The 72,089-nt window shown below is 43.4% G+C and overlaps 1 protein-coding gene across 1 annotated transcript; it reads left to right on the forward strand.

Moving 5' to 3' along the window:
• The first annotated feature begins 14,824 nt into the window (after positions 1 to 14,824).
• On the forward strand, positions 14,825 to 30,834 carry ETS2 (ETS proto-oncogene 2, transcription factor). The gene is made up of 10 exons (XM_068144633.1): positions 14,825 to 15,177; positions 18,462 to 18,533; positions 21,511 to 21,631; positions 23,800 to 23,919; positions 24,374 to 24,574; positions 25,409 to 25,492; positions 26,131 to 26,373; positions 26,513 to 26,776; positions 27,834 to 27,952; positions 28,891 to 30,834. The coding sequence occupies exons 2-10, from the start codon at positions 18,462 to 18,464 to the stop codon at positions 29,104 to 29,106; spliced, it is 1,440 nt and encodes a 479-aa protein (XP_068000734.1). The 5' UTR covers positions 14,825 to 15,177; the 3' UTR covers positions 29,107 to 30,834.
• Positions 30,835 to 72,089: the final 41,255 nt, after the last annotated feature.

The raw sequence follows: 72,089 nt of genomic DNA on the forward strand, positions 1-72,089 counted from the left end.
GAGAGCAAAATTTGCCACTATCCTTTTAACTTTCTTGGGCTATAAGCGCAAAAGCTAAGCTCTTGCAATGAATTATTTCATCAAGCTTTCAATCAGGTAATTGACTCAACCTCTCTTGTATAATGGTCTCCAGTTCCACAAGCACAGCAGGTGTTAAAAAAAAAAATCATAAAAAAATAAACACCCAAACAAAAATCTGTGTGAAATCAAGACTGTTTTACAGCAAGTTCACCTCCCACACACATCCTGGCTGTTGTACATCCACCCCTCTGTTCCTGAAAACACAGACAAAATTCACTAGCCCAAGTTACAGCTTCTCAGCTCAGCTACAGAGAGGAACTAAAAGCTGGAAGCACAAAAGGTGCTAGGCAGCATGTTCTGGGGCAAGGGTACTACAGCTACCCATCCTTAATGAGGTCCTTCAGCTCACCCCCAAAGCTCTAGCCCACAGACAACTCCCCTGTGCCTGGGTTGAGATTGTGACAGGAGGCTGGTGCTACCACAGCCCTTGGAAGTCCCCAACCCTTTCTCAGAAGGGTGCCCAATTGATACTTGTTGGTATCATGACACATTTTTTCAGCAACTGAGTTGGGAAAGATACAGATAGTATCACCCATCACCATCTGATGACGACGTTTAGTAAGACAATCGACCACAGCCCTACAAGGCTGGGGGCAGGCGCTCCTCTGCCAGGGCTGGCTTGCTTGGACACATATCCATTTCTGAGTCACCCACATTTCCTCAGGTAGAGGCAGGGTACTCGTATCAGGCTGGAGGGATGCCCTATCTAGGCCATCTACCTGGAAGCTAAGTGCCAGCAGGCTGGGTTGGAACTGCGTGAGCCCCTTTGTCAGACTCAGCCAAAGTTGGGGAGGAGGGAGAGAAGGAGGAGGGAGAGGAGGCTCGGTCTGTTTTCTCTACAGCCAGCTGATATCCTCCTCTTGATTTCTCCCACACGTGGCGTGCTTGCTCCAGCCATAGCCTGCGAATGAGCGTACAGTGACGGGGAGGTGAGTTTGCCAAGCGTGGGTGTTAGATTCCCTCACACCTTCCTGAAATAAATAATCAACAAGGATCTTGCTAATGGAAGTGTGGAGCTTGTATGCAGTCATATGGACAAGAGCTGGTGGCAGCAGGCAGAAGAGCAGGGCCTGGAAGAAGGACTGTTACTCCGAGTGGCACTGTCCCAACCACACAAATTACGGATTATAAATAAAAATTATGAAAGCCAAGAGAGGAAAATGTTTTAATAGCTTGAGGACTCATGTGGGCATCCTAAATGTACTGTGCCCTGAAATCATCCACTGAGTTGCACATGATTTACCAGTTCATATGACCTCTGAAAATTTAGGGGGGAGGGGGGGAAATGAAAAAAGGATTTTATATTTGCATCACCTCACCTAATTCATATTTACAAAATTAAATACCAGGCTGATGTTCTGTCCATCTCTGCCTAGAAGATTAGCAATTATTCCACATTTTCAAGAAGCCATATTACAAACAGTCAGTTCTAGCTAATTGCTTTAATTATTCAACCCCTGATTTAAATGCAAGTTTTTCAGCATACTGCCGGTGACTTAATTAATTGTAATTATGTACAAGTCACGTTCCAGATATATAATCTTTATAAATGATAGACAGATGAGTAAGGATAGGAATCCAGATCACCAAATACAAGTTCAGCCCCCAATTAAAGAACTGTCTGCAGCCCAAATTTAAATGCTGCGTAATAATTATTTCTATATATAATAGTATCTAGAGAAGGAGCTGATGACAGAGCTGTATCCCAATAATTAGGAATGACTCCAGCTTTGTTTACTATTCCCTGGAGATGCATGCCTATTGATTTTGTTTTCAAATGACCAGTTCATCCAAACATCTCAGAGTATGCTATCAAATATTCAAACTGTCTGCTCAAATACCTGCTCTGCAGAAGTACCACTATTCCTCAGAGGAGTCATGACTGGGGATGAAGCAGTGTGTTTCCCCAAGAAGAGAACAAAAACATGGGACAACAAGACCATACATTAACATTTCTAGAAGCTCTTCTGTTAATCACTGGTTCACCAAAAGCCATTCCTGGTATAATGTTTTAGAACAATAAATGCAAGAGTGCTGCATTTTTTAAGTGAAACACAGAGTACATAATTCATTAAGGTGCATTGTACTGATGTTTAAAAGCTGTGGAGCTAATTCAGATATTTTGCATAAGGGAATAAGAGATCATGGTATGCTTGAGGCGACTCTCTGGTTTCTTTTAGCAAATTTTGGGCTCTTAGCCAACTGCAAGTCACATGTGACAGAAGACAAAAGGGTTCAAATGTATTATGTTCCTATCCCTACTGAAAATGAGTGACTGGGTAGAGGAGAGGAACTGGGTAGAGGAGAGGGACCTTGTCAGTGTCCTTACTGAAAGAGAAACCTTGTGAAACTTGAATTAATCATGAATCCACCAGGGAGAAACACAGGATAACAGGCTTCATTTGCCTATTGCCAGGCTTTAAACCAATATCCTGCAGAGGAATAATAGCAGACATAATTCTTCAAATGGCCATTTCTCTTTCCTTTGAACTGGGGCAATCTTTTCTCTGTCGCTTCCACCTTCAACCCTTCCCCACACAAGCTGTACTGAAAATACTGTTGCTAAAGACATCCTTGTGGTTTGTCACTTCAACACCTTTCCCCCCAAGGCTTTACATCATACTAGCCACAGGCTTCCAGCCATTGCCAGAGACATGATTCATAAGACTTAGTCCTCCCTACATGCCTGCTTTTGTAACTTCTCACCTGGTCCCATTGCACTCCAGATCAGAATGACTTCACTGCCTCTTCCACCTGAAAAATGCAAAGCATTTGGTTATCCACTGAGTTTCTTCTGGAGGGCATGGAAAACACGTTTGAAATACTGGAGTTGGTATCTTGTACAAATTAATTCACTGCTACTTCTGCAAATCTTGGGTTAAAACCTGCCACGTGCATAACGAAGTACTGACCACTCTTGGCCTCTGCTTCCTTCTTTAAACTAGGTGGCAGGTCCTTGGAGAAGGAATAAACTGCTTTGCTTTTACAAAACCCAATCTGACTTGGAGCCTCAAAGGCCTTGGGAGCAAAAACAAGGATGAAAATGGAGACCTAGAGGGTGAAAACAAACACAGAACATAATTGGTAATTTGACCTTTGCAGCTTCTAAGGGAGATTACGGTTAAGAGATTTACAAAGCTTAGTCTTGAATTCAACATTTACAAAAGCTATCAAAAGGAAAACTGGGAAGATGTGCAGGTTCCAAGTTCCACAATGCTAAGCACACATACTTAAATCACATAAAATCATCACCTGCATGATGAGTATCCCAAATATTAGAAAACTGAATGTATCTCTTATCCCATCCCTACTGGGTATGGAGAGTATTCTCCAGAATGAACATATATGATGCACTGTTGTATCATAGCTGCATCCATACTGAAATATTGAAAACATGGGAAACTGCCAAGATTTAGGTAGAGAACACTGAAATCTGGAAGACTGCCACAGCAGAGAGAAGAGTGATGAAGGTACTCTGAAATTCTTCCTACTGGAACTTCTAGCATGAGGTGTCCATGTTATATCCAGACTTGGTGCATCAAGAAAAAAACAAACACCACAACAAAACAACTCCAAGCAAAAGGAAGCATTAATGATCTTCTGAAATGAAATAAACATAACATACCTGATTCACTCTCTAGGGATGGATAGGTGCCCATTTTCCATGCCTGCTCCCTCATTCCTGGTTAAGATTTGGCAAACTGAAATATCAATAGTAGTAGCCATTTGTCAAATAGGTTCCCAAATGAAAAGTGCCAACTCACTAATTAATAGAGTATGAAGAGCCTTCAGGCAGTCATGACTTTCAGCCGCTATTGATCTCATTTAGATGTGAAGGGGTCTATTTGGCTTCTCCCTGTGAAGCCTGGGAGTCACCCAGCCTCACCACTTCTAAGTTTGGCAGTGAATTTAAGGTTACTCCTAGCAGTTCTGCTCTTCAAGCAACACTGAAACAAGTCTCCTCTCACATCTCACACATATCCTGTCGCTAGCTCAGGCAGAGCCTGAACAGTGATTAGAAACCACCAAGCAGAAGTAAATATTACACCCTACCAAAGCAACAAGTCACTCTGTGAGCAGAACAAATGATGCTTGGCTCCTGTGACTTTCATCTTAAGGTGGCTTATCTCATCTCTAGTAAGATACAAACTCTTACCTCAAGCCTAGTCAGATGTGAGCCTTGATCAAAGGTTCTTGTTAGTATCATTTATTTTTTGTGAGATTCTCTGGAAACAAATACAGTTGAGCTCACATTTCTGCCTTTATCTCCACAGGGGCACTAGCTCTGGTGTCTTTTATCTGCTGTGCTGTCTCTTATTTCTAAGAAGCGTAAGAACTTTATTTCACTCAGATCATGAGATCTTTCCAAGCTTTGCTTAAAGTTGACCAAAGGGTTTAGAAGTTGTTTGGGCAAAACAGGAAGCTAGATGAAAAAAATGCCTGAGTGACTCCGTGACTCTCATTTCCTTAAGCTAAATCCAAGCTAAAACACATCCTTGCAGAGAAAGCACAAACCCCTGTAACAAATGCTTGATAAACAAAGATTTTTTTAAAGGACATGTTCCTTCCAACTAAAGCAGAGGGTATACATACAGAGGAGTGAGAAGGCAATATCCTAGAAAAATACCTTTAGGTGTCTTCAATATCTTTGCAAATAGCAGGAGTGAAGTATGCTCATTTAAGAGCTCTTCATACCATCCTCAGTACCTAAACTCTACACCGAAGCATGCAACAACACAGGATACAGAGACCTAAAGAAAGTGAGGGAACCTTTTACTGTCAAAATGTCTGATGTGGAAAGCAGATGTGTTACTTACAATTTATGGGACATTTTATATGCAACCTTCAACCTTTTTTCTTTTTTTACTTTTAACTATAGGAGATAGTGCTACTGCAGAAATCCTGGCCCTTGTGAGTGAGAGTCCAGCAAGTCCCTTTTGGGAAGTGTCTTTAAAGCACTGCCCCTCGTTGCATTTGTTGCTTAGAAGATGCCGGCAGCAAACAGCTCAACCAGCCTGAGGCAGGGCTGCAAGCTCCAAAAACAATGAGAAGAGATAGAGAGTCCAAGTGCAGGGAAAGGCTATTTAAAGATGACTGCCAACCTTAATTCATGGTGTACACTGGGTGTGGGTTTGCAGAAACACCAGGTTTCTGTGAGAGCACAGAAGGAATTGAAAGAAGGTGAGATCAAAATCCTGTTTAAAAAAAAAATCTATCCAGTTTGTTTCCTGCATGGTCAAAGTGTGTGTTCCCCTGAGATAAGAGCTCCACACAACAGTTAGGTTTCTCCTGGGTTTACTTGGGAACATTGCAAGCAACACAGGTTCTGCTTAAAGAAACCAAATGGAAATCAGCAGAGCTCAACCAAGTGGGACCTGAGAGCTTATTGCTTCCAAAGTTCAGTTTCCATACATGGACAGAGTTAACACTGTGATGTGGGTAGCAATCAGTTGCATGACATTGATTAAAAAGTGAATGAGTGATTAGGGAAAAGGTCAGAGTACAGTACACATGATCATTTAAAGACTTTTGGGCAAGTGTCAACTTTCATTATAAATCAGCCACGTTAAGAAAACCAGTTTGTACTGAGAGAAAGAAAAGAGATTGCACCACAGGAAAAAAAAAAAAAAAAGGAAACTACATGGATAATTTATTTCTCCCCTAACTAAAAGATTTCCAATGCTGGGAAAAGGCACCAGAGCAACAAATTCCTATGGTTGTTTATCTGCCCAAAGCCAGAGAGCAATCCACTTCACACCTGCAAGTGAGCAGTGACTCCAGAAATCTTGGTGTTTTCAGCAGGATCAGCTCCTCAGCTATGGAAACATTTGTCTGTATGAGGAGAAAAGCACATCTGGCCCACAGAGGGGAATTTGTGCTGGTGGGGAAAAAGCTACATGTAGATTTGTATGGACAGGAACTGCTTACAGCGCTCTCCCACAAGATGAAGCCTTTGCTTGGTGTGTCCATAGCTCCACCAAAACCCACTGTTTGTGGAAAAATAACCCACAATTTAAAATTAAAACATGTTTGAAAAAAAGGTGAGGAGCAAAAAAGAATGCAAGGGCTTGACCAATCATGGCTAGCTTTTGCTTTGTTTTTATACAGCTTTTGCTCCAAAATGCAGTTTCACAAAGTGGTTTTGTTGCTCCTGTGGGGAAAAAAACCCAGTGCCTCAGCTCCAGCCGATTCTCATGTGCTGCAAAAATGACTTCTCTCCTGTTTTATGCCAACTCAGCACAGGCTGTCCCCTTTAGAGGGTTTGTCAGCCAGTGTCGACAATGGGGTGGTGGTTTCAGTACTGTGTATCATTAAGAGCTTGCAGAGTGCTTGCAGCATCTAGGCTTCACGCAGGGCCAGACAGCCACAGTCACAGAGGACGGGGACATGTGGCCACACAAGTGGCTGTCACATCCTGTAGGAATCTCTGTTCTGCTGTGGACATTTCTAGCAGGGCAAGAGGAGCACAGTGCCCTCGGATTTCTGCCACTAACAAAGCTGCATAGAGGGTAAAGCAAGACTTATGGTTTGGCCCCACTTTGATACCCCTCTGCCATGGACAGGGACCCCTCACACTAGATCAGGTTGCTCAGAGTCACATCCAGCATGGCCTTTAAAACCTCCAGGGATGGAGCTTCTACCACATCCCTGGGCAACCTGTTCCAGCATCTCACTACCCTCATGGTGAAGAACTTCCTAACATCCAATCTGAATCTACCCATTGCTATTTTTTTTTCAATTCCCCCTAGTCCTGTCATTACCTGACACCTTAAAAAGTCCCTCCCCAGCTTTCTTGTAGGCCCCCTTCAGATACTGGAAGGCCACAATAAGGTCTCGTTGGAGCCTTCTCTTCTCCAAACTGAACAGCTCCAATTCCCTCAGTCTGTCCTCATAGCAGAGGAGCTCCAGCCCTCTGATCATCCTCATGGCCCTCCTCTGGACATGCTCCAGCACATCCAGATCCTTCCTGTAATAGGGGCTCCAGCACATGGCAGGGGGGTTGGAACTAGATGATTCTTGAGGTCCCTTCCAACCCTAACAATTCTACGATTCTATGTTACTCTACCATCCAGTTCCTCCCCCTCCCCCCACAAGCCAATTATTTCAAACTCCAAATACAAAATTTGCTTACTAGGGTTGATCAACACATCTCTAAGCTCACTTTTTACTCTGTTAACAGTATTCTTAGAGTATTGTTTTTGAGATCCATGGTATATGGCGTGTGTCATGTTTTCTCCACAAATATTAGATCTATACCCACCCAGCCCTTCCATAGTTCTCCCTCATTTGATGTTATGACAAATATATTCTTTAATGAACCTTAATGACTCATTTCAAATGTTGTTTTTTTGCATTCTGATAAGCATTAGGTGGGATGACTAATATACACTACATGCAACACCTAGACAACGTGAGCAACACAGTGTTTGCTTAAGCTATATTAGATACAGATAACAGATATAGGCATTGCACCTGCTCCATGGTGAAAAAAAAAATAGAACAAGAAATATGAAGATAGATACAGCAACTGCTGTTTGTATTTGTATAAAGTGAATTTATCTTGTCAGTTTTCTGGAGAACGTATGTTGTGGCTGTTATAAAGCTTCCCTCTCTCGGAAAAATGGCTAATTTGACATTATGCCCCTGGGGAACTAAAAGCAAAAAGACATCCAGCTTGGCTAAGGTGTAGCAGTGCATCACAGAAGGCATAACTATGAATCAAAGACAGGCAGTTTTCCAAGTCCACCATTGTATGCACCAGCAGACATAACAATGTATAATACATTCCCCTATGGCTAAAGCTAGCATTGCCTTTCTTTGCTACTTCTCTGAGACTGAGGTTAAATTCTTTGAGATAAGAAAGCTTGAAAAGGCTTCCAGTAGAAAAGCAGGTCAATAAAATGGGATATAGGTCTTGCATAGGTATTATTTTAGTCACGGCCACTCAGTAGATGATTTGTGCTTCTGACACTTCAGGTTGAGATCCTCAATGCAGTGTGGGATGAATGATCTTGCCTATGATGGTCTACACCAGAATTTTTGTTTATGTCAAGAAAGAGGACAGAAGCTTTTCCCTTACTCTTAATAGTGAAAAATGCATTTCCTGTAGGTGTCAACATGTAGCACCTGCCAGGCTCTGAATGAATTTCAAAATGTTGTCTAGAGATAATCTATGTTATTCACTGACCACAATGAGACTCACCACTTTATGTAAGGATGTGTATATGCACTAAACATGCAGTAGAAGAAACACATGGGTGAAATCATACTATTTTCTTGGCACAAAGAAAAAACTCTGTGCTCTGTGCTATACAAACATAAGTCAATGAGATTTAAAAAAGGAAAGGAAAGAAAAAAAAGACCTGGGAATTTGCTCTGGAAGGGAAGGGATGAGAATGAAGTAGGCTGACAATAAAGAAGGCAATAGAAAACATAGAAGATGAACAAATTCTGTTATGCCAGGGCTTGGGTACTCACACACAGGAGTATATGTCAGCATGGTCTGGTAGGCCTGGGGTCTTGGGTGACAGGTTGGACTTGATGATCTTTGAGGTCTTTTCCAACCTTGTTGATTCTATGAAATAATATATCCTAGCTTGTTGCAGAAGTATACCAAGTGCTCACACAGACAGTTCCCACTTAAAGAAGTACAGAAGCAGTAGCCACAAGCAAGGCTTCCAAACAATGAGCTCTCCCATTCTGTAGTGTAAACATCATTAACAATATACTTAGGGCTAATGCAAATTCTTTAAGAGTTGTGACAACTTAGCAAGTGCCAACATGCAACTTTTACAGCTACAGAAGGGTGATGCAAGACTCCTATGTGTTTTGGTGAAAGAGCAGGAGAAGAGTGGAACTGTACCCACTGCAAGCTCAAGTACTGCCCTTACTGGTAAAAGATGCATGCTACTTTATTAGAATAAACCTTTATTATTAGAATAAAACCTTTATTAGAATAGAATAAACCAAACCAGGTTGGAAGAGACCTTCAAGATCATCGTGTCCAACCCATCAACCAATCCAACCCACCCAAACAGCTAACCCATGGCACCAAGCACCCCATCAAGTCTCCTCCTGAACACCTTCAATGATGGCGACTCCACCACCTCCCCGGGCAACCCATTCCAATGGGCAATCACTCTTTCTGTATAGAACTTCTTCCTAACATCCAACCTGAACCTCCCCTGGTGCAGCCTGAGACTGTGTCCTCTTGTTCTGGTACTGGGTGCCTGGGAGAAGAGACCATCATCAGCCTGTCTACAACCTCCCTTCAGGTAGTTGTAGAGAGTGATAAGGTCACCCCTGCCCATATAAGTGAGATAGCAAATGTGGTGATGAAGGACACATCACAGTGATTAGTGCCTTGGCCAGGAGAATCATAAGCCTGTACACAAGCAAGGTAATTTTTAAATTAAATCAGTAGTACATTAAATGCAGAGAATAAAAGGAAAAGCTCTGTTGCTGAAGGATGCTCTAGTGTAGTTTTTTTGAACACAGTCATTCAAAAGTAATTATAAGGCTCTGCTCTTTCTGAATACACTTGGCCTTAAAATATTAACATGTGTTTTTTATTCTGTGCCTCAGACTGCATGAAATGGAATAAATACATCCAAAACAGTATGAGCAATCTCTTAAGCACTAGCTAATTTAACAAGTAATCTTCTGCTTTAGTATGAAAGGTAAAGGCTTAGGTTTTCAATCCTACAAGACATCATCCTGCAACTCATGTGTTAGGCATCTCTCCTGTCTACCGGTAACATTATTTGAGGCATGCATGCAACATTTTCACTTCATTAAAAAATCAGAAACACAAGGACTTCAAATTTTTATACTTTACAGAGCTGGTGGTTTACTTCATTTCCTTCAGTTTTATGAAGGTGAAATACAGTGCTTCCCAGGCAAAAAAACCCAGCAATTTCTGTTACTGCTCAAACAGTGCTGACAGAATTTTGACATACTATTTTTTTCCCCTCTGCAGTAATTATTAATGTTGGTTTGCATGTGCTCAGAATAATTACATGCACATGAATAATTTGGTATACTTTGTGACTCACCAAGATGCCTTCGCAGAAATGATCTTGGTCACACTTTGTGCACCAAACTCCACAGGGAGAATTTTTCAGTGGGAATGGACAGAGGTGTTTTATTTTAGCAGTGAAGAATATAGGTCTGAGAGGAAGGTTGTTTGATAACCCCCTTTCCTCAACTCTGTATAAATATTTTGGCTTAGTCGTGTTTGAATGGCAGTCAATGAGTTTCATCCTTTGTTTCAACCATAATAGCGTCCTGTTTGAAGTTACTATTTCAAACTGAGATAGCTGGGCCTTTATTTTTCAAAGACATTATTTCCTGAGACCCTTTATGCTGTGATCTTACATGGTCACTACTGGAGCTTCATTGTTAATTGTCTTTTAAGGGCACAAATACACAAATTCAAGATGACTCTGTTTATTTACGCTACTGAATGCAAATGAACAATGAGGCATCCCAGGCACTGCAGGTTGTGAGGAACAGTGAGAGAAGGCACAGGCTTGTCAGCCGCATTGCACCTCTGAGCACAGACCAGGCACCCATGGGGCTCCCCCAGCAAGGGCCACTCCATCACAGCATAGCCACGTGGCTCCCCATGGCAGCAGCAACAGCAGATGGAGGAGAGACACGTGCACCCCAAACATACTCAGGCGAAGGAGCTGAGCCAACATGCAGATGAGTGCGCAACACATACTTTGACAGCACAACAGGGTTTTCACTCCTGTGTGTCCTCTCTTGTGGCGCAAGAGGAATTCTGGAGGAGTAAGTCATAACTACTCTGGACTGCTGGCTGCAATGCAGCCCTTCCACATACCTGCTGCGTTGCATTCCCTCTCTACGCTTTAAACCTCTACATTTTTAGGATCTTATTCCCTCTCTTTGTTGACCCCAGTGAGAATATGGTGTGCAGACACTGGGTGAATCCCTTCCCTGGGACACCCTGGCCATCAGCTGCTGCTCCTCTCCTTCTTCCTGTGTTTGCCAATGAACTCGGAAATCAGCATTGCAGCTGCTCAGGTCAGAAATAAAGGGCCAAACTTTCCCCTCAGACAACCATCCATTGCTTTCAGCACAAAAGATCACATACCTACTTTACAAAAATCTAAGAAGTTCCTTTACCTTAATTCACAGAATTGTCAGGGTTGGAAGGGACCTCAAGGATCATCTAGTTCCAAACCCTCTGCCATGAGCAGGGAGACTTTCCACTAAATAGGTTGCTCAGAGCCACATCCAGCCTGGCCTTTAAAATCTCCAGGGATGGGGCTCCCACAACCTCCTTGGGTAAGCTGTTCCAGTGTCTCACCAGCCTTATGGTGAAGAACCTCTTCCTAAAGTCTAATCTAAATCTACCCTACCCCCCTAGTCCTATCACTACCTGACAGCCTAAAAAGTCCCTCACTCTCTTTCGTGTAGGCCCCTTCCAGATACTGGAAGGCCACAATAAGGTCTCCTCAGAGCTTTCTCTTCTCCAAACTGAACCCCAACTCTCTCAGCCTGTCCTCACAGGAGAGGTGCTTCCTCATGACCCTTTTCTGGACATGTTCCAGTATGTCTATATCTTTCCTGTAATAGGGCTCCAGAACTGGGCACAGTACTCCAGGTGAGGTCTCACAAGAGAGGTGTAGAGGGGGGGAACCACCTCTCTTGACCTGCTGGCCACACTTCTCTTGATGAAACAGAGGATACAGTTGGCTTTCTGGGCTGCAAATGTACACTGGTTCACTATGAGAAGGTAACTCATCAGCATTTCTGAGATACCATTGCAGAGAAAGGAAAATAAAAAGCCAGAAACAATTCCTTAGCACTCATTTGCAGGGAGACCACTTTCAGACAAGAAATTTATGAGCAAAAAAGACTGAAAAAAAGAAAAAATCCTACCCATCTGGACCACCACAGAATCCCAGTACAATGACTTCACAGCAATTCATTCTTTAGTCTTTATCCCTTTTCTTTCCTTTTCCCTTCCTAGTCACTTCACTCTTGAGTACAACAGCTAGTTCTCCCCTATTTCTGCAAAAAAAGAAACCATCAGTAGGTCTGCAACAACAACAACAAAACCTCAGAAGTTGGCAGCATGGTGCTGACACCATAATTATTCTTAAGTTTATATTGAACTCCCCTTCCCCTCTCCATAGTGGAGAGTACACCAACACACAAAGGCATAAAGCCGCAGGTAACAGCTAAAGAAACTGTCAGGAGGATGGACAATTCCTGAAACAGAATGAAATGAACATGTCCACCACAGAATCAAAATTAAATGAAACATTTTTTATTTGACTCTCTAGCATGAAGATTTACATTTTTAAAATAAGCATTGCAGAGGGATCACAGAATTGCAGACTAAGGCTGGAGAGGAACATCGCAGGTCTCCGTTCCAACCTTCTGCCAGGGTTGCTTGGAGCTTTGGCCAGTCGAGCTCAGAGACTTTCCACACACTAAGCTTTTCCTCACACTAGGAACATTCATTTCCAAATATCCATCTGGCATTTCCCCTGCTGCAACTGTACATCTCTGGATGAGTCTGGTTCTTTCTTGGCTATCGGTTCCCATCTAGTAGTTGAAAATAGCAATGAGATTCCCCACTAGCCTGCTCTTCTCCAAACTAATGAAACCCAGGTCTCTCAGCCCCTCCTCATATATCATGTGCTCCAGCTCACTAAGAATGTACTACTTCTAATGGAGCAATAGCGTGTTTGTATGCTAACAGTAAGTACTATTCAATAAAACTAAGTAATCTCATGTAACAGGAATTACTTTAAATAGAAGAAATTTTAACAGACCAAAATATGGCCAGGTTAATAATTTTCCTCCAGATCCCAGCGCAGTAATTTAGCAAGAAATAAATAACTCGCAGCCTTTCATCTTATCTTTTTGACAGATGTTTCCCCTACATAAAGGGTGGCATAATTGTTTTTGTCAGTGTTATAATTAAAATTGCTGTGCAGCTGACATACAGTTTTTAATGGTTTCCCTTAGGATTATAGCAGATGTTGCCTTACTAGATCAGGACTCTCCTGAAGTAAGAAATGTCACTGGCATAATCAAGACACTCCTGTCAGTCTCTGAAAGCAGCTCGTCACGATTTGCTTGGTAACATTTGACCCTAAGGAATGCAATACATCCCACTTTCCTAAGGAGAAAGTTTTCCGAACAGTTTGAAAGGAATACTAGAGAATCTTTCTCTCGAGTAACAAGTTGTACGGTCCAGGTTTTGCTGCAGCCAGAAATAGCTGGAAAGTATAAAAGGACGGAGTCCTGACAACTGCATCACCAGCAGCCAAAGAAATTGTGGCTTTTTTAATGGCTAAACCAATCACAGTTTAGGCATGTGGTAAAGGGTCAGTTGAAATCTGGTGAGGAACTGAGAAGTAGCAGTTACTGAGCTCCTATTACAAGAAGTTACAACCATATGACACAAGTGTTAATTTGAAGTGGGGGTTAGTTTAAATAAAGAGAGGTGTAATAGCAAGCTTAAAATACAGCTTTTAAAGTGCAGCTTAGGTCCCCAGTGTTCACTAAAATCTAGAGAAGTCAAGTGTGGAAGCAACAAGAAACTGACTCCAAGCTTTTCTTCTTAAAGCTTGGTGATTTACCACTGCCAAGGACTGCATCTGTAACCTGTAAGGTGGGCACTCAAGACACAGGCTGCCAGGCAGGTACCCTGGGCACTTAAAACATCCCAGCCTCTCTCTGGCCAGAGAGTGCAATGTGACAGCCAGCATTCAAACAGCTCTCACAACAGGTCTCACACCGAGGCATCACCAGGATAAAGCTACAACACACAACCAGGCCAGGGAGTTGGGAAGCTTGCATGGATACTCCCCGTTGGGTGCATCACACAAAAGAACTAAGTTGTAGGTAATGTGGCAAGAGTAAGGAAAGTTGGGGAGCTCCAACAGGCACAGAGCACAGTATGAAACACAACCATATGCCTCCTGCCTGTCTGCCCAACAAATTTCTCCACCTTCTTGGGGGGGGGGGAGGAATTCACTTCAACAAAACAAATTTAACAGAATGTTATATTTTGGTGACATAGAACTCCTTGCAATTTTCCAAGGGCTACCATTTTTTTGTTCAAAGTATGAGGAGTAGGAGCTGTTTCACTGACTGCGGCACTCAGATCTGCAATTCACAGGATGAAGCTGTCAGCTCTCACACTGCATCTAGTTTATATTAAGAACTCCCCAAAATAATTGTAGAAGATGCAACATGACATGATTGCTGCATTTCCACAGCAGCAAGTGCCATAGTTTACTTACAAAAATAGACCATATATAGACCAGATGCTTGGATTTTTTAGGTTAATAGACCTAACCTTCTCTATCCAGAGGACAGATATAAATTAAAAATAAGTACGGAAATGTTGAGTGTGAATTATCTCCTGTTCAGCCACGCTCGCGTGTGTGTGTGTCTGAAACCTGCATCTCTGAACGAGCTAAAACTCTCTCCCCCGAGCCCAGCAGCACCTGACAGGGAGGAGGCGTCGGCGCCGAGAGAACGGCCTGGCTGTAAGGCAGCTCCCGCGGGCCCGGAGCGACTCGGCCGGCACCAGCAGACCCATCACCGCTGCCCCCACCGCCGTAGCGACGGCAACGACGACGACAACGACGACACCAGCCAGGTCCGCGGCAGAGAAAGGGGCCGGGCTTGCGAGGAGGCGGGCCCCACCGCTGCCACCTCCCCCCGCCCGCTGAAGAGCGCCTGAGAGGGCGGGTGGCACAGCACAGATCGGCGCTGCTCGACTCGGCGCGATTCAGCTCGGCTCGACTCGGCAAAGAACGGCACGGACCGGCGGCAGCAGCAGCAGCAGCTCAGCCGGCAGCGCCCACGCACACGCCGCCGGGCAACCGCCTTCCCCCCCCCCCCCTTCTTCCTCCTCCAGTACTCTCCGCTGGGATCAAGCCGTCGCTGCTGCTGTTGTTGGCCGGCTGTGCCAGATCGAGGATATTTTGGCTCCCGGAGGGGTAGCAACGCCTGTTTTTTTTTTGACTCCGTGTGGTGTTGGTGCCGGTGCCACCGGGAAGGGACGCAGAGGAGCTGGCGACGGCCGGACTCGGGGGCCAGGTGAGGCGGGGGCGGTGGCAGGAAGGGGGGCGGGTTGCCGACACGCATCGACCCGTTCTGCGCCGCTCCGCCGCCGAAGGGTCTAAGCGGCCGCCCGAGGAAGCCGGGCATGGCCCCCAGCCCCTCGCAGGCGGAGGTGCGGCCGGGAGACCTCCTTCGCGGGCGATGGCGGGAGGCACAGGCGGGGGCCGGGGAGTGGGCTGACCCCGCGGCTAAAGGGTGCGGCGGAGGGGACGGCGTGGTGCGAAGCGCGGCGGCTGGAGAGCCGCGTCCAGGACGGCTGTGGACGGGGATGCCTGGGTGAGGCGCTGCGCGCCGAGAGGAAAGGCAAGGGTTAAGGGCCAGCGCGCGCTCTGGATTCGGTTAGTACTTTAAAGGGACTTAAAAAATGTTGGGCTGTATGATCTCCCCAGCCAACTTTCATGTGGGCGAGTGTGTCATATGTGTGAAAAGGCATACCAGCGCTCAACTATCTCATCCATGCTTGGGGAGCCCGGCAGTTGCACGGGGGATCAGCAGTGCTTCTAAGGCAGGCAGTTGTCTCTTCACCTACTGATACTGATTTTTATTGTATTTTCTATCAGAAGCCTGATTTTGCCATTTTAAAACAATCGTAAAAAAAAAACCAAAACAACAAACACACACAAAACCAGTAGAAAACAGTAGATAGCTTGCTGACACTAGCGTGGTTTATTTCTCCATGTGGGTGATTCCGACCTGAATCCAGCTGTGGGCAAGCACCTGGCTATTGCTGAAAAGAAGTTGATCAGAATTCAGCAGTATTAGTTAATAAGTGCCTGATCCTGTTGACCCTGTTCTGGTTCACCCACTCAGCTATGCGGGGGTGTTGAAGAAGGTGTCCTGCCAGTTAAACCAATTATAGCTGGCAAGTAGCAGTCATCGGCGTTAGTGGAGGAGGTGAAGTGAGGCCCAGTCACACCCTGCCGTGCGTAGTGTCTTTTCTGAACTTAAACAGCAGCTTTGTAAGTCCAGCTGAAAGCCAGCTTTAACCCTTTGTGTCATAAAAGTCTTACTGCCTTTTCAGCTCACTTGTGATACCTCCATAAGGGGTCTGCATCTCAGGTCTGGAAACTTGTACTGCAGATGGAGAGAAATCTGATGTATGACAAGCAGAGGCTATAGAAATTCAAAACAACTTGAGATTTGGTTGGAGGAATAAAAATGGAGCACTACGAAACATGCTAAAGGTCTTCATGTGTTGCCGGACTGGAGCTCAATGTCTAGTTCTTCATAAGCCATGTAGTGCTGCACAGGCAAGGCCACAGAACCAATGAGCAGCCTAGCATAGAGAAACAGCGACTTGGGTTAATGAGCAATGCCGTGTAATGAAGACTTTGTATAAACGTCTTGTTCTAGGGCCCTAAATATTTCTAAGGAAAACAAACCAACCGAAAAAACCCCAACAAAAAACCAGGATGGAGAGAATCCCAGTCCTTTTGGTCAACTTGGAAATTCCTAACTGGATTTGTAGAGAGACCAGGACTGGACCTGAAAGTGACAGAAATCATATTTGTAGCCCTAACCTGGGATCAGATCTAAACTTACTGAAAATATATATAATGTTTTCACAAGTGCTTTCCAATTGGTAAGGCTTGCAGCTATTTATCCTAGACAGCAGAGCAGATTTCAAAGGGTGTTAGAGATTGCTGTATGCTTTTTTAAGAAGCTGAGCTGAATGCAAGGATAAACAGTTGTTTAAACTGTGGCAAATTTAATGAAAAGATTAGGATGCTTGCTGGGTGAGGCTCATGCTGTGTAAAAGTCTTTGCTGCTCAGTGACATGTGTAATTGAGATCAAATATTTGTACACACTATTTGAGGTGAAAACTGTCATTCAGTTAGATTGTACTTTTGGGTAACTTTAATGAAGTGTAAGTTGAATATTCCTTTTATAGTCAGTTGATTTATTTCAACAATAAGCTCTATCTGATAATAATGAAGTTGCAGTGGGCCTTTCAGAATAAAGACTCTTGGTTGGTTGGTTGGGGTTTTTTAAGTGATCAACTATATAAGGGGATGAAAGGGTTCCTTGTCTTTGGATGTTTTTATTCTTCTCTTTGCTTATGTAGTCCTTTTAAAAGCTGTGCCTTTTTTGTTAAGGTCCTGATTTGCCATCTTTTTTCTAAGTTTAAGGCTGCATTTTGAGTGCTCCTTGAGTTAACATGTCTAATGAGAGAACTTGTTTGTACAAGTGATCACAATTTTGTTCAAAATATTAATAGTGTCCTGTGTGACAATTTACATACCAATGCACGTTTTCAGGTAGTTTCTATGGAGCATTTAAGAGAATTTAACCCAATGCTGTGGGAAATTATTGACAGAGAACTTGCTGCAGTGTGGTCTGATAAGGTGTCGTTCACCAACACCTAAACTGTTCAGGTTTATCAAGACCATAAAACTGGCTTTATTCCCTATGTTTGATCTCTCCTATAGGTCAGTGAAAGGATAAGAATCTTATCACTCTTTTCTTTAAGTGATGTATAGAAGAACAAGTTAGACAGGCCTCACATAACCCTGTTTCTGGTAATACAAGCAATACAATGTGGCTTTGACTTCAATAGCATGAATGTATTGATCAACCCTTTAAAAGGACATTTTACTATAAGCCCTTTTCAATTACAATTTAGCCCCTCTAAAGCTCTATAAATTTATTAATCCCATGTTTAGAAAATGTGCAAGATAACATGGTTTGGAGATGCTTTACCTAGTAAAGACAGCAGGTTGCTGTATTGACTTTAATGGTTATTCATGAAAGGGTGAAAGGGGTGAATCTTTTATGTGAAGGTGTCTCACGTCAAGTGCCCCGTCACTTCGCCTCCTTCCTTTGAAAGCCGAAGTCCAAAGTGAGTCATGGCATGTGAACAGCAATACAGTAATCAAAAATAACACAAATCTCAATCTAAGATAATGGGTAGAAGCTGGAAAATATCTCAAAGCAATAGTTGCTGCACAAAGGACTTTTGTGAGCTTTTCAGACTAACAGTAAGATACTAAAAGCTCTCACACTGGGTATCAGAAGTTAACTGTCCTGTTGTTGACTTGTTCCCTAAAACTTCACCACCAGTGGTGCCTGTAAAAGGTCTTCCACTTAAAAAGCCGCTTAAGCAAGATGGGAATTCTGTCCTGTGTGGTCGAGGTGTGAGCAATAAGAAGGAAAGCTTTCCCTGTTCTGTAGCCTGTACTGAATCAGGCAAATGCATCTGTTAACATGCTTGCTTCTTTGGTAGAAAAGTTTTTCATGTGACCCCTCTCTTTTTTTTCAGATGAGTGATTTTGGGCTAAGGAACATGGATCAAGTAGCTCCTGTGTCTAATATGTACAGAGGAATGCTCAAGGTGAGTACTTTTGAGCTATCACCTTCTGAATGCAACTGGGGCATCTTCCACCTACTGCGTTTATTAATGCTAGCACAGGAATTGTATAGCCATACCAAGGTGAACACAGATATATGGGTTTTAATTTCTTGCTTGTAACCTCTAATTGTTTTCTAGAGTGTTTACACTGATTACAGTAGAGATGTGTAAAGCAGAACTGAAATGGGAAATGTAAATCTTATACCCCCAACTCTCTTCCCTAAGGAGACTCCCTCTGTGCTTCAAATGCTAAGAGTTTGAAAGTGAGAGGTAGACAAGAACTGAGCTCAAATCTATCTTTTGTCTAAATAAAGGTTACAGGGTTGGCAGCAGGGGTGGTATATATCTTTAACTTGATGGAACTGGCAGAGGCTGTTCTGATATGACTGGTTAGGTCTGATTCATTCAAGAGCATTGTCTGAAAGAAACGTGGTTACTCACTTACTACATGCAACTGTGTGAAATGGAAGTGAAATACATTGTAAGGAAACAGTTATTAAATACATTTTATCTGTAGGTAGGCTGTGTCTGCTAGCAATCTTGTTTTGAGAGGAACTTAAAAACTGAGTGCAAATGAGAAGCAGACTCAAGGTTTTGGGGGCTTCCTTCCTCTCCATTTATGCAAGTTGCTTTTTAATCCCCGTATCAATGTTTTACAGATCATTGATTAATGTAAGCCAAATAAAAATTAGGAAGACACTTTCTGCTCTCGTTAGCTTTGAGGAATGTCCCTGTTCTTCAAACCAGTTAGTGAGACTCTGGTATTCTAGCTTTTCTGTTTTGGGTCACTGCTTAGCTTGCTTTCCTGGCCACAACAACAAAATCCGGCAAAGATCCCCAGTTTAACAGCTGTGTGCTCTGTTACACAGTAGTTGTTATCTATCCTTAGGTCAAAATGGAGACTTGTGTTTTGCTATTTTGTAGGTGTTCACATTTCTCTTTATTTTCTTCTGTAGTAATTACTCTTAAATATTGTGAAAAGACAAATTAAATGGTTGCATAACGAACAGACCAAGCAGAACTTACTCTACATTGGTTTCTTTACTCTTACTACTATTAAATCAAGAGCCAGCTTAAGCATTCATTTTCTCTCTTTTCTTGAAATATGAAACTAGCACAGTATAGATTTTACTCATTCACATGCCACAGCATTTTTTCCAGTGACTCAGGATGAGGGTCAGCTATTTACACAAAACGCAGGAGTTTCCAGATTGTGTTGAAAGAACTTGCCCTTTCTTTTAGGTACTAGCGATGAGTCAGTGCTTTTATCTAGTAATGTATAAAGAATCTTTTACTAGCAGACTTGGCAATTGTTACTGGCTTGTTTCATTCAGCTGTGAGCCTTTCCATGGGTTGACTTTGACTCCAGTTGTGGGGGGTACCTGAACCAAATGTATGCAACTTGTCTCTGCCAGCCAGTGCTTAGAGGAGGTTTCTGAACCCAGTTAGCCAAGGCATGAAAGGATTTACTTTGCTAGTAAACTATGCAGTTTATGCTTTCATAAGGCATGTGCTAGGATGTAATACAGCTTATTATAAAATACAATTAAAAAGTATGGTTCTTTGCTTCTTAATAGGGTTAATGTAATTTGGGGAGATTGGGGGGGAGACATGACACATGGCATATGAAAGGCACCTGGTGCAAACGGACTTCAAGCCGTTGAAACTTTGTGGTGACATAAAAAGGAAAGTTAGGGAATGTGAGGAAATGCTAATACACATTTACTATTCCAGAAACATAGTTCAGGTTGTTTTTGCATTGCATACTCCCTTAGAATGAATACTGCCCTAGAAAACATTTGCCTTGTCTTCATTGAAATCCTTTACCTTGGCATAAGCTGGCAGACTAGTGGAATCCTAAAGCAAATAAACACTTGCAAATTGCCTTTGTCTTTAGCTGCCATGAGCGAGCTGTAGCTTCCCAGAACAATCTTCTATCAGGTGCTTTTAAAAATCTCAGTGGCAACTTTTATCTGTCTGTGCTTTTAAAGATATCACAGATGCAGTTTCCTTGTGACTAACAGGAAAATTGCATTATTTATTGGCGTTTTTATAGTTATTTCCTCCTCTATTAACATTTCCTGAGCCACTCAAAGACTAAAATGGCTGGGGCATCTGGTAAGGGTACTAATATTTCTAGCATACAGAACTAGCAGAAGTCAAGTTTGAAAGAAGTTAGATTTTTTTTCAAAATGCACCAGTATTTACTGAATGTTGCCAGTGTATCAGTAGAGTCTACTTTTATCTGCAACCTTTTATCATTCCTGCTTATCCCTTTCTGAATAATGAAACTCAGTGTTTCACTGAGCATCTGAGCCCATGAAAGACTGCAAAGTGTGGTAGCTGGCAATGCAGTAACTCAGAAATATGGAAGGCACAGCAAAGGAGTAACATCTTTCTTCAGTTCTTGTAAAGCTGGATGCATAGCTTCAAGTGACGTGGTTCACGTTAAATTTTTCCTTTAAAAACAAAACCTCAAAGAAACCCCAACAAAACTACAAAAAACACCTGCATAAATATACTGTAGGTTTTGCACTGGCAGTTGTTTTCCCATAATTTACTGATCCTGCCCCTGCCATCAATTACTCATCAAGTGGATAGTCAATTTAAAGGGTTAAGAAAATAAGGATTTCTTTAAAATATACCTGGAAATAAATACATGCACACACACAAACACACACATTCTCTATTGTTTAAAGCCTCAATTACAGGAAAGCTAAGAATGTTCTTGCTTGACTTTACTGTAACTTGTAGGACATGCCCCCCAGCTAGCTCTGTGGTCTGATTGTTAATTGTTTTGTACAAGAAGCTATGCTATTATTGTGTTTATATTTCAAAGACACAAGTTAGAGGATTCAATCTAGTGGTTGTGCCTGATCTCCAAATCTTCCTAACAATGAAGTCGACAGTGCTCTAGCATAGTGCTCACACTGTTTTGTTTTATTCTGTTGCTTTGCAGCGTCAACCAGCATTTGACACCTTTGATAGCTCAAACTCTCTCTTTGCTGGATATTTTTTCTCACTAAATGAAGACCAAACGCTTCAAGAAGTGCCAACAGGATTTGATTCTACTTCTTATGGTAACTTTGCTTTGTTCTGTAGTCCAGTCAGTAGATCAGAAGGGAAGTTCTGGGGTCTAACCAGCATTTCAGGACTTCACTGTTATTACAAGTGCAGCATGTGTTTCCCTAAAAAGGAATGGTTTAGTACCCAGTCTTGATTTTATCCATGTGAGTTGCTTTGTGGATAGTTGCTGTTCTCTGTGCTGAAAAGGAATGGGAGATGGAATTTAGTAGCCTACTTGACTGTTCTTAGAAGAAGCCTTTGTAGTTATTGCTAAGAACTAAAAGACCTTAAAAAATCTGAAAGGAGATGATTACGAGTGTATTAAAATGTGCAACATCTCAACTATGGTTAAAATGCAAGTATTCTGCAAGCTCCTTTCTTGATGTTCTGGTGTTAAATCCCACTGTGCTGTACTCCATGCCTTAAACAGGACTAGGGATCTTTATAGGGTTTTTTGTTATTATTATTTTTCTATTGCACATAGGACAGTACCTGCACACACTACACCTACTCTAGTTCTTAAATCCTTGGCCTAAAATCCTTAAGAAAACAAGAAGTTTTGTCCAAAATGCAGGTATTTTACTTGATGCTGCATTTGTTTCCCCTTAGGGAATGGGGGGGAAAGAAATTACCAGCTCTCAAATCTCTTGAGACTCACCAGTCTTTTGTTCTAATGTGTTTCTAAGCAGTCACCTGCTCAGGTCAGCAGAGCAAGTCTTAGCAGTTATTGAGAATGGGTGTGGTAAAAACATAAGTTAAGCAAGGGCTGATAATGAGCTTCCCTTACTGGGTCAAATGGAGTCTGAAAGTAGTCTGAGAATAAGAAGAGCTGCACAGCTTCATGAACTGATTTGGAGTCTGCCAAGTTCATCACCTTTGTATACCCTGCCACTGTTATATGCAGCGCTCCTTCACACTCATCCTGTGTATGAGTTCTCAGAGGATCTTGGATATTCAGGGATGCAGGAGCAAGTTGACTGTCTTCAAATTACTCCTAATTTAATGACACCAATCACAAACAAAATATCAGTAAAAGATTTCCTAATCTGAAACATCTAGGCAGTGTGGTTGGCTTCCTTCAACTTAGAAGCTCTTCTTTCAGTGTAAAATGAGGCATCTTCTGATCAAAATTGCCCATTAGGAAGGGCTGAATGGAAGTGAATTTTGTCCTCAAAGTGGAATCTACTTGCAAATGTAAAAATCAGTTAAGAAGATTAGTAATTTGTACTAGCATAGGATGGTGCTGACATTTGGATTTTGTAGCACTGTTACCAGCTTGGTAACCAGTCACACTTGTCTCGTTCAGATGATGGAATAATCTATTGCACCATGTACTCAAGTGATTGAGGGATCCACGGGAAGGTCTGAAATACAGTTCACTAGAAAAGGAGTGCTAAATAGGACAAGCTGGTTCTTCACAATCCTACTATTGGTTACTTAGCTCTTAAACTAAAAGAAGGCTGGAATTCCAAGGAATTGCAGGTTCACAGAATGTTAGGGATTGGAAGGGACCTGAAGAGATCATTGAGTCCAACCCCCTGCCAAAGCAGGATCACCTAGGGCAGGCTGCACAGGAACACATCCAGGCAGGTTTTGAAAGTCTCCAGAGAAGGAGACTCCACAACCTGCCTGGGCAGCTTGTTTCAGTGCTCCATCACCCTCACCATAAAGAATTGTCTCCTTGTATTGAGGTGGAACCTCCTGTGTTCTAGCTTGTGTTTTTTGTCATATCACAGGGCACCACCAAAAAGACTATCACCTTCATCTTGACACCCACTGCTCAGATCTTTATAGACATTGATAAGGCCCCCCAGTCTGAAGTCAAATTATAGGGGATAAAATAGGAATAAGCAGCTTCACATTTCCTTGAACAAAACCCCCAAGACAAACAAAACCAAAGCTGCCCTGCAACATAGCACTTTATGTAACCACTATGATAAATGAGGTAAATGGAGTGCTGCAAAGGTTTACTATGGCATGATGCAATTTTATCAAGCTAGTAGCACAGAGATTTTTAGTGTGAAAATGGATCTGTGGTGTTAATTTCTGTTTTTAAGATACCTAGTTTCTAGCATCCTTTCCATGTTCTTCAAATAGTGCAGCAAAATGCTGTCATTTCTTTCACTGGCCTCAAATTGAATGTATCCTTTTTTTTTTTTCCCCTCCGCCCCTTTTCTTGTAGAGTCCAACAACTGTGAATTGCCTCTGTTAACCCCATGCAGCAAGGCTGTGATGAGTCAGGCCTTGAAAGATACTTTCAGTGGTTTCACAAAGGAGCAGTGTCGGCTGGGTATCCCAAATAGTAAGTGTTTGCTATTTATAAGCTTTTTTTTTTCAATGCTAAGGAGGAGACTGAATAGAGTCCCTTTCAAAAGAGAAAGAATGATGTCAGAAGGAAATAAAAGAATGGATCCTATGTGAATTTGGCACAGCTTGACTTGGAAAGACCAGACTTGCTAGTATTAAAAATGGGTGCATGGGGAGCTCATGCTTTGGCAGCATAAGAGAGAATCAAGTAAGCTGAGGACATCCCTGATTACAAAGGAATGCAGGAAATAAATAGAGGACTCTTGGTTTGGTTTTTTTGTATGTTTTTTTCTTTTCTCTTTAATTCAAGAATACATTCATTCTGAATTAATTCAGAGCTAAGTAGCTTGGGTAAACAATTTTTGTTTTTCATTCACTGCTTTCTAATGAAGATTATTTGGCAAAGGTCAGGAGTTATCTCTAAATGCTGGATGCTTTCCCTCTTGCAGATCCTTGGCTGTGGACGGAGCAGCAAGTTTGCCAGTGGCTTTCATGGGCTACCAATGAATTTAGCTTGGCAAATGTGAATTTCCATCAGTTTCTTATGAGCGGCCAGGACTTATGCAACCTGGGCAAGGAGCGTTTCCTGGAACTGGCACCTGACTACGTGGGTGATATTCTGTGGGAACACCTGGAACAGATGATAAAAGGTAGTTACAGAGCCAGAAATAGCTTTTGGTTTAAGGCTTTTCTAACAGAAATGGTACTCTTCCAGTGCTTGTTTCATTATGAAGGGGTTTTATTAGACATGAAAATGCAAACTTTAAAATTTGGTTAATACAATCATCAGGACTATTAATACATCCTTGATATGTAAAACACAGATGCAGATAGTTGCAGCAATCATTCTGTGCTCATGCTGTGTACCTATTGTGGTCAGGTTTTGTTTGGATTAGTCATTGAAATAAATGAGATTAGGATAAGGCTACTGTAGTACCCTATTTGTAAAGAGAAAACACATCACAACCAGCAAACCAAAAAACCATAAACAAAATAAACAGCAAATTAACCAAGAGTTGGATAAAAATTATTCACTTCTGAAGTTTTGGGGCTTTGTTCCTTTTAAAGTAATCTTTTGTGGTAACTCAGTGAATGAATGTAAAGAAGTTAGAGACACTTAGAAGTGTCTTAGGTGAACACTGCTGGTATTGCTAAAACCCTACATGCAGTGTCCTGTGAGTTCCATTAGGCATGGAATGTTAACATTCACTAGGTGCATATGTTAAAGACTTGGATCTTAAAAACAGGCTGCAATTATTGTTTCAAAGTCTTACGTTAAAATATGATGCTTTTCAAGCCTATTGGAAGTTGGTTAGGGGGAGTTTTCGTGGATTTTTTTCAACAGAGAGAATGTAGTGCAGTGCATTTATAAAATCTATGTGAATGAGGACTCAAAATCCTCAAGAGTCAGAGGGTTTTTGCAGCATATAGGTCAGCTCTTTAAAACGATAAAACCGAATTTTCTCTTTTTCTCTTCTCCTCAGAAAGCCAAGAGAAGACACAGGATCAATATGTGGAAAACTCTCATCTCACCTCAGTTCCTCATTGGGTCAATAATAATTCCTTAAGTAAGTATTTTATGAAGCTTGACATTGTGCATCTCTTAGTTTGTTGTAAGCATGTCACAGATCCCATTTTGAAAACAAAATAAAAGCACATCAGTGCTTTGGTATGCTAAAGCCTACCTCTATGGAGCAGAATGAGCACTCTCACCTCTAGCAAATAGAGTCAAAACTAGCATCAGTGGGAAGCAGCAAACATTATGTTCAGGCATTTTTTGGAGAGTACGGAAACCTCATAGAGCTTGAGAGCGTGTGGGATGCAGTGCTAGCTCCCTCGGATTCTTTCCTTCTACCACAGTCAATCTCCAGCACAACTTTATTACAGCACTTGATGATGAGTGCCTTACTCAAAACTTGAGTTTCTGCAGCTGTCTGTAGTTTCCTTGAAGAACAAGGAACAATAGACATCTTTGTGGCTTGCAAATTCAAGAGGGAGATTTACAAAATGTGATTTGAAGCCCATTAGTTGGAGATCTTCTTGTCAACTTCAGTAGCCTTTTCAGTAGGTCTGTAACATCTATCACTTAGTCAAATTTTCATGGGAAAATTACTTCTTGGTGGCACAGATGTAGTAAAGTTTTGGTGTATTAGTCTGTTTAAGGGTCTGCAGGGAGAATAATTAATTCTTTTATTTCTTTCTTCAGCTGTTAATGTCGATCAGAACTCCTATGGTATGCAAATGCCTGGATATCCTAAAGCCCTCAGTTATCCCAAACCCAGTCTCCTCACTGATGTCTGTCAGAATTCCACTGGACCAAGTCTCCTCAATCCAGAGCAAGAGTTTTCATTGTTCCCTAAAACCCAAGCAGATGCCCTTGGTGTGAACTACTGTGCAGTAAATCAAGATTTCCCAAGAAGCAATCTGAACTTACTAATAGATAATTCTGGTGAGTTGTCATCTGCATGCTAACCGTGGGTCCAAAGCCATACTCTGTATGTCTTTTCCTCCTTTGCATAGCTTAAATACACAAGCTAGATTGAGTGGGATAAAATAACAAGACTTTTGTTTGTTTTTGTTTTATAAAGGTAAGCTTAGAGAACATGAATCTAGTGACAGTGGTGCAGAAAGCTATGAAAGCTCAGATTCAATGTTGCAGTCCTGGAACAGCCAGTCATCGTTGGTGGATTTACAGCGAGTGCCATCCTATGAGAGTTTTGAAGATGACTGTAGCCAGTCCTTGTGTCTGAGCAAACCTACAATGTCTTTCAAAGACTATATTCAAGAACGAAGTGATCCTGTAGAGCAAGGGAAACCAGTTATACCAGCAGCGATTCTGGCTGGTTTTACTGGTAAGTAGTGAAGCAAAATGGTTACTCCTCATCTTATGTAACACCAATATGTTCTATAAATGTTTACCACGGTGATAAAGTTGTATCATCAGAAGGTATGCCTCACAGCTGAAGTCATAGAATCATATTATGGTTTGGATCCAGCCCCCCCGCAGTGAGTAGGGACATCCTCTATTAAATCAGGTTGCTCAGAGATTTGTTCAGCCTGATCTTGAATATCTCCAAGGATAGGGCCTCAACTACCTCCCTGGGCAGCCTGTTGCAATGTTCCAACACCCTCATGGTAAAGAACTTGTCCCTAACACCCAATCTAAAACTGCTCTTCTCCAATTTAAAACTATTGCCCCTCATCCTATCACTTCAGGCCTTTGTAAACAGTCTCTCTCCAGCCTTGTCATAGAGCTCTTTCAAGTACTCAAGGCTGCTATTAGGTCTCCCCAAAGCCTTCTCTTCTCCAGGCTCAAGCCCAGCTCCCTCAGCCTGTCCTTATTTTTATTAGATGTTACTAATGAAAGTCCCACAGGACTTTCTAAAACAAGAACAGACAGGTCTGACAGAACATGTAAAAATCACAAACACTTTTTGATCTCTTTGAAAAAGAGGGAAACTTGGACAAAATCACCCACACTTGAGAGTTTTCACAGGTGTTGGCTTGCCTGTTAAGACCTTGCTCCTGTAGTCCTTACTGAAATTGTTTGGATTGTTTGGGGTTTTTTTTGCTTCAAAACATTTGCTAAGCCAAGGGCTGCAGGACAAGCTTGAAATGGCACTGATGGGAGGTGGGAGTGAGAGCTAAAAGATGCATGTGAAGAAGGACATAACTTGTGTGAAAGCCTATGTTTCCATGAAAAAGCTTACCCTAATTTTAGTGAGCTTAGGAGCAGATTAGTGCTGTAGAGAAAAACCTTAGATTCCTTTCTGATATTAAAAAATGATAAAGGTAAATCAGAGTAATTACAAGACCTCTGTGATACGAACATTGCCACATACATTGGTTGTGGTAAAAGCTTGCAGAAGCATTAATTGTGGTTTCTTCCTGCTCCTTCTCTCTCAACAGGCAGTGGGCCTATACAGCTCTGGCAATTCCTTCTGGAGTTACTGACTGACAAGTCCTGTCAGTCATTCATTAGCTGGACAGGAGATGGATGGGAGTTTAAACTTGCTGACCCAGATGAGGTATGTGGCTAATTATGAAGAACAAAAACATTTAGGCTCTGATCTTTCATCTGTGGGCCTAGTCCTGAATATAAAGTGTTTACATGATCAGTCACTTGCTGAAATCTTCATCTGCAAATGCTTTATTGCATAGTCAGGACTGCTGTGGGGTGTTCACCCCTGTCCTCCTCTCACTCAGGGGTATCAGCATTTGCTGGTGGTTAGAGGAACGTGTTGTATAGCTTGAAACTTAAAGGGTAGCATTACAGAGTTAGTTCTCTTGACAGTGTAATTCTGTAGGTCAGCTTACTGGATATTACTGAATCAGCAATGCTTGGGGTTGCACAAAAGCCTGGGGAAAATGCTTTCTGCAAATCACCATTCTTTTAGATACACAACAATTACGATGTTCCTGCAACTGAAATGTTTTGGGAACTTGCAGCTTTAGTCATAAGAACAAATAGAATACATTTTCACTTTCTGATACTGCTTCAGTAGGGAAGTTATTGCTTTAAGAGACTTGATATCAAGTCCACTGAAACTTTAAATAGGAAAAATAAAAGAAGGAAATCATTAACTCCAAGGACCTTGATATTGTTCAGCTTTCATGTAAAGAGTTGTCCAGTGCTGCTCACTAGCAAGTTGATGGTTAAATGGTGGCTTGAGAGAGGAGACTACTTCCATAAACGTAATCCCCTTAAGCATGTTTTGGCCCATCCACCACAAATAGGTCTCCTTTTCTCTAATACTTGCCATCAGCCTCTTTCTCCAGAAGCTGCTGTTCGTAATGGTCTTGGAGCATGTTCAGCTGTGGGGTCAATCACCAACTCTTACCTGAGCTGGAGACATCCAAAGCATAGAAAATACTCTGAGAGAGCTTTAATAACTGTGTTTACCAGCCACCAACTAGAAAAACTTGAATAAACCCTTTGCATTTTAATTCATTGTTGGACTGACAGGTGGCACGGAGGTGGGGAAGAAGGAAAAACAAGCCAAAAATGAACTATGAGAAGCTCAGCCGAGGCCTACGCTACTATTATGACAAGAACATCATCCACAAGACTTCAGGGAAACGCTATGTGTATCGCTTTGTGTGTGACCTGCAGAACCTGCTGGGGTACACAGCGGAGGAGCTGCATGCAATGCTGGGGGTGCAGCCCGACACAGAGGACTGAGCCTGACCACCTGATACTGCAGGGGTGAAGATCATGCGTTGGGACTGTGTCTGGAAACCGTCTGCAGTCAATTCTTCTGACTGTTCAGATAGATGCAACTGTTGGGGGAAATAAGGACCTTATCTGATTTTGTAACCAGGGAGAGCTGGAAGGAAGTGGCCTTATTTCATCAGTGGCTTCAAGTTTTGCCATGTCAGGCACTTGAGCAGCATGGAAGTCAGCACAGACCCTGGCTCTGTCATGAAGACATGGAAATGCTCTCAAGTTCAGCATTTCGACTGCCCATACTGCCATACAAAGTGTTTTTGGCTATTTACACTGCCATATAATAATGGGTTGGCTTTAAAACCAAAGGTTGGATGAGGAACCAGTGATGCAGCAGAATTATTGCTCAGACATTTAAAAACACCATCTTCCTTGCTTCCATCTTCTATCATGCCATTTATTTAAAAGAGATTAAAAACCAACTAATTTATTTTACACGAGCAGTAAGGAGAATTGATATTAGTTTCGTTCTAAAGCACATTTTGTTAGTAGTCCTACTCCAGAGGTGTGCTGCAGAGGTACACAAACACTCTGTGTCCACAACCAGATGTAGCAAACTTTTAACAAAACAACACAAAAGACCCTTGAAAGAAGGGAAGGAGAATCATACCATTTCAATATTCAGTCTGTATATATGCTGTGATTCTTTTTGAAACTCTGTCATGTTCCTATTTAACAGATACTGTATAGTGTAAATTAAGCTAATTGTGTGTGTGTGTGTGTTTTCAAATAGGACGAATGTAAACTTCTCACTTATGGTTTTTTTCCTTCCATGTTTGTCCAGGCTATACAACCTTCTGCAAATATTTAATTGGCCTAAGGGACAGCGTAAGCGCTCAGTATGCATGCATATGGTATGCCTATGATAGGAAATGGGGGTGGGGGGGTGGGGAGGGCAAGCTGGCTCAGTGTCTTGCCAAGGCTGAGGCTGGCAATTCTTTGTGCATTTTGGCATTTTTACAAGAAACTAATGTTATGTTCTGGGACATAAAGGGCCTGTTTGTGGTTTCTTCTGTAACCTAAAATGCAAATATTCCTATGGATAAAACGACCTTTTTTTGGTGTTTTTTTTCCTTTAGAAATGGCGTATGTTTTTCAACTTCTATGCATGTCCTTTAAAAAAACAAAACAAACAAAAATTTATATACAAGCCTTATTTTTTCAGTTGACTTGTCTCTTCTTCCTGCAGTTTACCCTGTATGATTAAAATATGAAGTCTATTTTTGGAAATAACTGTGACTCCTTTTCAGAGATCAGGAGGGATTTATGTAGCAGCTATTTTTACTGCAATAAAAGAAAAAAAAAAAAATCACTGGAAAAATGTACTTTGTAAGAAAGCTTTATTTTTTATCTGAGCTTGATGTACATTTAAATGTGTTGTACTTTGTGAGAGGTTTGAAAATATGAGTCTTCATTAAAACCTCTTGAACATGAAATTAGTATGTGCGCTTTTTAATGCGGAAACTCACAGGAGTTCCTTTTCTGGTTGTGTGTTTGTTCAACACTTGTCCATGCCAGCACCCTAAACCTCTGCAGAACTAAAGGAAAAAAAATCTCCCTTAAAAAAAACACCCTGAAACAGTATGACCAGACTGATGAGGGCAAGGAGCTTGCTGGAGAAAACTTCGCAAGGGTGCGTAGGCAAATGCATGGTCTTGACCCAAATTAAATGCATGCAACTGCTCTGTGTTTAGATATTCAAGTTAATGCCTTTCTGCTGTGCCTCTGAGAGAAAGCTAGCAGTTCTGTGCTGTGCTGTAAATTGGTGTGTGGCCTCATGGCTGAAGACAGAAAACAGAAACACGTTAAGACCACTTATGCTTAAACTGCCCTTGATCCTATCCTGTAGAAAGAAAGATGACTGTTCACATTGTCTACTTCATACTCTTCCCTATCCTTCCATCCTACAGAGTATCAGGAACTAGGGAAGCATTTGCTCTCAGGCACATCTAAAAAGTGGAAAATGCAGCTATTAAAAAGGTGGTGCTTCCCTAGGCTTCTTGATCTTTTTTTCTGCCAAACTGCAGCTGTGTCTTGGTGCTGTCATTACAATGATGCTGTTTTGGCAGCATGTTAAAACTTAGAGCAGAAGGATGGTTTGGTTTTGTTTGGGGATTTTTGTGTTTGGGTTTTGTTGTTTGTTTGTTGGTTTGGTTGGGTTTTTTTTTGGGAGGGGGCAGTTGTTTGGGGTTGGGTTTTTGTTGAGAATGTACTTTTCTGAATGGATGAATCTGAAAAGGTAGATGTGCATCTTGCAGTAGGGTCCTGATCTTTGAGCAATTGCAGACACTAGTCTCCAGCCTTGCTTTTATTATCCCTGTGAAGGGAAAGAAGCTTCCCACAGTCTTTCTCTTTTCAAATCAGCTGTTGCTGCAGGCCTGGATGCATCTCAGTGGGTGCTGAGCCACAGAATGGTCTCACAGTAGTGATGAAGAGGATGTAAGGGCATGGGCATAGACAACTGCAATCCCCTGAGCTGAGCCAGAGCTTGGCACAAAGAGGGGTTAAAAAAAACCCCTCAGATCAACAATCTTTTCTGGGTTATGGGTAACACCCTTATAAAAGTAGTGCTACTTATTACCTGCTATTGAGCTGTGATCCTAGTGATGGGAGATACCTTATTTTGGAGGAAATAATTTGTGGTTTGTTGTAGCTTGAATACGTTTGGGTTTGTGGTGGTTTGGGATTTTCCTTGGATGTGGCTGTGAAGTGCTAATCATCCTCTCAATCTGTAAATGTTTCATTTTCAAACTCTTTTCCAAGAATGCAGAACTGTTTCTTCATTTAGACTGAAAGTTTGTTTGCCTCTTCTGTGTGTCATCAGTGTTCGTTTCAACTTAGAGGCTAAAGGGAAGTTGCTTATTTTCATCCCTCAGCAGAATAAGGAATTTTGTGATAGCAAAAGCAAGGAAGTATCCTAACACAAGTAACTCATTCTAGTCTGTCCTCCAGAAGTAAAAACTGTTGTCTTGTACTGAGTCAGTTTAACACAGGGGGCCAAGCTGCAGCACAATGTGACCCAGAAGACAATTGTTAAAGGATATTTTGTGGCAGTGCACAGAGAAAACATCACTCTGTTTTCTCAGCCACCCAGCATCAAAGAGGCTGTTGAAAGTAGTCTGGCTAAATTCCTTACCTTCTTCAGGACATGCCTCCCTGCCCTTCCAGCTGCCAGCTTTCCTCATGAGACAGCAGTCAAAATAAAGTCTTGCACTTGGCACTTGCCCATGCTTGGCATGTCACTTCTAATATCAAAGTTCTACTTCAAAGCCTTCTTTGCTCTTTTTCTTTTTCCCCTAATTAGAAAAGAAAAAAAAAGAAAAAAAGTAGAATCCTATCCTAAATAAAACACCACCTCTGGGTTGGGAAAATCTCTAAGGCACAAACACTCAATGTCCAATTGGCTGCTTTGGGAAACATCTGGCCCCTGCACCCCATCCTTGCACTGGCTTTAGTTCTCAGCTGTTGGCCACCATCAGGTAAAGGGTAGGAGCATGAGAAATGGGGTAGATGATGGGTAACTTATCCCATTACTACATCTGCAGCAGTGGGGGGAGAATCAGTTAAACCTGGCCATTCTCTGCTCTCTCATTCCTGCTGTAATCCCCCAGGATATGCTGTTCAGCTTATAGAAAGAAATACCCAGCTCGTTTGTTTTACTGCTGATTTAAGGACTTCTTGCCTTGCCTGACCTGTAAGGAAGCACCCTGGCTACTTTTTACTGAATTGTCCTCGGGTATTGGTGACTAGCACTCCACCCAGGGACTGAGATAAGGGTACATCAGTGTTTTGCTTGGCAGCAAAACAAAACTGCATTCTCAGTACTCTTCCTCGTGGTACCTTATACTTTTCTGGCTTGCTTTGACAGTCACTGCACATAAAGGCAATGATTTCAGAGAGCTGTCAGTGATGACTCTGAAGTCCATTTCCTGATAACTACCATTTCCAAGTTTAACACCACATGCAGCTTGTTCGGTTTATTGTTCCTTGGATGTCATTCTGCCCCTGTACTCAGCACTGGTTAGGCCACACCTTGAATACTGTGTCCAGTTCTGGGCCCCTCAATTCAAGAAAGATGTTGAATTGCTCAAATGTGTCCAGAGAAGGGCAACAAAGCTGGTGAGGGGATCTGGAGCACAAGCCCTATGAGGGGAGGCTGAGGGAGCTGGAGTTTAGCCTGGAGAAGATGAGGCTCAGTTGGCATCTACAACTACCTGAAGGGAGGTTGTAGCCAGGTGGGGGTTGGTCTCTTCTTCCAGGTAACCAGCAACAGAACAAGAGGACACAGTCTCAAGCTGTGCAGGGGGAAGTTTAGGCTTGATCTTAGAAAGAAGTTCTTCACAGAGAGAGTGATTGGCCATTGGAATGGGCTGCCCAGGGGGGTGGTGGGGTTAATGTCCCTGGAAATGTTTAAGAAAAGCCTGGATGAGGCACTTAGTACCACAGTCTAGTTGATTCGATGATGTTGTGTGATTGGTTGGACTTGATGATCTCGAAGGTCTCTTCCAGCCTGGTTAATTCTGTGATTCTTTTTCTCTGTGTGAAGAAAAGCGTCAATCGAAGTGTGTGTATGTGCGCGCGTTCCCAGCCTTGTGACTGCAACAGTACTTCATGTGCTAGACACATGAATGCTCAAAGTGCTAAAGAGAGAATAAAAGGCATTCCTGTAAGCAAGAGTGAAAAATTCAGCCCAGGGTGCCTGATCTTTGATAAGGATATCTAGTATCTCATTTGCAAAGTGTGCCATGTGATGAGTAGTCTGGGATCACATGATACAGGAAGTGTGCTGGCCAGTGACAGCGTAATTTGCTGTGTGCAAACTGAGATTCTCAAGTATAGGTCTTGTTTATGAATGAAAGAGTTTTAAGATAATTCTGTGGTTTGGGGAAGAAGCATCAGATCTTTCTTCCTTCTGTCTGTACCTTTCTTGGCAATCACTACATAAATGATCATCTTAAGAAAATATAATGAGTAACAAGTATAACAAGTAAAGTGAAATCCCTGCACAAGCAAAACAGTACGCTCTTTGGAAGATATTCTTACCAGCTGCTGTCCAGATAGCTGGTAAAATGGCCCTAACTCTCATATAAAAGGTCTGCCATGATTTTTTTTGCACCACAACCTAAAATGAGTGTAAATACAAAAGTCCTGACATGCTTCCTCAGAAGCTTGCACACACAAAAACTATTGGTTCATTATTTTCTTTCACTGTGAGCAGAACCACAAAAGAAAACAGGTTTCTCTATGCACTGCTTCAGTCCTTGGGCCACAGAATATAATCCACAGCCCAATGGGTGGTGGGCAAGCTGAACTGAAAGCAGATGGTTTGGAAATAGATGGAGCTGTCACACTGTGTGGTGTATCCCTCCCAGGCCACCCCTGCTACGTATTGGGGCTGGCTAACCCTGCTGTCCTAGCCCCATCCCAGGTATGTGTATGCAGAGCCAAAGACAACACACAGAGGGGCTAAAATCTCCAGTCTCTCTGGAAAACTGGTGGCCATATCCTTCCTTCCCTTCTGGAACACCGAGGCTGGGTTCACCCCTCTGAGGTGTGGCCAAAGGGGATGGTGGTGGAGCAATGGCTCCCATCCCAATTCATGTACTTGCCTGTATGGTGAGGTCTGGGTGGGATTGCTCTGCCACAGGAGAGTTTCTAGCACCCAGCTCCCACCTTGACCCTCTGAGTGAAGTGCAGAAAGAGTACAGTGCTTTCCATGAAATGGTGGCAGGTTAAAATTCAGTTTCAGGTGCAGAGACAAGACTTTTCCCTCTCCCTCAATTGAATGCCTGATTATTAGGCTAAAAAGATCTGTTCCTGCTTGTACTGACTCTTTTTGGCCTGATGAATCTTGAATCAATCTTCTTCTATTTTTTTTTTTCTCTCCTTTTTTTTTTTTTTTTTTTTTTTCCTGGCAGAAGGCAAAGAGCAATCTAGCAGATGCACTTCTTCCATTTAGCTTCCTCCTATTCACAGGGAGATTTGGTTCTCTTACAGGGTGCTTTTTGCCCTGCGGAGGAAGAGGAGTTCTTCCAAAAGAAATATAATTCCTCCTACATGTCTTTAAACAGAGCTGTTTGTTTGGGTTTTTTCCCCATCTTGAGTGCCAGCCTCTGGGAGATGCCAAGAACCCACATGTCTTGCATGAAGTTAAGGCTGGGTCCCAAACCCCCTGTCTCATGCACTGTCTGCTCCTCAGCCAGCTCAAGTGACCACTGCCACTGGTGAGATCGTGGGGACAGTTTCTGTGCAAAGAATGAACTGGTCTCGAACAGTTTCCCCAATGTCATGAGCACAACGCTCCTTTTCTTCCTCATCAGGATTCTACATCAGCTGGCTTCCCATCTTCTTTTTTTCCTTTTCTTTTAAACAAATACAGACATTGTTGTTTATACAGGGAAAATTCCACTTTCTCCTAAAGGGGCTTTGCTAGGATTAGAAGGCTCAAGATGTATCTTTTCCACAGGCAGTGCCATCCACAATTCACAGATCCCTCCTCTCTTTCATATGAATGAAGGCTTTTCATTGCACATTTTTAAGTAATCCCTAAAATCCCCAGGTAGAGCCCAGTGCAATGATTGTGTCCCTGCCCCATGATGCGCAGTTTGTGAGGGGATTCCTGCTAGCAAGTAGCAGTGGGAGCCACCAGTGAGCCCAGTCCCTGCACAGTGCTCACCACTCTCTGCCCACTCAGTTTTAAGCAGCTCAGAAATGGGAGGTTCACAATTTCCCTTGGAGTAATCTTTTGCAAACCTTACCTGTACTCAAACACTTTGGTTTCATGATACCTTTTGCTAAGCCACAATCACCACACTTCTCCAATGGCTCAGTATGGCTTATTCTTAATGATGATGTTGCCATCACCTGTATGTTTACTAAGCCTCAAGACCACTGTCCAAAATGACATTTGTTACTGATAACCCCAATACTTGGACAGTTTTGGCCATTGTGATATCATTTTGTCCATATCAGCAATGACTCATTAAAGAAAACCCATCAGTGGAGACCAAAGATGTCCAGATATGCTCCATCTTCCTTTCATAAATGAGCAAACTCTTCCACTAGTTGAAGCAAGGAGATGTTTACCAGAAGCTGGAGCCATGGTGGGCTGCCAGCTCTCTGCGGAGTGCAGCAACTGGGAAGAGCCAGTGCAAAAAAGCCTTGCAGGGCAGAGATTTGCACTGCAGCATGATTGGGCCCAAGATGTTCATATTTTATTACATCCATTTTTCTCCAAGAAATATTAAAATTCTCTCTGTATTTGAAGGGAGGAGGAAATAAAACACATGAGCTGCCTAGCTTTCCCTAAGCAACCTATCATGTAAAGCAATAAACTATTAGCAGGCAGAATGGCTTTAAAAGGACCCACAGCAGTTTCAGATCATCAGGGGGAAAATAGGCATGGAAATGGTTCTGAAAATTATTAGTAGTACCTTAACAGCAGCCCCTTAATATCTCCCACACTATTCTCAGTCATTAGCAAAGCCTAGCTGCTGCTCCATGCCAATTATGGCCCCTGCATTTCCCTCTGCTTGAGAGGGATTTGCAGAGGATCCAGCTGAAATGAGATTTTACTTAGTCTACTCCTTTTGCAAATCTGCAAGAGGTGGTGTTGGGTGGAAGTTCTTCCAGCCCTTCCTGTGAGGCATTCTCCAGAAACAGCGTTTAAATGTACCTCAGGCAAGGAATCGGCCACTGTTGTTGCATTTCTACAGTTTCTTCACTGTAGGGATTGACTTCTTACTGATGGAGCTGAAGGAGACTGATGGCAGCCATTTATCACACACAATTCAAACCCTCTACATTTTGTCCACTTTTGGGTTTACTTCCTCTTCCACCCTGTGGTATCGCAAAGTGCCCACAGCATGTAACTCTCTGTAGTAATGCTACATTACCATCCACAGGTCTGCCTCCTTACTGATGGTGTGTAACCTAAGCTGGCCCTACTCTGAGCAGGCAATTGCAGCAGAGGCCTCAGTCAGCCTCAGATGTTGTATGTCTTAAGTCTTTTGCTCATAAAGGCCCAACTTATCCATTGCTCTGGCATGTCAGGGTCACGTCACAGCAACAAGAACAGAAACCGATAGTGGCTGCCCATCACCTGACATTGCCTTCACCCAGCTGCATCAGGAAAGTTTGAGACAGAGAGCTCACAAAATTCATGCTTCAGCACCTCCCCAGTGGGTGGAAAATTCTGAGCCAGATATCTTGTAGAGAGCCCTGCCCTAATCTGAGGCCTGACCTAATATGGGGGCTATGCCAGGTACTGAGGTGCTGCTTCAGCAGTGCTATTCCTGCTGAGCAGCTGTCTCTGCAAGGTGGAAGTGGTCTAGCAATAAAGTCAGCGTAAGATGCCTGTACAGTTTGTTCTCAAATTGTTCATAGAGGCCCTTGTTTTGCTGTGTTTTTAAGTCATCAGGCTAGCCCAGACTCTTCCACCCAGACAGCCAGATAGACATAGGCAAACACTAACACAAGACACAGAAAAAGGGAAGCATGGCTTCTCCATAGTCCCTACAGCTTGGCAAAGGCTTTCCCTAACCCAGCCACCACCATCTGATTTCTCTGTTCCCACAATTCTTTTTTTCCACTTCCAGGCAGTGTGGAAAGGGCCAAGAATGAGTGGAAAGCTTGTTTCTTGTGCCTGTGGGTGGTAAGAGAAATACAAGAACAGCTTCTTAGCAGGCCTCTTTGGCCTGACTATAAATCAGAGCAGCTCCAGCAGCACAATCTAGGGAACACCCAGAGCACATTATTGTTCCCTGGTGGCTGACCCCTCCTCTCCCTGTACCACATTCAGCTCTCTAACCATCCTCTCCAGCTCATGCCTGCTTGTACCTGCAAGCTGGTGTAGAGTGCACAAAGTGAGGAGAGGGGAGAGACGTTGCCTTCAGCTGCTCCATGCTCCCAGAGCATTCTGGGGACTGTAGAGTAGTGCTTGGGTCTGTCTGCAGGGGAGGGAAGGATTTTCTCATAAAAGAGAGTTTGAATATCAAGTTGAATTTGCATTCTGGGGTAACCCTGCTCCTAGATTGAGATAAACAAAACCAGGGGAAGGCACGGGGGACTATTGCACTGTTGCTTTTCTGATTAATTTTCCCATGTAGATGAGTGCAAAGTCAAAATAGCTCCATCTTTCCTCTGGGCCCTGAAATAGGGGGGGCAGAGCCAGCATGAAGATGCATATAAGGTGTCCTTATGGATACTTTGTCCTCTTCTGTCTCTGTGGGACACACAAGGTTTTGGCTGTGGACAAGACAATCCTTGGTATCCTAGGGAAGCAATGGCTCCCTTTGCTTTCAGGATTGGTGATGAAGCCATCATCCATTGCAGAGGAAAAGCAGTGCTGGTCAGCTGTGTTTGCAAAAATAAATAGAGGAACAGAAAGTTGCACCCAGATTAAGTCATGGGTGATAACTGGGTGAGCACAGAGCTCTCCACCAAGTTATGAAATACCAGCTGAGCTGCTAGGAAAGGATTTTCATGTTGCAGCATAGACTGTGCACTGGACATTGCTGCTGTACTATTAAAAACCAAGGAATATTGCAACATACAACCACATTTACAAAATGTGGGGAGAAGGTTACATCATTGTATTGTAAATGTCTCCACTATTTTGGCTGCAGCAGGCCTGCATGTCAGGAACAAGTGCTGAGGTCTTGAGTAACTATGTGTGTCAGCATATGGAAAACATTGCTAGACATTCAACAATGTCACAAGCAGGATTTTCTTACAATATTTTAAGTTATTTTATTGTTTTAAGGTCACTTTCTCTTATTCCTTACCTGTAGTATCAGGCTCCAAAGTATAGGTGGTTTTAAGTGCAGCCACTTCTGGTAGCACTCTCAGGAAAGATGCTTTGTGAGACAGAGATCTTTCTTGGTTAAATATTTTCATCTGCCTGAAAATGCATGTACAAGTCTGTGTTGATTTGGTTTTGTGCCAGACTGATCACTGTTTAAATTGGGGGGTGGGAGGAGGAAGTACAGTATGTAGGGCGCAAAAGCTAAATCTTACGTTTCAAAATGCTCCACTAAAAGAACCACTTTTTCACTTCAGTGTTTCTCTCCCTCATCAGTTTTGCCTAAAACAAGGACTGAAAACTGAACATCACATACTTTATGAATGAAAAGTTTTATCTGATCAACAGCAAATTGTGTATTTGCAGGTGGGTGGAAGGCAATCAAAGCAAACAAACAAAATAGTAATTCTAGTGTTTTAAACAAAGAATGTTAGATCTCTATCATCCCTTCCATTTGAATTACTTAGGAGTCCATGAAAACCAAGATAAGGTGGTTTAGATATTTCCCTTGCTGCAGATGGGGTGTTTATGCATGCAGTGTACAAAGTAGTTTGGGCCTTACATCTCAATAGGACATACTTACAGAAGAAAAACATACTTGCATCATCGTGCCTTCAGTTCTAATGCAGATTGGCTTTTGTATTGATGGAAAAGACAAAACCAAGGCAGTATAGCTCAACCCATGAAAGTCCTAGCAGCATATCCGTTCCTCAGCTGCATTCATCTTTCTCATCTCCCCTGATACAGTGTCAGCCATTGTTACAGGCTCCCAGTCTAGACAAAGCCTGAATTTCTATGGAGAAAGACAAACAAACACTGATAAACCCAATTTAGGGAAGTAGTCTGTTCTGTGGTTGTTTGCTCATTTAAAAGCAAACAAGCAACTGTGTAGCAGTTCATAAGAAAAAATTCAACAGACAGCTAGCAGGAGGGTTTAATTGGTTTCTCTTCCTAGATCTGGAGAGTGCTAAGTCTGCTTTTTAGCTTTGTGAATCAGGTTTGTGATTATTTTATTACTGTTATTATTAGAAACTTCAGGTGGAATTATAATGAAATCCAATTACTATCCATGACTTCAGTCACAATACACAAGGCATTGCTAACAGGAAAATTACCTGGATTTGGACGCAAGCACAAGGGTAGATTCTAAACTCTGATCATTTTAAGTGGTTTTGAAAATCTATCAGCTTGGAAAGTAATATCCTGTTCCTGAAATGAAACACACTGTGACAAAACACAGCTACTACTCAGAAACACTTGTGAAGATAATTCCTTGCTGTTCTGAAGGATGTTGGAAGCCAAGACTGAAGATGTGTCATGGACATGGCAACCATCTCACAGAGCTGCACAGAGACCTCCAGACCTGATAACACGTGTCTGTGCAGAGGGAGCAAACAGAACACCTCGTAGAACCATGGTATAGCAGCCTCCACGGTCCAGAGGCTGGGAGGATGGTGACCTGCTGCTGGTGCTTATCCCCAGATCCCTGACCAAGCAGCCCTACCTCTGTTAAAGATGAAGGTGCAATGACAGCTCTGCAAGTACTCTGTGGGCTATATACCACAGACTCCAAACTCGCTTATTTCTGTATCCTCCACCACAAGCAGCCTCCATGTCCCCTGAATGCAAGTCCCACTTAACATGCCTTTGTGACAACTAGTGCTGCCTTCAGGCAGCCTTCCTGAACATCCTGCCTCTAACTGCTCTGGGTGCTGATGGAGTAGCCAGAGGCTGCAGAGCCCATCAGGCCCCTGGATATGTCAGAAAAGGACATCCCAAGTGACTGAAGCTCAAAGGGACTGGCGCTTTTCTCTGCAGAATAGCTAAGTGGGTCTCCTACATTTGTCTGTAAGGAAGGTCCTAGTTTGGTCCTGAGTTCACCCCATACCAAGTGCTGCACAGCAATATGGGCATAAACCTTGAGATCTACTCCTCTCCAGGTTCTCCTCTGAAGCCTCTCCCTTCTCTTACACAAAAACTTGTTTTCAAGATGAATGCTAACTGCAACAGGTCTTCTTTGGCACTCCTACCCTTCTGGGAGCCCACTAATGAACAGAGTAGCCTACTTGGCAACAGAACTAGAGGAAATGATTTCAAACTGCACCAGGAGAGGTTCAGGTGGGATATTAGGAAATATTTCTTCTTGGAGAGGATTATCAAACATTGGAATGGTCTGTCCAGGGCAGTGGTGGAGTCACCATTCCTGGAGGTTTAGGAATACTGAAAGTGGCATTTGGAGCTGGTGCTTCGGGACATGGTTTGCTGTTGACTGGGTGATCACTGAGGTCTCTTCTAAACAGATGTTTTCCGTGATTTCTGTGATAATTTGGGTTTTATGTTTGCTTCATCTAGTAAGCCAGATGAACTATGCCAAACATCAGCCCTAGGAGCAAGTCTCACTAGCCATTTAAGGCTTAGAGAGGACCCCAGATGTGACAGGCTTGCTGAAGTTGTGACAGGCTTGCTGAAGTTGTGTCATGCAGACATCACATCTGTCAAATGGCAACAGGTATGACCCAACACTAACACTTGCACCAGTCACCCCTTGAAACCAGTGTTAGGCAACAGACTGCTTACAGTAATTGTAGCTGCCACCTTGTAGTACGTTCTGCATTTCTCCCTGAGGAAGGAAACAAGTCTGGTGCAGAAAACTCAGCCTTGTGACATAGTTCTGAGAGCTGATAATCATCAAGGAGAATGACAGAGAGGACAGATTACTGATACAGAGACAGATGGTAAATTGGACACTATAAAGTGCATTTTGAAACAACTACATGTAAAAACATAAAGCTTGGGGGGCCTGGAGGAGGAAACATAAGCTAGGGAAGCAGAATCTTGGATAATGATGATTTTTTTGTTTTTCTTTCTGTCAGACATAGATGTGCACCATGCCATGGTATGACATTTGACCAGATAGCTGATATCATCTTTGGATCTCTATTTAGGAGAACACCAAAAACAAAAACGGAAAGGCAACATGACCTCTGTAGTTAGGGTTTCAAAAGCACTGGCACTGATGGGAGATATAGAATAATGGCAGGAACAGAGTGACAGAACAAGAGGACACAGTCTCAAGCTGTGCCAGAGGAGGTTTAGGTTGGATGTTAGGAAGAAGTTCTTCACAGAAAGAGTGATTGCCCATTGGCCAATGAGCTGCCCAGGGAGGTGGTGGAGTCACCATCACTGGAAGTATTTAAAATCACACTGGATGAGGCACTTAGTGCCATGGTTTAGTTGATTAGATGGTGTTGGGTGATAGGCTGGACTTGATGATCTTAAAGGTCTTTCCCAACCTGGTTAATTCTGTATTCTGTAACTGCTTCATCTCTTAAGGGCTTCCAGGATTTCTTCTGTAAGCGATACTCTGAGACTCTGCAATGCTGTGGATTCTACAGCACAGCAACAAAGGACTTCTGGGAAGACTTCTGAGATCCTCTGCCCTCTGCATTTCTGGAATCTCGTTGCTATACAGCAAGGGGGTTTGTGACTTCTTTCATCACCCAATGGCAGCCTGAATTGGGAAGAAAAACAACAGCTACCCTTTTGTACTGTATGGTAACACCATCCCCTGGCTAAGCCCTCAGCAGGGGCCAGTGCAATACTCTTACACTGGCACGTGCAGCCAGCCTTGGCAAGACTGTGCAGGTACAGCTTCTGGTACAGTAAATAAAACCATTAATGGCAGAAAATTGCATCACCTCTGTCCAGATTTCTAGGAGAGACTTTGCAGAAGAACTGTGATTATCAATTAAAAAAAAAACCCCAAACTACAATTTTAAAACTGAAACAGGTGAACAGGAATGTATCCCTGGAAAAATGCATATTTGATTGTAGCATAGCTAATGAAGATACAACAAAATTCAGTGTCTCAAAATTAAAGCCAGGTATGAGTATTGTATAGAAAATAAGCAGATTTCACATAGTGAAGGGAATTAATCAGTGGAAACAATATGTCATGTTGTGCATTGGGTTCTTCATCTCTAGTAAAGTCATCATCAAGACAGGATGGTGTTTTTCAGCTGATGTACTGATGTCCAGGAAAGATTTCATTCAAGGATTTCCTAGAAACCCAAGAGATGACATGATATATCTGAGATCAGACTTAGCAGTCAGGCTGATCCCATGATCTCTTTCAGCAGGAAATCTCTCTGTCCCCAGCAGGCACTGAACTTTAGCCTTTTAAGGCTGACAGTCACCCAACCTACAATCCATCAAGAGGAACTTGCTCTTAGGGAGCAACGCAATAGGAAGAGAAGAAGAGATACCTCCAAATCTCTTCTTTTGTTGTCATTTCTCCTCATCCACTGCAGCTTCACCGATCCCTCTGGGTTCTCCTTGTTTTGCTCACCAAATGGAGGTTTCAATTTGGTATGCAATTTGATGCAGTTTTGTTTTGGAAAATGCCTGGAAAGACCTTTTATAAACTGCTCTTACAAAAGAAAAACAAATAACACCTGAGCATGTGGACAACCTCTTGGTATTGCTCAAGATCATTTAATGTGCCTTTAAAGAGACATCACTGTTGAATTCTCATCCCTTCCATACTTTGAAAATAACGGCATTTCAAGAAAAGGTGCAGGTTTTGTTTCTGGAAGTGGTTGCATTCTTCAGTATCCTGCTGAGTTTTATAACAGTTTCACCCTTAATAGATGCAATTTTGAGACTGCACAACTATGCTTGCAGCCTTATATTTATGTATTTTGGGTGTGTATCATGCAAATTATAACTACAGCTGAACCATTGGACATGGGAGTACGCCTAACACTGTGCCAGTGTGAGACACCAGGTTCATTAACTTGTCTTCCACCTCCTGGCCAAAGTGGAGAGGAATAGCAGGAGATCAGGAGCCCACTTCATGATCAGCTTAGAAACAAACTGCATGGCTCACTCTTGCTACAGCTAGTAATTTAATGTGGAAGGATCATAAGTGGGATAAGCCACTAGCTATAAAACAAAACCAGGCCTTCCATACCTGTGGAAGTCAAAGTCAGCATTTGGCACTGATGCAAGTAAGCAACTGCAGCCTAGTGAGCATATTTCTGCAACCTCAAGGCTGGATGCTTTTGCTGTGTAAGCAGTGGAGCCTCCAAGGGGCTTGATTGTGCACCAGAGGATGTTGATGTGCTGAAATCCCCTTCTCCACTTTCCCATCTCCATATCACCCCTGTGAGTTACTCAGTTGCGCAGTGCTTAGGTGACACTGGAACAGGTTGCCCAGAGAAGTTGTGGATGCCTCATCTGCGGAAGTGTTTAAGACCAGGCTGGATGAAGCTTTGAGCAACCTGCTCTAACGGAAGGTGTCCCTGCCCATGGCACAGGGTTTGGAACTGGATGATCTTTAAGGTCTCTTCCAACTCAAGCCATTTCATGATGATTCTACAATTCTATGATTCTGTGATTCCAGCTGCAGGTGCTGTAAGGAGCAGGCAGCTTGCCTAGTCTAGGCACTCGGATGTCTACAACATTGTTCAAGACCTCACATGGGCAGGCAATATAAAGACAAGTAAGATATCTATTTGCAGATCAAGCCCTCTTTATCCTGACAGTGGGGAGAAGAGGAGAAACACCAGCAAAGGTGGCACTCCCAGGTGAGTATGGTTGCACGTACCTTATGCTCAGCTCCATCTGGACAGGGCTGAACAGCCAGCAGAAGCCATGATACATACTCAGAAGTGCTCTTTGGTTTCATTTTTGTATCAGTTTTCCAAGACTGGGGCAGAAAAACACGCAGCAGAAGTATCTGTGCTGCACTTTGAATCCAAACCATATGTCAAAAGGGTGCTGGGTCATTTCTATTGCAAGACTGAGAGACGCAGCAAGGTAATAGGATTCCATGTCCCATAAAAATCTACTTTTCTCAGAAAATGACCATGTGTGTCAACATCTCTGTCTCTGAAACAGGCACAGACAGCCACTGTGATGCATCACTCATGGACCCCCATCGGCCAGGGATTCAAAAGGCTGACAAATCCTTCCTGATACGGGAATAAATTGTAATCAGCTGTTGTTACAAAGATTAGACACACATTGATTACAGATGTATCTGTTGGGGCAGCTCACAACACACACCATGAGCTCTCCTAGTGACAAAGTCATGTTCTCTCAATGGAAAATTGAGAGGACAAGGAAATAATAAAAAAAAAAACCCAGCTTGTGGATTGCATGGTATGTTTCATTTCAGTTATGGATCGCAGATCAAATGGATTACCAAGGCACAAACGCTTCCTACACAGCACAGACAGATTTGCCCTTGCACTGAATCTCATTTCAGAAGTTCATCACTGCAAGCTGCTGCCACTATTTGAGGGAGGCATTTCTGTGCTTTTCTCTTGGGTGCAGATGTGAATTGTGAAACAGGAGTATCTCACTGTAACAGGAAAAATAATTGCCTAGGAGCTGGGCTGTAAAGGTGATGTCTCAAGTTGTTACCTCTCATAAATGACTTGAACTAATTCAAGTGTGTTAAGAGGGAAAAGCCCAAAACCATAAAAAAAAAGTCTGTAGGAAATAAACTTCTTCCCTGTCTCTATATCCTCATAGCAAGGCACCCACAAAGCACACTGTGGAGGATTGCAAGGCCTTTCTTTGTCATAACTGGGGCATAACTCTTTGCTTACTGTGATGTCTGAGAAAGAAGAAAAAAAAAAAACAAAACACCAAAAAGATAACAAATCCAAACAAAAATCCAGTCCACACAAGGGACTTTTTGTGAAACCTCCCCTCAGGTGAAACTAGGCTCTGACTCACTGCTCAGGTAGCCAGCTTAGGTGGAAGCCAAGAATGTGTGAGGTGTTTCAACCAGTGATCAGAAACTAAGGTCACGAAAAGACCACAAACACTTTTGTCATTGAAATGGAACTGAAAGTCTCCCAAATCTTTCTGAAGCCATTACCTTTGTGGCTGCCTCCCAGAAGGGAACCAAACCCTGCTTTAGCTACTGTCAGGCTACAGTGTCCTGAGTTGGATCGGCTTCTCTGCCCCTGGAAGAGCTCCTTCCACTTTCCTCCAGGCACAGTAGAGGACAAAGCTGAAACTCTTCCAAGACCGATTATGAAAAAAAATTACTCAGTTACTCAGTCAAGAAAAAAATAATTAACAAATGCCAAGCTGGGGGGAGTTCAGGAAAGGGGGGAGGGGGGAGAGAGGGTGGGGGAGGTGTGAGGGTGGGGAGAGAGCCACAGTGTGAGTTAATGCTTTTTTATCCCTGCCTGGAATTTGCATTAATAGATGTGACTAGAATTGCTTCAACATAGTGTGATGTGTCCTCACAGTTACAAATGTATGATTTTTAGAAAGCAAATGGTGGTGTATTTAACCAGTGGCTGCTTTTAGAATTAAAAGAATCTTAGATAGCTCAAAAAAATTACTATTTTTTAAAACTAATGAATAAAAATAAGACAAAACCAACAATAAAAACAGTGAATGAAAATAATGAACAAGAGGCAGATTTTGCAAGCTTCAGTTCATTGCACTTTCACAGATCCAGGTAGAAATAAGGAGAAATGTTTCTGCATTTAGTGCTTAGTAAATAGCATCGACACGTGAGCTGGAGATAAAATATGGCCTGCAGTTTAGCTGCAGAAGTTAGCTGTAGCTATGATACCAAACTGTTCTGGGACAGAGTTGAATTTGCTGTCAGGGTGTCCTATGTTTCTTTTGGTTAACTACTGTTTTGTTTTTTAAGTGGTGCCTGTTAACCCATACGATTTGCTGACTGAAGCAGGGTTTTCATCTGCCGAGTCCTTCCTGCAGCTTGCCATAAAGCTGTGAAGTAAAACTCTTGACTTTCCCAGATGAATTCTCTTGGTGCTGAGCAATCCAGTAAACAGTTCAGGGACAGATTTCTATACCTTTGATCTGTGGGTTGCCAGTAGGAATGTATGACTGGAGATCCATGGACTGCTTAGTATGTTCTCTCTTGCTACCATTTGAAATATGATTTAGAAATAATAATAATAAACTCTACTTAAAAACTATTCAGGGATAGCAAGAAGTTGTCCCACTACTCCTGCTGAAAACTATCTTTGTATCTCATTGTTTTGATGAAGCAGAAGTATATTGATTCCTGTCTACATTCAATAAAGGCAAGTTTGTATGCATTTATTCCCTTGCTCACACTAGCTTTCATTCAGTTGCTCATTCCCTGCAGGGATGAAGAAACCACGTGCTGCCATCTGCACCAAATTCTTATTAGACATATGTAGAGTCAAATGAGTCCTTTTTTTTTTGACCTCTGGGTTTATGTGTATGCATCAGTATGATGAAGGAAAGAATCAGAAGCACATTCCTTTAATTTTTAGTCTTCTTGCACTCATTCAACAAATATATCATGGAGATAAGCTTCTGGGGATCTGCTGACTGTAGCGAAGTGGCTAAGACAGAACAGTAACTTTCTGTGGAGGCAAAGGGAAATGTGTGATTTCTGTAAGGGGATACTGGCAACTGCAGCCCACAGCTGAGCTAAGGAGTTTGCAGAGGAGTTTGGAGCACAAGCCCTATGAGGAGTGGCTGAGGGAGCTGGGGTTGTTTAGCCTGGAGGAGAGGAGGTTCAGGGGAGACTTTATTGCCTTCTACAACTACCTGAAGGGGGGTTGTAGCCAGATGGGGATTGGTCTCTTCTCCCAGGCAACCAGCAACAGAACAAGAGGACACAGTCTCAAGCTGTGCAAGGGGAAGTTTAGGCTTGATCTTAGAAAGAAGTTCTTTCTGTGAAGAGTGACTGACCATTGGAATGGGCTGCCCAAGGAAGTGGTGGTGGTCAGTATCCCTGGAGGTGTTTAAGAAAAGCCTGGATGAGGCACTTAGTGCCATGGTCTTGTTGATTAGTTAGGGTTGGGTGATGGGTTGGACTTGATGATCTTGGAGGTCTCTTCCAACCTGGCTGAGTCTGTGATTCTGTAATTATTTGTACTGCATCAAGAGTGCAGTGAGTGTTATCACCACAGCTCATGAAGATACACATTAGCAACAACTTGTCTTTCACAGAGACTTGGTGAACTCTGGGTGCTTCAGCTTTCCAGATGGATGAGCAAAATGAACCATGTAACCATGAACAGATTTTGTGCTGCAATGGTATTTTGATGCTGGCAACAGTCCAGCAAGCACCAATTCTCTGCAAACAGCTATGCAACGTGTTGCAAGTCCAGGCAAATGGCTTTAGCAAACTGGCTGAAATTCTTCACACGTTGCCCATCAGCTGAAGATTTAAGCCATGTGCTGGTCAGAAAGTACAACATTATGCCAAAGTCAATGCCATTAAGAATGAGCAGGCCCTGCAACACAATTGTTTATGTTGGTAAACTACAGAGATATTTCCTGACCTAAATTTTGTCTTGCTCCTGGACCTATCCCTAAATAACTTTGGGGTGTGATTTGGTAGGTAGAACATTTCAGAGTCTGTTCCCAAAAGGTGGCTTGCACAAAGCCACCTGCTTTGGATGGTGAGCCAGTTTACCAGCAGACACAGGCTGGTGTACATCTTCTGCTGTCAGTGCTTGTCTATATTCTGGTCATATTAAATTTACCACACAAAAGTGGGAGGAGTGGCTGCCACACCAGAGGGTTGTGCTGCCATTCAGTGAGACTTAGGCTGGAGAGCTGGGCATGGAGAAATTGAATGAAATTCAACAAGGGCAAGTGAACAGTCTTGCAACTGGAAAACAACCCCATGGACCTGTATAGGCTGGGGACTGACCTGTTGGAGAGCAGAGCAGGGGAAAGAGACCTGAGTGTCCTGGTGGATAGAAGGATGACCATGAGCCAGGCATGTGTCATTGTGGCCAAGAAGGCCAATGACATCCTGGGGTGGATTAGAAGAGGTGTGTTTAGTAGGTCGAGAGAGGTTCTCCTCCCACTCCACTCTGCCCTGGTGAGGCTGCATCTGGAATATTGTGTCCAGTTCTGGGCACCTCAGTTTACAAAGGACAGGGAACTGCTTGAGAGAGTCCAGCACAGAGACACAAAGATGGTGGAGTGGAACACACCTCCCTTATAAGAGAGGTGGGTCTATTTAGCTTGGAGAAGAAGAGACTGAGAGGTGACCTCATTAATATTTATAAATATACAAAGGGCAAATGCAAATGTCAGGAGGATGGAGCCAGGCTCTTCTCAGTGATGTCCAAGGATAAGACAAGGGGCAATGGGTGCAAGCTGGAGTATAGGAGGTTCCACATAAACCTAAGGAAAAACTTTTTCACTGTGAGGGTGACAGAACACTAGAAGAGGCTGCCCAGAGAGTTTGTGGAGCCTCCTTCTCTGGAGACTTTCAAAACTGCCTTGGGGGATTTCTGCTTGACCTACTCTAGGTAATCCTGTTCTGGCAGGGGGGTTAGATTAGCTGTTCTTTAGAAGTCCCTTCCAATCCCTGACATTCTGTGATTCTTTGGAAAGTGGTCACCAAGGAAGACACCATGTGATCTAGCAGCTGCCATGCCATGGGGGAGCAGTGGTTGGCCTGGTGCAGGGTTATGACCAGCCCTGCTTTGAGCAGACTCTAAGCCAGGTGAGGATCCTTGTAGCCAAAGGTGTTGTGTGATCCCAGGGAAGGTGTGAAAGGTGCAGCCTACACCTCTGCTGTGGAATTTGAACCCTCATTGCTCCTGTGTCCTATGCTGCAGCAGATAAACAATGTTTAGGACTTAATAGCAGCCAATAACTTTTTATTGTCTTCAAAGTGCTTTCAGAAAAAGCTGATTTTGAATGAATATAATCTTTCCGGGAAAACCAAGCCCAATCCAGTAATTATCTTTGACAGTTAAATCTGCCTGTAACTTACTTGAAAGTGGTGATGGAGGAACAAGCCTTTGCAAGCTCTGGAGCACGTGGAGCCTGTTTCATGCCCTCTAAGAATAGCGTCTCTCCTAGTGAGTGCTCCCTAGAGACTCAAAACATAATCAAAAGAGACCTGCAGAAGCAGCACGTGTCTGTGTGTGACAGGCACTGCACCTTTGCCAGCCTACCTGCTCAATCAAGCTCTGGAAGATCATTAGAACCTGACAAAACTTGTTACAAGCTGTTTATAATGTCCAGAAGTGTTTTTTCATTTACAGTAGAGGATGAGAGACAGGAGCCCTGCAAAGATGTGCAGCACTAACATCCTGCAGTGGCCCACTGACAAGAGCTGGCATGGCCAAAGACTGAGTCTCTTCCATCACCCCACCACCCACCTCCTTGCTCTCCAGCTCCCCCTCACCTGTGCAGTACTGGAGGTGGTTTCCCCTTGCCTGCTCCAATCATGCCCTGGGGGCTGCTCTAGCATTCAATTTTCAGCGCAGGTCACAGTCTCTCCACTTTGCAGTTATTCCTTTCCCACCCTACTGATTTCAGCAAATGGTATGGAGGACTACAAAGCTAAATCACAGAAGGATTTGGCTTGGAAGGGACCTCTGGAGATCACCTAGTCCAATCCCCCTACCAGAGCAGGATCACCTAGACCAGGTTGCACAGGACAGCAGGCGGACTTTGAATGACTCCAGAGATGGAGACCTCACCACCTCCCTGGGCAGTCTGTTCTAATGATCCACCACCCTCAACTTAAAGAAGTTCCTCCTCATGTTTAGATGGAACTTCCTATGTTCAAATTTGTGCCCATTACCTCTTGTTCTTTCACTGGGCACCACTGAATAAAGACTGGCACCAAGAAGATTTCAGTTGTCTGCTGGAAGCCCTCTTTACCTGTCCAATCCCAGATTGGGATTTCTGCCCTCTGAGCATCTCCCTTGCTAACACTAAGATCATGCACTGAAAAGTTGCCAGTAAGAATGAAAACACCCAGGCAGCCTAATAAACCTGGCCTTCATTTCCAGTTCTGGAGGCTGACCTCACGCTGGCAGGAGCTGAGCCCTCCCTGGCAATATCTGAGACTAGCTAGATTTTGTGAGGAGAATTCACACTGAGAGGTCACTCCAGCTGAGCTGCCCTCTCCCAGAACATTTTCTAAAACAACTGAGAAAAGGTGCTGAAGTCTCTTTGGATTTGAGGCATACAGTTAGATACTATCCTATCTATCCATCATAGAACCTTTTGCCTTTCAGTGGCCTTGTTGCAGGACTCTGCAACCTGCTCAAACCCAGCTTCATGTCAAAACCCAGATAAGCCTATCTGTGCTCCCCTCATCCAGAACTGGCTCTCTCCCACCTGCATGACACAAGCATGAGTGGTGAAGGAGGGCATCCTCTATTGCTGGTAACACATTGAGGAGATGCTTGTGGGGTGAGTGACCAAGTGCCCATGCTGGGACACCCTGGCATACCATAGGTAGCAGGGGGCATGTGGAGTGTAGCAGCTCTAGCCAGATCTCTTTACAAGGTAGCAACTAATGAAGCAGCACTTGCCTATACATAATGCATAGGCAATTGTGTGTCAACTTTTACAGTAATCCCTGGCTTCCATAAATCAATGTTATGAGTTGGTCAGAAGCAAGGCTTAGCATCTGAGGTCTTGACCCATGAGTAAATTCAGGACAGAGAGCAGCCTTATCCTCAGAGAGGCCAAGGGTGGTTGGGAGTACAAAGTGTACCAGCTTTCTATTTCAATGTCTGATGGAGCAAAGGTTTCAGCACTCTACTAGGGAGCAGCCCTCATTTGTGACCTGAATCATAATGCTATCACCATCTGTGCATTTATCTTCAGCCAGTCACATACAACCTGCTCACTCCCTCTTTGAAGTCCCTTCCTCACCATCAGTCTGGACACACCTGGGAGGTCCAAGTTCCAGACTACAAGCAGGTGTAAAGGGAAGCTGGGAATGGCCATCCCAGCTGCAGCTCTGCCCTGGTCCCTCAGAGTGAAGAGTTGGGCAGAGGTTTGGGCAGAAGAAGTGGAGTCTCTGAGCTGCACAGTCCCTTTCTGCTGCACATCCTGGGACATCTGTGTCAAGGTTTAGGGCAGGCACACATTAATAATGTTGAGGTGTTGAAACCATTGTAGAAAGAAGTGCAAAGCCTGCCCAAGCTGGCATTTAGCTGACATCGGCACCTGCCTGTTGCCTGGTGAAGGCTTTATAACCAAGCATTAACAGCTATCATTAGAGATTTGGCTTTTCTTGATGTTATTTACAGGTTGGAGAAGGTTTCAACTGGGAAGGATGTGGACAGGCTTCTGGCAGACAGAAAAAAGAGTAAGAATGAGATCTGGCAGCAAAATTGAACTACTTTCAAAAGAAAAAGAGAGAAAAGGGGGAAAAATCCAGCCAAAATAGAAAACCCCAAACCCTACAGCCCAGAGAAGGTCCATGCCAGGAGAAAGCTGATTTCTTTCATCTTAGTGGGGTGGGCTCCTTGTGGGCACAGCTCCTGGCCAACTGCCCAGAAGTGTAGGTGGTGTTCCCTGTACAAGAGTTCAGGGCTGCCAGATGAGCTGTATCACCTACAGAGGGAACTTTTTCCTTTCAAGCCACAAACCACTTGCCTCTCTTGAGCAGACAGAGGTGTCCTGGCTGAGCCCTTCTTAAGCAAAAACCAGGAAGCTGCCAGTGCAACTTGCCCTGACAAGGAGTGATGTTAATCTCCATTCAAGGTGGAGGACAGAGCTGCCTCAGGGTGCATGGAGAGCTGGGGCAAACTCATGGGTGGCCAGAGGGGACAGAAATTGTCTGTGGAAGTGGGCAGATGTGGAACAGTCATTTTGTGAGCAAGGCCCAGAGACATTTTACATCCAGCATAGTGACACAGTGCTCACTGGTTCTGTATATACAAAGGCCAGACATGAATTATCATAGCCATGCCCTGAGCTAGTGGGGCATAGGTCAGCACAGCTCCAAGTTGTGTTTGGTTATCCAGCTGCTCATATTCACTTACCTGCCGCCTTAGTTCTTTATCTAGGCTTATTTGGCTTGAAGTAATGCTGCAGCCTGAGTTGGGGTGGCTTCTGTGCTTAGTCTTCTGCAGCAAGGAAGAGCAAGCTAAGAGCTTGTTCTCAGAGCCTCAGATTTTCTGTCTGGTGCATTTTGTACTGTGTACTGATGGTGCAACACAAACAGATCACCAGCTGTTACATTGCACCGTCCCAGTGCTGCACCTAACAGGGTTTGTAAGGAAGGAATGCCCTGTCACATCTGTAACAAAGAAAACTGGACTATGATCCTGCTGCCATGCCAAGGTGTACAGGGCAAGTACTATATATGCCTTTTCTGGATCTGAAGGAGGTGAAACTGTGACCTAACCTGCACGTGTCATGGGACTGTGCTAAGTCATAGGGGTTGTGTCATTTCATTTTTGTATCTTCTGTGATTCATTCACTCCTAAGGAGGCACATCTAAATGCTCACTGCTCTTTACACCTTGCCAAAGGATAGTGCTCTCCATGAGATGCAACACAGTATTTTCAGCTGAACAAGCAATCTATGTATGCACAATCCAGGAATAGGCTATGTAAAGCGGATGTAATGAGATTGAGAAAACTTTTATTCTCAATTAGAAAGGCACTGGAGTAGGTAGGAGTCAAATCTCCTTGCAGCTGGCTGAGGCTGCTCACTGCATAGAGGAAAGGGAGACCTTATTGCTGTCTGCAACTACCTGAAGGGTGGTTGTAGCCAGGTGGGGGTTGGTCTCTTTTCCCAGGCAGCCAGCACCAGAACAAGAGGGCACAGTCTCAAGCTGTGCCAGGAGAGGTTTAGGCTGGATGTTAGGCAGAAATTCTTCACAGAAAGAGTGGTTTTCCATTGGAATGGACTGCCCAGGGAGGTGGTGGAGTCACTGAAAGTGTTTAAAAAGAGCCTGAATGAGGCACTGATACATGGGGTTTAGAACATTTACAGTTCTAAACAGGACATACATCTCTAAGGCAGGGCAAATGAGTATCTAGGTTTTCAGAAATGGCCACCAGAGCTAAAGTCCAGTCATCCCGTTCTGCTCCTATCCAATGCTGAGTTCCTAAATCTTTAAGCTTCATATCATCAGCCTTAGCCCTGATTTTCAAACAAATTCATAAAAGTCCAAGGCAAGCCTGACATCTTCTTTTAGCCGCTGTAAGGGGCCTGAAAGAAACATCATTTGAGGGGGGAAAAATGTTTTAAAAAACTGCTGGCCTCCAAAATCTCCACTGGCTGAAAGAGTTTGCCAACACTCTTCAGCTGCCACCCAGGGAACATTTAATGACAGTTTGCTTTGCTCTGTGTGCATGGGTAATACATAATCCTTGTGCCACCACTTGCTTTGAGCGTTCTTCATGACTGGAGGCTTTTTTTCTCCTTCTTGCTTTTGATCTCACTGAGACTGTTATTCCTCTAGTAGCAAAGCTATTTGTCCTTTTAAGTAAGCATGTGGTAATCCACAAAATTCATGATTCATAATGAAATTGGCTTCAGTCTTCAGGAGTTTAATGGTTGTCTCAACCCAGTACAACTAGCAATTTTGGCACAGAGCAGCTGCGACCCCTCCTTGAAGTAATAACATCTGAAGTGTTGGACAAACTGGGTAGTTGAAGATAACCAGTATAAAACATGATATATATATATAGAATAGCTCTGGGTAAATTAGACTGTGCTTTAATTTGAGCTTGTGCAACCATGTTTAGCAGCAGTTGGTGTTTTGACTGTGTTAGCTATTATTTTTGGATTTGACTCTCAAAGAACAGCTTTTAAGACCTCCAGCCATGATGTGTACTGAATTAGACCAAAACACAATGTATTAATGGTGATGATCTTTAATTGCAGAACAAAAGGTGTTCAAACCTGTGCTGCATGGGGAGCTGTGACATTTTTAACCTATAATTTCTTTTCTTACATGATATATATATATGTATACACACACACACACACGTTTCTCTTGTATTATGTAGCTGTATATTGCTGCAATACTATCACAGTATATTTATGCTTTTATTTAGATAAAAAAAAATGAGAACATGTGCTGGCACTCCAGTCCACAAAACCTAGCCTGACACCCTGTTAGGCAAACACAATCCCATCACCCTGCACAACCTTAAATGCACTTGCTGTGCTCCTGGCGCTCCGTTAAAACATACGTTTGAAGTGGCATTAGTTTCAGTCCGTTGTCCCACAGTGTTTTACTAAACCTGCTGTGCAATGAAGCCACCTGCTAACCCTAATCTGCCTCAAAAAAATGTGCCCCCTGATTCAGAGACTGTTACATACCTTGGTTTATAAATGGTCGTTGGTTGAGGCATTGTTTTTACTTCTAGGGGAAAAAAGTCCGTTTCTAGCTGTTACTGAGTATATCCAGCTTGCTGGGTACGGTGAGTGAAGCTGAGCCAGTCCTTTGTTTCCTTTGATCCATTAAAGTCTGAGCCCATTTCCTCCTGTCGGAGCAACATCACAAGCAGCAGCATTCAAACCAATGTTTGTTTTCTCCCCCCACTCCCCGTTTGTGCTTCAGCTTTCTCAGGGATGTTCCTGTTGGTTTGAAATTTCCCATGATTAATTTTAGCTCAGAAGTGATTTGTTTTTTCTTGGAAAGCCATAACCAGCAAGTGGTCTTAACAAGTATTCTCAACACTCTAAGAATAGACATTTCTTTAAAAGAAAAAAATGCCAAGTGACCGTTGTGCCTCAGCTACTCCATGGAAAAAAAACAAACCAACAAAACAAAGCAAAGCAAAGTGAAGCAAAACAAAACAAAACAAAACAACCACAGGAGTAGCCCATCCTTAAATAAACTTGGGTGAAACTGGAAAAGACCCATCAGCATAGTTAAAGGGAGACTTGGGAGGGAGAAGGGAAAGAGTATAGGTGTTGAAAATATCTGTGCACAAAGAGTTCCATGGTTTGGGTGTTTGCAGGTTTCGGAGGCTCAGCTAAAGAGAGAGGGAGCAAAATATATGTCTAACACAACATAAACCCAGGTCTTCTTATGGTGACTCTAGGGTAAAAATGACCATATGCATCTCCTTGAGGCTTTAAAAACACCATGATTTCTGTAAGCAAATATAAAGATTTACCCAGAGACTGCTATTTTTGGCATTTTCAGCTTCCTGCAAAACAGCTTTCATCTGAGCAGTGCTGGCTGGTCAGTGCCTGCACTAGACTCATGCAGCCAGCACTCATTTTTATTGCCCATTTCAAATTCACCACCTAAATTGGAAAGAAATGTTGGTGCTTCCAGGAGGCCCTGTGGGAGCAGTACATGCAGATGCCCAGCACTCACACACAGGCAGCCTAGGTCTGGCTGCTTCTGCCCCATTCAGGCAGCCAGAGTGAGTTATAACCCACAGCATCTCACTGGTAGGGCTTTCCTTTCCATCTTACTTTGCAGTGTCACATCTTTTTTCCCCCTTCACTGAATTTTCTAGATGGCAACCTCAAATGGAGGAAACCAGAAGACACCTACCTTTCCCACTGTCTTGGATGTTGCAGCATTAATGTGGCTGCCACCACACACCTGCAGACTTCTAGCAAGGGGATATTGTGAAAAAAGAGAAACTGCATCATCTTTCTCCAGGTGTTTTCCTATGGAACACTGTGGTCCCCACCTTTTCCCTAAATCTTGGCCCTTGTGTGGCTATCCACACCACAGCCCAAGGAGGAGATGTCCCTGATGAGGCATCACTGGCTCTCCCACATCGCTGCACTGTGGAGAAGAGCGCTCCTGAGTGTACAGCTCACTGCTAGGTAATTAGAGCCTTTAATTTTCAAAGATTATGTATTTCAGCCATCTGTGAAGGATGCTTTATACCAGCACTCCACCCAGGAGCAGTGTATCTCCATCTAGATAGGGCTGAAAAGGCACTTGAAGCATTTGCCAGCGTAGGCAGATCAGATAAAAGTGATTTAACAGAGAAGAGGGCAGAAGAATCGCCTCAGCCCTCTGTCACAGCACCAGGGAAGAAAGGCCGCCTGTGCTGCTGGACGGCACCAGTGCATCTTTTGGAGATCTTTCAAAACAAACTCCCAGAAAATGCTGGCCTGAGCAGATGCTGCTGATACAACAAATATGTTATGACATAGCTTCTTTTTTTTTTTTTTAATTTACTTAGGCAAATAAATAGCTTTGTTAATTGCCATTCCTTTCGAAACCTTGGAAGACGTAAACAGTGCTTGCCAGATGAGTGGGGAAATATATCTGCATTTCTGTGGTGGCAAGGGACACCATGCTACAGCAAACACCGCTTAGAAAGGGCTTTGCAGTGCTCAGAGTGGAAAATGATCTGGAATTGCCTTTATTTTTTACAGCTTGATCTTATCATGGGTTCTCAGACCCACAATACCTGCCATAAAGCCCCAGGTCCTAGAATTATGGGGAAGCAGAAGAACACAAGATTATATTTAAGACAAAGAGGTAGCACAGAGTGGACAAAAGACATTTGTTTCTCCCGTGGCTGCAGAGATGATGTGGCCTGGGCTCGCCCAAATGCTCAGGGAATAAAAATGCCTGAACAAATCTGCAGCTCACCTCAATTTCAAGCTGGCTGTCACAGGTTGAAAACACAAGGATGATGTCCCTGTGCTGGGTGTGACAAGGTGTTTCTCACAAGGAGAGACCAGCATAATATAGTGAAACAGGATGGCACATGGAGACCCATCCCTGCAGCCTGCTCCATAAGTGGGGCTGAGATGAGGGTTAGGAGAGCCCAAGTCCGTTCTTGCAGGCTGAGAGCCATGAAGCGTACAGAGAGAGCAAGGATCAGTTCTTGGTGAACCAGCCAGAGGTGACTGCAGGGTCTCAAATTGGCTAGTGGCAGTGGTGGGCAACCAACACTGTTGGCTAGCAGTGGGGTGAGGCATTTCAGGAGTGGGTGTCCCATGCCTCATAGATACTGCTAAAAAAGTACCCATCTGTATTTCAGGTTTCTTAAATACTAGCTCAAAAGGGTCAGCCAAATACAGTTGCCATCACAAGGTTTATCCCTAGTTCTGCTACAAGAATATTGCATGTTATTTGACCCTGCTCTGGGAGGGAGGAGGGGATGAGGTTGACCAGAGAACCCCAGAGGTTGCTTCCAGCCTACATGATCATACACCCTTGCGTGCCAGACCTCCCAGCCCTCATTGCCTCTCTGCTGCAGTGAGGGAGAGGTCCCACACATACTCCCCAGAGACACTCAGCTGCCTTCCTTGCCACATTACACATGCATTTTCATGCCAAACCCACAACCCTTTCACACTGAGTATGGATCTCGTGCCATTGAAATGGAAACTGCACTCCCAGGACGCTCCTTCCCTGTGAAGCAAGGCAACCACTGCCTCCAAGGGTGCGGCTGGTTAGCCGCCTGCTGCTCTTTCTCGCTCATTAAGATTGCATCCCTGTCAGTGAGGTTCATGAGTAAGGCTGCTACTGCAATTCATGGAAATTGCATACAACACCCCTTACAGATATGTATTTTTCCCTCTCGATGTACATGGTGTCACGTCTGTGTAAACATACACGTTCGGTTTATGAGTCATTACTGAAGGCAGAGGTCCTCTCCAGTGCATGCTTTAAATCCTCACATATCTCCATCACCTATTCTTCCTGTACTCTATCAGCTTCACCTCCTTTTCCTATATTCATCATCTCCCTTGTACAAAAACATCAGCAGCAATACAGCTGTGATCTCTCTACCACAATATAGCCAACTCTGGGGCTGGGGTGGTGGGTGGTGTCGGGGGGGTGGTGTGGGGGGTTCGGGTTTTGTTTACTTTTTGGATTCTTTTTTGTCCTGTTTTCCACAGTGGATGAAATAAAACTTTCTGCAATCAGGACAAAGTTTACAGAAGCTGTTCTGACATGCAGCTCTCACTGAGTTTTTGCCAGCCTGAAAAAAGCACCTTCATTCATTAATCTGTGTCTCACCCTTGACAAATGAAGCAGTGGAGAGTAAATAGAGCTTCTAATTTGACAGTATGAAGTTTTGCTGCTTTTCCTGTATGTCAGACAGCTGAGCTTGAAAAACATCCCAACTGGCAACAGCAACAAAAAAATTCCAGGTAAAAGGTATCAAAAGCTCAAATTCTGACAGGAAAGACACGCTCAGTTGAGCTCCTCCCTCCATCACTGACAGCAGGAGTTTTGATACTGGTGTGTGTCTCCCATCACTGCCATCTCTTTTAGACATTTTGTCTTGCACAACCCTCAGATGCTGACCAACCCATTGCCCTGTGGCCAAAGCCACTTCATTGTTCTTCTCTCATACACCTCGTATCGTAAGCATTTCTCTCCCAGCATTTATGCTTAGGCCTTAAGTTTGGGAGTCAGCCTTACTCACACTGTTTTTCGTTCTACATTCCCTGGCTTTTTAAGTCTATCTGTCCATAGTGTTATTTTGAAACTACTATTACTTCTTGCTTGCTACGTGCGGTAGTTTTAGGCTGTGCCTAGAAAATTTTCCACAGATCTTGAACAGAAAGTAGTAGAAAGTAAATAAATTAGCACTGGATGCAAAAAGGAAATAATGATAAGGTCTAAATAACCCTGTTGGTCTGAAAACCAACATAAAGTTAGTTTTGTACATTAACTCTCTTTTTGGCTTCCTCCTCTCTAGCAGACACTAGCTCTGGCTTCTGCTGGCTTGGCTGACCCTGGCTGTGTTCTTTGTTATAGTTAAGTACTAACAACAACTTTCTGCTGTTCTCTCTTTTGCCTTGTACAGGGGGAAGGAAGAGAGCAGGAAGGGGGAAGCTGTTGGTAACCCCCTGGTTTTGTCCAGGGAGGTTCTTGTGTTGTTTATAAATTGCAAATACCTGTAAATATTGCATATTTTGTACATACTCTTTGCATTTCATATTTTAAAGTGCAGTTTTGCTTGCAAATGCAGCTTCATTTGCCATGGGTTAGCTGTTTGGGTGGGTTGGATTGGTTGATGGGTTGGACATGATGATCTTGAAGGTCTCTTCCAACCTGGTTTGGTTTATTCTAATAAAGGTTTATTCTAATAAAGGTTTATTCATTTGCTTTCAACTGAGCTGGTCTGGCAATTTCATGTTAGGGGGTAATTTCAACCCACCACACTACAACAACTGGAAATCCCTATTCTCTCTCAACATTTCAAACTTGGACTACTGCAGCTTTACAGATTCACAGATTGTACTGGGTTGGAAGAGACCTTCAAAGGTCATCTTGTCCAACCCCCGACTTCCTTCTTTACTTTTGTGTTCCTACATTACTCTTGGTAAAACCTCACTGGAATCCAAACTATTGGAAATAACAGAGCGTCTGTTTCATTTTTATCAATTACCTTCCTTTTTGTTTGCTCTTCTAGAGGAGGTACACAGGAAAATTAGCTATGCAAACCAGTGGCTGCTTAGTCACCGGTGTGTACAGTGTGCTACGCTTTGAATCTAAACCAATCATGCAGATCCTGTGGGTGGATAACAATTTACAAAAGGTAACTTTTAAAGCAGGTTGAGTAAAGGTACCCAGTCATTGTAATGAATAAACACATACGCCTTGATATTCTACTTAAGAAGACTTTCTAAGGGAAAATTCCTTTCCTGAGTCACATTTCTGACTTCTACTACAACTCTTGAAGACAAATAGAAACTAGGAAATCTGGACAGAGGGTACAGTGTTCTCCCTATTGACAATGCAGAAAAAGAGATCCTCACAAAACACATTTCAGTGTTGCTATAGTATAACTATCTTTTAACAGAAAGAGATGGATCCTGGATTCATCTAAACATGTCCAGAGAAGGGTAACAAGGCTGGTGAGAGGCCTTGAGCACAAGCCCTATGAGGAGAGGCTGAGGGAGCTGGGATTGTTTAGCCTGGAGAAGAGGAGGCTCAGGGGTGACCTCATTGCTCTCTACAACTACCAGAAAGGTGGTTGTAGCCAGGAAGGGGTTGGTCTCTTCTCCCAGGCAACCAGCACCAGAACAAGGGGACACAGTCTCAAGCTGCACCAGGGGAGGTTTAGACTCGAGGTGAGGAGAAAGTTCTTCACTGAGCAAGTCGTTCGTCATTGGAATGGGCTGCCCAGGGAGGTGATGGAATCACTGTCCCTGGAGGTGTTCAAGAGGAGATTGGACATGGCACTTGGTGCCATGGTCTAGTCATGAGGTCTGTGGTGACAGGTTGGACTTGATGATCCTTGAGGTCTCTTCCAACCTTAGTTATACTGTGATTTCATTTCATTTCATTTCATTACTGTGATTTCATTATCCTACCTAAGCCTGACAGGGGAACATCAGTAGATGCTTTTTTGATGCCGTTTCTCAGGCATCTCTTCCCTCTGCTGGTATAATTTGTGTGACCAGTCCATCAAACCAAGCACACAACTTTAACCTCTATTTGCTGTGTGTCAGTATGAACAATGTACTGGCAGCACAAGGACATTTCACACCTATTGGAACAGCCTGCAGTCATGACTGAGCAGCTGCTCAGCAAGCATTCTGCATGGGGTGTGGGACACCTTCCTTCAGGTGATGAGAATGCTGGTAAGCAGACCACGCTGGGCATGCACACAGGTGACAAAGGCAAAGCAGGTCATGCATAGGTCCTCTGAATACAACTTAAGAGCCTTGGTCTTCAGAGGGCCACTGCATACCAGTTTGTGGCTTTCACAGCTCCGACCCAGGCAAGGCAGGTGGGATAATGTTGCCAGGTTGACTTGTTTTCTAATTGCTGACAGTGGGATTCCTCTCACCAGAGTTTAAAGAGATAGCAGGTGTGAGTAAGTGTGGAGATAAATTCACTCTGCAGCTAGTCCTGCTGCTCTGTTTTAGATGCTCACAATATGACAGGGAGTATCTTGCTTCAGATGGACACCATCTTCTTCCATTTTCTATGAAGCGAGCCTAGGTGAGTAGTTGAGCTGAAGACACTGGAGGAATCCTCCCTCTTGTCCAAAATCAGGAGAACTTGAAAAGGCTTGAATGCACATATTCTTGTGTAAAGTATTATTATTTCTCTATTAGACACACATTTGTACATTTCAGGAACAATTGAAATCAAGGTCTGTGTTTTTTGATTGCAGAGGCAGCAGGCATGATACCCAGTCTGAAGTTCTTATCTTCTTAGAGTGTTTATGGCATATGGAAAGGAAGGTTGGCAGCTGACCCTAACTTTAACTGAACTGCCTCACCAAATGGACCTATGGGTCCTCATTCGTCATCTCCTGGGGCTGCTTCTGGCAGAGCAATCCTGAAACCAAGGAAACCATGTGCCCACGTAAGGTGAGCCCAAGGTTGGCTCTGTCAATCAGAGAAGAAGAACACAGTGCCAACAGCACTCACACAATTATCTGGCTCAGATTTTGAAACTTCTGCTCAACAGCAATGATTCAGCAGTTGATTGCTGTTCATTTACTGGAAACTGCCTCTCGTCACTCAGAAGGAAAAACAACTGGAAAGGACCTATATCACTCAACTGTGTCCGCTATGGTCCACTGCAAGCTCACAGAAAGAAAAAAACATGTCCAGGAAAGCATCAAAATCAAAACATTTTTTCCTTTCAAGAACCTTTTCATTTTCTTGTTAACAGAATGTTTCTTTTATCCTCCCTCTGGTTTTCTGACCTTCTGATCTGCACTTCCCACTTTTCTCTCATCTCTTACAAAGCAGAAATTTGACTATAAATATATACCAGCCCCAAATACACACATACACACCTGAAATCTCTCCCTATAACTGGGAGCTGAGCATTACAGGGAAAAAAAATACAGGAAGAAAAAAAAGAAATACATTTTTGCAAGATCCAAGAGAAGCTGCAAGACTTTATGTAGTACCTGGCATCCCAGCCAACATGCCAAAGGCTAGCCTGAGACCCTCCAGAGCAAAATCCAAGAGTGGCTGACACCTGTGGAAACAGTTTTAACTGGAGCTGCCACAAATGTACTGCAGCCCATGGGAATGAGGAATATGCAAAGTCTAGTCCTGAGTTTAACCAAATCAATGTCCATTGCACAATTTCAGAAGTTCTCATCCTTGGAACTGCTGCTTCAGCAACATCTAGCCCTGGAATTACGGCACTGAGGAGCAGTGGCATGATCTGGTATCTTCACTGCACTGTTTTCACGCATTATCTGCCCATTAAAGACACTCCTGCTAGGACTGCTAGGAGTCTGTACAGAATGTTTAACACACTTTGTGTTTTGGGCACTTAACAAGTGGTTAGGAACCCTGTGTGCCACAAGTACATTTTACAGGTTACAGTGATGAATCTTCAACATTCAGTGTCACTGTAGTCAGCTTCAAAATAACATAAGGCCCACTTGTAAAATGGGGGGAAGGAGGGGGGGGAGTATAGATAATATCTGACAAAAATCCTGTTGCTTTAAGTCTTCCCTTTCTGCTCAGGTCATCTGAGTTCAAGTACCAGCCTCCCAGTACAAATACCTTTCACACTAGCTCGGAAAACTTACAACCAGCTATCCCATCCTCATCCATGCTTGCACTACCACTAGCACAATGATGTCCTGGGCCATTACTAGGGCCCCTGGAAACTGACACAAAGCAAAGAAATGATCATCTCCTGTAGCTGTTTGAATTCCACATTACTCTTATTTCCAGGGCAAGCATCTTCCTGAGACTATGCACACAACTTCGGTTTGGCTATACCTCCGCCTCTGATCTAGCATTTACACAGCAAACTAAAGACTGTGTTGCTCATCACAACATCCTTTTCAACATATTGAACAGCACCATGGTTTCATTACATTTGACATCCCATCACTTCTGCCTACAAGTAATGGCTGGATAGAGATTACAACATTTTCCCAGAGCACGTGCCTGAAAAACTTCCACTACACAGGGGTGCCCATGCAGCCTGCCTCATTCAGTGACACTTAAGGACACATCCTGCTACTGGCAGTATAAGATGTTTTCATCAGGTGTGTAATGGTTGCTAATGAGGAGCTAACCATTGGGAGTTGCACCAAACCATCCCACTTGTGTGATATCATCTTTGCTAAGAGAGACAACCCAAAGTTACACCAAGCTCACTCACAGCGACTCTCAGTCTATGTCTTTCAGTCTCTGTGGCACAGCTTGCTTTGCTTACGTATTCACCAGGATACTGGGACAGGTAATTCTCCTCAGCTCAGTTCTTCTAGGACTTGATGCTACAGTTTCTCAAGACAAGTGAAGTAGACAGTCCTAGAAATATAATCTTCTGAGCTGTAGTATTTCCATGGGTTCACTTATGGGTTCCATAACTTCAGACATATTCCTTATTACTAGAACATTATTTACATAACTCAAAGAATGTATAACAAACCCCCGGGGTTTTGTCCATGTTCTGAAATATGGCCACATGTTCAACAGATGCAATGATAACAGCGATTTGTGCCTGAATTCTCATATCCTTTTATGTACTTTTCCCCAGTGTCCTTGCTCACAACTGCTGAACTCTTCCCTGATGAGTTCCCACCCCCACATAAGATAACATAGTTGTACAGGTATTCTTAAAGGCACCCCACCTCATGGTGGGGCTGAGAAGAGTGGCCTGGGGGCTTTCATTGCCTTTTTGGGATCTGTCTTCCTGCTAATGGCTCCAGTAGTTCCTGTTCCACCCATGATATGCATCCCAAAAGGGAGATCTGGAGAGTTCTGTCCCAGAGACTATGAAATCTGCTGAAGTGATGATAGCACAGATGAAAGAAGGATGCAATATGTACATAAGCCCATGTTCCTCAGTGATGAAGAGGGAAGGTGTTTGATTTTGTTTCACTGTGAGTAGAACAAATAATTCCAGACTCTTGGTCCCAAACTGATAAATTTTCAATCTTTTGGAAATCTTTGTGAATCCTCTTAATGAATTTATCTCAGATCTGCTCAGGAGCCAGGTGTTTTCTGGGATGAGATTATCAAGTGTGAGTTGCCAGACTCTGGTTCCCGAGAGGATGTTTTTTATAGGACACCTGTAGGCACTACTGTCCTGCCTGGGAAACAAAGAAACCCTGTCCAGCAGTATACCTCTAGTTCATCATGTCCTCTCACCCCATCACACAGTGGAAACTTTGTTCTATCCTCTCTCTTGCTCAGGTTCTCCAATATCCTCTGTGGCTAGTGCCTCCATATCACCACTGCTGGTCTCCAAGCCTTGAGGTTGGATTCTTCTTCCCCAGAGATACACATCTATCTCCTCACTAATCCCAAGTTTAACCAGGCAGAGTGCTATCTCCACTTCACCTTTCTTGGCCCAAAGACCTACTTATTCCAGGCCACCATGTCTCTTTGCTGCTGTTGCAACTTCTCTCTCCAAGAGACCAGCTCCCACACAGGCAGATGACCACCATCCTCCCCCCTGTAAAAAGCAAGCCCAGGTGTAACATATCTAATTGCTGCCTATCTCAAATATTACTTTTTTCATTTCCCTTTCACTTCTCCCTCTGCACCTCTGGAAGCCAGTCCCAAGCACTTTTGGTTCAAGGGACCTATGGAGCTCCAGTAACTTTAGATTCAGATCTTAGTCCCAGCTGCTGCATCTCTCCTGTATTATGTGATGTTGTACATAATTTATCTTCATCTAAGAAGGCTCTTGTCTTAGCTTAGCTCAAGGACTATCCCTAAAATTAATAGATAGGCATCTAGGACTGCTAGGATGCCCAGGTCCTTGGAAATATCCATTTCTCCCCATGCTTAGTAGGAGGAGCTTGATGTGGGCAGCTTGCTTGGTGACTGCTGGCGTTCATCTGGGTCACTCCTCTTCCCTTCTTGAAAATCCTCACTTGCAATCATCTCCCCAGATCCCTGGACTTTACTTCTGCCAGACTTGCCTCAGAAGTTAACTTTTCTGTCTCATCACTACCTTGCAATTTCTTACTTCTTGTATCCTATTTTTCATGTCTTGCTCATCCCAGGTTGTAATTACATTACTCACAATAGGTCAAGCAAATGTGATGTCAGAGGGTTGGTAAAACCACTGGTCAGATTTGGCCCTTGCTAAGCCAGTATGATCTGATTTTTGGCTTCAACCCTATGAGCATGCACATACTTGTTTAATTGCATGCATGAGTCGTGGTGCTACCTGCACTGGAACTATGCCCATGTGTGAAGGGAAGCACGTGTCTACAAGCACGAAGGCTCATGGCCATGGAAAGGGAAGCAGCTGGTTAGACTCCTTTCATCTGTGGATATGTCTGGAGGTCTAGAAGTCTGCTACACCCCGAGGCAGGCTGTGTTGCCTAAACCAGGAAAAACAGGGAAGTATGTAGGGTCTTGTAGCTCCAAAGTCTCAGCACAGGGCTGGCTCATGGGGCTGTCCCTCAAAATGGGAAAGGAACTGAGCACACAGCTGTAAACCCCAGCAACCAGATGTCTCCTGATCTCATCCTGGCACATCCTGGCCAACACAAGGCATGAGATCAAACTATAAATAAAACCCAGTGCTTATACCTGCACACTAGCATTCATTCATCACCACAGTTGTAAGCCAGGACTGAGCTGTAACATTTTATGACTTTCAGGACAGAGAACACTTTCTTCTGACTTAATGGTATCTCCTGTGAACTATTTCACCCAGCTAAAACTGTTACTATTATTATGATGAATTGTGCATATAGTGGGTTTAAGTATCAGGCAGGCAACAAAAGGTTTACACACACTCTGCAAAGACAGTTGTGGCAGCTCAGGTTGGGTACCTCCTGTTGCTGCTACATCAGTTACACCTCTGGTGTCCCAAGGGTGCAGCCCAGTAGGTGGACACAGGAAGCTGCATATTTCATACCCATAATATTCTGCACCCTATAAATCCATCTGCAAAGTCATTCTCTTCCTCTTTCTTCCCTCTCTGCCCTCATGGGAGATGCTCCCTATTGGGTAATGGTGGGGGAGTTATCTCAAGGCCTCATAGGCCTGGCTATGCCTAATGCCAGGAGGAGGGGAAGGGGCAGTCTCAGACCTGGCCATCTCAGACCAGCCTTGGGTGGGGGGGTGGAAGAAAGAGCCCTGGGCGGGGGGGTTGGGTATACCCTCAGGTTGGGAAAAGGGAAGTGTTGGGAGGCTTTTGGGTGTGCTATTGGGGACTCTCTATGCTTTGGGTTTCTTTTGTCACTATGCTTATAGCTTCTGTAAAACACTAATTGCTTTTCCATTTAAACTTTCCATCACTTCACAATCCATCTGTGTGAGTGTCATTCTTTTACCCCTTTTAGGGGCAAGAGAGGATCTGTCCAGCCTCAAACCGGGACAACAGTCAAGATACTGAGATAGAGTTAGAAATGGCTTAATGCAGTTGTCTACTTCAGGTGCCTCTCTGAGGTCTGAGACAGATGAGTGGGAATTAATTGAGAGATATCTAATACAACCATCCTCTTCTCAGTGACTGCTCTTCCCTATTTCCATAGAATGGATCTTACTGTTTCCACAGCCACAAGGAATTTCAAAGGTTTTTGCTTTCTCAGTCCTGATTCAATCTGTTGACGTCAAAGAAAGACCTCCACTGACTAAAATAAGCTTTGGATCAAGTCCCAAAAGAAGGTATTTTTGTTGACCATTTTTGTGGATACTTTTGGTAAAGGGTAAGAGAAAAAAAGAATAAAATTCAGTTCTCCAGCAGGTAACAATGCTTTTCCCATGAAAAAGGTCATCAGATTGAGGTCTCTAGCCATGTGCCCAAATGTTCTCCTTTTTCTTGTACACTTTATTTGTTTTTCAACTCAAGCAAAGCTGTGAATACATGCCATCCTCCCCAAAAGGGGGCAGAACCTGAGTTGTGATACATCCATCATTCCCAATTCTTCCAACAGCCTGAATACATCAAGAAAAAGGCCCAGTCTAATGAAAAAAAAAAAAAAAAATCAACTTTATTTGGAAAAAAATAGTAAGTAAAACAAGTTTCCATATGTTTACCATAAAAAGAACCTGGACTCCACCTTGGGGTGTATAAAAACACAGACTGCAGATTGTATATTTTGGCATTAGTTTAAAAAATGCCTTTGTAAACATACCCTATTAAAATTTAACTGCAGCTTTTATCATTTACTCAAGTAACATATGAAAGGCCTAGGACACATTTATCACAGAAGAAGTCGTTTTATCAGGGCTTAGTAATAACAGTGATGCATTGTGCAATTTGCAGGGCATGCCCGGTTTACAATACATTACTGGTGAGTACTATCCATACACATCTGTAAAGTACCTTCTAAAGTGTATCTAGAAACATTAACACCTATAAAAAACTTTAAAGGGTTTAAGGCCAGCAGACTTTTCAGTTCTATAGATAAGACTTAATGAATGCAGTTTGTGTCAGACTGCTGGCCAAGAGAGTGACATGCAGGCAGTACTACAGCATTAGGACAAGTTTGGGGTTTTTGCTTGCTTGCTTGTTTGTTTGCAGTGGTTGCTGAGATCGAATTAGGACAAATATCCTCAAATAACTCTAAACTGAGACTGGGCATTGCTTTTTTGGACATAGTTTTTGTGTGAGTTTGTATGATTCATTGAGCTGTCAGATCTGGGTCCTTCCCATTCAGTTTGGATTTTAATGAGCCAAAGATGCTTGAAAGACTTCAGATACTCTTAAGAAGCAGTTAAATGACTCACTGAATTTTGCATTACCCAGTGATTGCCTGGCTGAGCATACATAACATCCACAGGCCAGTGGCAAACTCAGCATCCTTCAGTGCCAGTGGTAGGAACAGCAAAGAACTCATTTGGACCCTGCATTTCTGAAAGAAATTCCTTTAACAGGTTTATTATAAACCTTTCAACATACTCACTATTTCTACAATGAAAGAGTGATATGAAACTATCACAGCCACCACAGTACAGCTAACTCCCCAGTTACTTTATCAAAGCAGCAAGAACCATTGGAGTACCAAACATTGTTGTATCTCAAACTTGACGAGCATATGGCTAACATGGTTTGTGTGTGAGCAGCACATTACAGTGGCAGAAGGTGCACACAACAACACAAAAGTGTGGGCAACAAGTGTTACACCACAGTGTTACCACACAGCATCATGTATATGCACAGCCACTAGACACCTAGTAGAGTGCCTGGTTCTAGAGGGGAGGTGCATTGGGTGACTTCTTCCTTAGCTCTTCTGAGGTTACTCTGTTGTGTTAAAGAAAGAGGGCTACCATTGATTTTTAAAAGTGAAGGCCTTCTGCATCTTATCTCCATTGCCTGGAAATTCCACATAGGAAGGTCTACAATTCAGTGTAAAAATAATAAATAGGCGCTTTTTTTTCCTTTCAAGTGGGAAAGTGTTCATCATTACAGAAGAGGAGAAAGAAGGAAAGTCAAGAAGATCTGTAGGTGGACAGCACAATGCCTCCTTTCAGCTGAGGGGCAAAGCCAGGTGCTCAATAAACACTCGGCTGTTTATTTTATTTTATTTTATTTTGAGTGTGTGTGAGATTGAAAACTCAAAGGACTATATTCACCACAGCTTAGTTTTAGTGAAACATACATTACAAGAGCTGCACACATGGCCAGATGTTACAGACCATTTCACAAGACTTGAGTATATCACTCCTGTGGTTTCTCTTGGGCAAAAAATATCTTGAATGCAGGACAGTGCTTGATTTTGTAGCAAAGCAGATAGTGGCAGTATACAGATTAACCATTTCTTTCTGTTCATGTAAAGAAAAGCAGTTTAAAAAACAGGAATAAACTGTCTGGAAAATACAAGTCAGATACTTCATCTTTTCTTTCCCATGTGTCAGGCACACGTGCTAACAGTATCCCCCAGCCATTTATCACGCATTCTGTTTGCTGTGCCTTAACCCCATGGAAGAAGGTCACTCCTTGCACCAAGCTGAGAAAATGCATTACACAAATTTGTGCACAACACGTCGTTGTGCTCCTGAAGAGGGGTTCATTCTCATGAAGAGAAGTTTAGAGACTGGAAAAAGTGAGCCCAATTGGGTTTTGAGGTAATTTATGTGGAAAGGAAGGGGAATATCCAGCAGGAGATGCTGATGAAAAACATTCAAGTGACAAAAAGCCAGTGGCATTTCTCAGCTATCTGGTTACAGGAGAGTTTCTCCAGCCAGCAGAACATCACTGAATCAACAGCAATTCTGCCACGTTGGAGAAAGCTGCATATGTGTGTCCAGAAAGTTTTTGCCCTTTAACATCTGCTCTGCTTTATCAGTGTATTTTACAGCCCCTGCTATGAAGTCGATTTTATTGCTGCTGTGAGGTACCTCTGAACCCTAAGCCTTGCACAAAACAGAACAAGGCCAGACAGATGGAACAGAAGACATGAAGTGAGCATAACAGCCTGTGGCCAGTGAAAGCTACTGCCTCCAAAGAAGAGTCCAAAATTATTGTATTTAGTCTAAAAAGCACCTAATGTAAAGCAGCAACCTGCTAAGGGATGCAAGAAACAAACCTGAGTGAAAATGTGAACAAGTCCACAGGGTTGTTTTCTCATTTTCCAGGACTTAAAAGTCAACTGCAGGTGACAAAGAAACCACCAGTGAGGGTACTTTGCTTGTGCACTTTTTTCCCCTATCAGCAATGTCAACTGAGTCAGGAATTGGAGGCTGCTCCTACCCAGGAAGATCTGGTTCCCAGTTCTGCTCTCTCCTTGCCTTCCCTGTTGGTTGTCCATGCCCCAGACAGCTGTGGCCTGAACCAGACTCTGCTGATGAGAAGAACACTTTCCAGGCACCTTCTTAGGACAGCGGGATAGCTGCAGAAAGAAGGCAACCTTATTTTGCAAGGGTACAGAGAAGACAGATAAGCTGTACAAGAAGTCTTGCCCTCAGCACTTGAAAACAAGTGCCAGTCCATTTTTGTTTGGTGCTGTAGAAAGTGTGAGTCTTGCTGTTGGTCAAGTAATTTTTGCCTATGCATGTCCTGATGCTATTCACTTGGATAACATCTTCAGGCATTATTAACCTCTCTTCATATGCTGCTGTGTCAAAACACCAGCATGCTCAACAGGAGCATGAGCAGGACATTGTTGGGTTTCCTTTTCATTCTCTAAAAGAGGCTGGGAAGCATTTTGTCACCCTTTAACATGAGAAATACTCTAAGTTCAGGGAATAAACAACACATCTTCATAAAGGCCTGATGACTGCAATGAAGGGCTGAGGTGTCAATATCTGCCTCTGCTCCCACCACAGTGGAGAGGACCCGCTGGCTTTGGCTGGGATCAGACAGATCCCCAGCCAAGGGAGACTACAGAGCCAGCCTGTGGCCAAAAGATGTGCTTCCACCATGTGTTCACAATAATTTCAGGGGAAAAGGTGTTGTCTAACATGGGCACCAGCCTGCCTGTGGGTTCTGATGAGGCTGCAGTTTGGTCTCTCCTACTCCCTACAACATTTTATTCCAGCTCTAGACGAGGAGCTACAGGGTCACAGCCTTTATTTCTCTGTCTGGGTTTGCAACTTTAGGTTAGGAAGTAATGGAGGTTACAGACAGGTAACAAGAGAGAAGCTGATCACTCAAACAAGAGATCACAGAAGTTAAGTAGTGAAATCAGCCTGAATCATAGAATCGTTAGGGTTGGAAGGGACCTCAAGGATCATCCAGTTCCAACCCCCCTGCCATGGGCAGGGATACCTCACACTAGATCAGATTGCTCAGATCCACATCCAGCCTGGCCTCAAAAACCTCCAGGGATGGAGGCTGGAGAAAGGCCATTTCGCCTAGCTCCTGCTGGCAGTCCCTGGGAAGGTCCCTGGTCACTGCTTGTGGTCTGAGAAGACGCTCATAGCACCAGAAAGCCCATTGTCTGGGCAGCATTTAAATGGTTGGAATGAATAATTGTTAAATTATGGTGAGCTGAACAAGGAAAACACCCACAATGAGTAGCAAGAGCATTCAGTGTACCATCTAATGGTTCTGTGGGTGACCACAATCATCTTTCCATCTTTTCGGTAAACAAATCATTCAGCAAAGCTGCACAACTACAGACCAGTTTGTTCTGAGGGTAGCACTGAAATATCATTAAATAATTCACAGGGGATATTCCCTTCCTCCACTTATTACAACTGCCTGGTGCAGCACTGATCTTCAGGGAGGCTATGTCATGTTACAACCTCAGCTGGCACGAGTTACCCAGAGAAGGTCAGCACACAGGCAGCTCTCTCTCCTGCTGGGGGGTAGGGCTCAGCGTGGCAGCTGACATTTATCAACACCCTCTCCCCCACAGCTTGCAACGGGAGCGCTCTGCATCAGCGTCCTTCTGGTCACTGGCACCAGACAGCCCCAAAACGCCACACTACTGCGGCCCTGTGGCACTACTCCAACCACCTAGCGTGGTTTCCCGCATGCCGCTTTCAACTCACAAACCGTGGAAATATTTTATCTCCATCTGCAGAATCGAATCACTGTGAATAGCATATCCTTCCCAATTAATAATTG

Source organism: Melanerpes formicivorus, unplaced genomic scaffold (assembly GCF_026170545.1).
Source record: "Melanerpes formicivorus ecotype bairdi unplaced genomic scaffold, bMelFor1.0.p_v2 SCAF_11, whole genome shotgun sequence".
NCBI classification, from domain to species: Eukaryota; Metazoa; Chordata; class Aves; order Piciformes; family Picidae; genus Melanerpes; species Melanerpes formicivorus.

Coding starts and splice junctions, on each gene's coding strand:
- ETS2 (XM_068144633.1), top strand. CDS start 18,462: ATGAGTGATTTTGGGCTAAGGAACATGGATCAAGTAGCTCCTGTGTCT. Junction 21,632..23,799: donor ATTTGATTCTACTTCTTATG/GTAACTTTGCTT, acceptor CTTTTCTTGTAG/AGTCCAACAACTGTGAATTG. Junction 26,374..26,512: donor CTTACTAATAGATAATTCTG/GTGAGTTGTCAT, acceptor TGTTTTATAAAG/GTAAGCTTAGAGAACATGAA.